The following is a 51,594-nucleotide window of genomic DNA, read 5'->3' as shown; positions in this document are numbered from 1 at the left end:
TGAAAATGAAAAGGCAGAGTACTGTACCATTCAAACAAAGCGCAGGGCATGAAAACACCATCATAAATAACAACTTAACCCACTTAATTTAAAAAAAAAAGTCAGTTAAAAAAAGAACAGCATAAAGCCCCAAGTTGTTAACGCGTGAAAATGGCACAATCACATCTCGACACACCTCTGAGGTGCATTTCCACAAAGGATTCTAAACGTAGCTGCTGTGCTGTCGAGGTGCACAACGCCCTAAAGAGCCCCTCCAACCCTCAACCCCAAGACCGACTGTGACACCAAATGCAAATCATTCCCACAATGTTTGACTATATTGTTTATGGGCTAAAAGACCCAATTGTGGGTCCAAAGAGGCCAGCTGCTGCCACAGTAAAGAATGTAGGAGGTTGTTTAGAACAGAAGCTCTTCCCCAACATGACATGAGAGAGCAGAGCACCACAGAAAATGTATTTCTGCCGACCCATTGAAATCTTTCTGGTCATTAATTAAAACACCATGACCAGCATCAGCACATAAAACTGCTTTTTGTGATAACTTGGAAATAAACAGCCAACAAACGCAAGAGACTTTCCGCATCCTTCCCTAAATAGAGCACACAAGCAATCCTTCATTTTCAGCACAGCTCTTCATGACCCTGTACAACACCTGGATCTTAGCAATGAGACCAGCACTGAACCCAAAGATAAGAGGAAGAAGAGAGAGAAGCGATAATGAGGGGGAAACTGAACTGCAACAGGAGGTGATAAGATAGCTGAGATGAAGATGGAGATTTTTTAATATTTTTTTTGTTGCCTCGCACTATTTTTGTATCTTCTACTCTGTATATTCATCTTTTCGCCTGACTAAGATAAGTTCTAAGTGATTCCTTTATAGTTCATCCACAAGTGTAAAAAAAAGAATGGTATGTTCAATTTGACTGATCTTCAGCTCAAAAAATCCCCCCGTTTTTATATGGGTTAAAAGTGCAGCCTGCGAACAACATATCATAACAATAAATTGTCACAAGTTTCCAACTCGCGTCATTGTTCAGTCGCCTCCATCAGTCACAGTGCAGCCCTGAGGGTAGGCAACCCATTTCAGGAATGATGGTTGACCTCCCATTGTGTTCTGAGGCAGATTTGCATGGTGGATTGCTCAAACTACTTTTTGAAACAGCTTAAGACTGTGACAACAAGTGCTTGTCGCTTGTGTGTAGTGTGGCAGAGAAAAGGCCAGAGTGTTATCAAATAAAACAACAGATCCACTTGATAGTTAGGGGGCCTTTTGCCCAAATTCAGCCCCCCGTGACCCCAACCAGGATAAGCGGTGTTGACAATGGATGGATGGATGGATGGAAATTTGTTTTGTTTCCACTAAGCTGCCCCTGAGGAAAATCTTCACCAGCAACAGAATAAGACAATGGCAGCAGGAGAAGAAGAAATAAAAGTAGCTACACTGTTAATTTATTGGGTGGCTGCAAACTCTTCGCCATGTCATATTTATTGCAGTGAATGACTGGACAGTAAATGACTTGGTTATATGCTTGTAAACTTCCTAATGGGGTAGTGTTCCTTTTACATAACATAGATGAAGTCCTTGGCTTTGACCGAACATTGTCTTGACAACACAGCAAAGCACACGTGCAGAAATAATCCTTGGATTCTAGTCAATATGAGGTTTCTTTTTTTGCCCCCTTGTCATTTTCATTGAAGGTGTAGCAAGCACCAACTCACAACAGAAGAACACAGAAAAGGCCACCTGAAATGTACTGACGGTTCATGTAATATGCTAATGTCATTAGTCATTAGTGATGACTTGGCGGATTTGAAAAGAACTTGAATTTGAGCCCATAAAAAAATTGGTAGGCAGAATTGCACAATTTGGGGACGTCATATATTGAGTTTCATTAAAGAGTCCACAGTTGTAAATGTGAATTTTAATGGTTGCGTGTCTCGATGTATCAACCAAGTAAGGATCGTGATCTATGCAGGGCTACTCTGCTATTCACCCGAAATCAACTGCGATAGACGCCAGCCCAAAGATGATGACCAATAAAATACAATTAAAATAAGAAGGATAGATGAGTTTTTTTTTCCTTTCTGAGGGGATTTTATCTCAATATTTTGAAGAAAAATGAGAGATGTGAGCGGTCTCATCGTATCAGCTTTGGAGTCTTGTCAAGAGTACCCAAGGAAATGGACTAAGATCTCTCCAGCAATTGGTTTTGTCAAGCAAGTTACAATCATTTTCCATCTGTAATGGCATTGAATTTGCTTTCACAAAATGACTTTTACAGTTCAAGAGAGGAATGTTGAATTCATGACTTCAGTGATTCTTGAGTGTTGACTGACCTTTGGAGCCCTAGCTGGAAGCTTTCGCTATCCTCTTTTTCAAATTCTCCTCCTCACATTGAAGATCTGTATGCCAATGCCAAGTCCAAACTTAATAAAGTACTCACTGCCTCAGTCTGCAGCATTCTCTGCAAATTGCAGTATAATTTAGTTCCTCATACATGTTTTTTTTTTTTTTTCATTAATTTTGGCTTAGGATCCTACAGAGCTCTGCTGCTGACTATTGCTTTGCCCCATTTGTATTTTAGCTGACACAGCCTCCACTGCCCTCAGGTGCCATGTTTACAATCAAGCAAAGCAAGGAAGGTGATATTCTAAAAGAAAACAGCTCGCTCAGGTAAAGTTTCCTTCCCTCCAAACATGATATCTCCACATTATGCAAGTAAAGAAGATTAGGAATTGCGTGTTACTCCTGATATATAACAGCATTATGGGGTGGGACTGTGGGGGGAATTTAAGCCATGCTCTCTAAGTGGAACCACAACTTCATTAGTATAACTTCCACCTTATTTGTGGTGATTTGTCATATATTAGCATAAAGAGTAGCATCTGATGGGTGCCACACAAGTTCAGCATTATCAGATGAGATAAGCAAAAGACTGTAGTAAGAATGAAAAAGTGCCAGAGGCCATCTGCACGGCCATTGCTTTGCACTAAATCCCAGCGGTGGAACGAGTCCAGCAATCAAAGCACATATGGCTGGCGACTGGTGACGGAATTATCCTTCAAATGTAGGTTAATGAATTCAGGAGCAGGGCATGCTGGTGAGCATCGCATCTTTTACTACCTGACGGATGCACCTGCCAGTGGGGGAAAGCGAGGAGAAGGGGAGTGCTCGAGGCGGGCTAACTATCGTGGACGGGATCCATTAGGCAAGCGTGTCAGGGGCTGGGACACCCGGGGCAAGGCCATTCATTGGAGGCTATCAGGAGCTAATGAAACTCGGGGAAAGAATGATTAAGACACAGACGCCTACAGTGTCAGGGACCTGCGCCTCATACATTCATCACCATCACTGTCTACAAGTCTTCAAACACACACTCTACGTACACACATGCTGCTGTGGTTGAGGCACAAAGCGACCTGTGCTTGATTATGTGAGTTAGCATGCATTTGATAGGGAAATGCATAGGTAAAGTTCCATTGTCGTCTTTGTTTTTGGCCCCGGTAAATGGTCCAGCACCTCTGTGACCATGCTAGTAAATGACGATGAACTTGAGCGTGGCAGGAAGGCAAAGATGCTGCTCTCATACTGACTATTAAATTCCCCAAATAATAGTAGACAGGACCCACAGAATTTAAATTGTTCTGCGGTGGAACAATTGACCTAAACATTCAAATGTGTGTGTACATGTTTATTTCGCATCGGTGTCAGTGATGATGAGCCAAAGGAAAAAAAAAAGGGACAAAACAATATGGCATAAAGCAGGGAATCTCACCCAAGGTGTGTGTGAATGCCGTTCCACGTTAAAAAGTGTTATTGTGCTCTAAAATAATTTGACAATAATTTTTGTTCCAAATTTAAGTTTCAACACGTGCATTTTCATGATCACAGCATTTGAGCGGTGACCAGTTCAGGGTGTACTGCGCCTCTTGCCCACAGTCGGCTGGGGTAGGCTCTAGCACGCCCGGGAACCTTGTGAGGATAAGCAGTACGGAAAATGGATTTCCCTTATCTTCGGTCACACTAAAACCATGTGGTTGCACACAGAATTGTCAAGTCGGCGTTGTTCAATGTATGCGACAGCTGTGCCGACTGATTCAAACACCATCTGTGGGTTGACTTCATATTGGTTATAACACAACCAAGATGAAATTTTAATACCCAGTTTTATTGCTTAACAAGCAAAGATGGACTGAACGTGTTTATTTATTTCTGTTAATTAAGTTAATGAAAAAAGGACGATTTGCTTTCCTCGCCCCAGATATTAATTAAATCTGTCTTCGGCACAGGGTCGCTGCTGTAAATCCAAATGTCATATCTCACCAGACAAACACATTTTCAGAACATTGGCATTATATGGACATTACGAACAGATTTTAATATCTGTCACCAGTGTCAGCAGGCATGCTGTGAGTTAGTCACTACTTTTTTTTCTTTTCAGAGCTGAGACGGACAACTGTGAAGTGCAAATGAAATATGAATAATCCCTAGAATGATTTATGGTCTCTTATTATGTCCTGTGTGTTCTCAACCACACCAGCCGGTATAATGACCTGCAGAGTGAGCAAAATTGCGCTCCCCCAACTTGTGTCCCTTCATCAGACTCACTTGTGTTGCTGCAAATGGGACAGCGACCAAGGGGTCTGCACTACAAGCAGCAGATTAGAGGATTACCATTAATTAGATGTCAGGGACAGAGAGGGGCTTTGCCTGTCTTGGCCATGATACAATATCTGTTAATCTGCTATGCTCCTGGATAAAAAGGAATCAGACCATTGACAGGAAAATTGGAAAAGAGCGACAGGGCCACGGAAGAATGAAAAATAAGAACAAAGAGGTAAAGGAGAACGCTGGCTATACGGATATGAGGAAGGCTGAAAGAAGTGGAGTGCAATTTTAATGGGGTCCACTTGAAGGTACACTCGGCATTTTATTGTGGATAGAAATTCAGCAACAGATAATAGGAGACCTAAGGATTTTAAGATGACCAACTCAAGAAATCATACATTTTAAAAAAAAATAGCTGTTCTAAAGGGAGCTAGCTATTCAAGAAACATTTTCGTACTTAATGCATGTGTTCTCATAACGGTTGGTGGTAAACTGGAGCCCATCCCTGCTGTTTTTGGGCAAGGGGTGGCGTTTGGTATCTTAACATTTCTGTCATAAAAGCATGAACAAGAAGTTAATTGTCAATTCAAACCAAAACTGAAGGGTATTTTCAGCAGAGTAAAAATGGGCAAGCACTAACCGTAATCCTGCTAAATATTAGCAGTTATGGCTTTTGCTACATGTCAGCGTTGTTTTGGTAACAGCTGAAGAAGTAACGATATCTCAGTTCAGTCTCATCATGGTATTAATCTCAGAGTACGATAATGACGCGAAATCGTGGGAAAGCTTACATTAGTATAGAAGATTTAAAAGGTCTGAAAAAGGATACCGCATACTCACAGTGTTTCTTTGCTTGAGTCCAAAAATTCAAGTGAAGTCATAAAGGTAGGAGCACTCTTAAAGGTGTCAAGATTGTTATTATCTCTCCATGTGGTGTTTGTTTACTCACAACTTTCAACTTGAAGTTAACAGTAGTACACCACTGAAGACTGATACTATTATAATACGTATGAATAATTCAGCAGTCGGGCGGGTTTATACTCTTAAAAGAGGAAGCGGAGCGCTGTCGTGTGACTCAAGCACCCCGGCTATGCGGAGTGGCTGCGTATTGCTGGCCCAAAACAAAATTCCAAATGTAGCGGCTCGTCATTTTGTACCAAAACAACACCACAGCTAAATGGAGACACTTTAAATTTCACGATGTCACCATGTTGTGAATACTGTTACGTCCCTAGTAATGATCCATTTGTGTAAAGTAATTAAGATTCAGTTACATTGGTCGACTTCTCAGGGAGCAGCTGTGCATTTTCCTAGATCAGAATATATTCCAGTTCCTGTTCTGTGGTTATTGTTACACTTTTCCGCAAGGATATCATTCCTCTGCGATGTAATCATTAAAAAAAAAAAGAGAACACGCAAACTTGTGTATTACCGTGTTGTAGATGCTTAGTGAGTTGAAATCTCGTGAGAAATCAAACAAATTATTTTCTTGGCAGATCACCCCCTCCAGAAAAAATGGTTCCGCTTCAATTGATGCAATGTTTTTTTAACATTTGACTTTGGAGGTTCCGCCATATTCTGACAGGGGGGAAATGACCATCTGCTTCTTACTGATATGGCGCTACTTTGAACAAGGGTGTCATTTTTTAATTGAAGCCTCCTCAGAAGGATAGCAGGTAAGTGAGGTGATTGACAGATGAGTGCTTCTAGTTAGATAAGGCACTGGTCCATAATGAAAGGTCTGACCCTTATTTTTAGTGCTATTAACCCAGGTCAGAATTCCAGTGTTTATTTCGTCTTATTTGACAAGGAGTTTGATGCTGTGCCTGAGGCCAACTAAAGAGCCTGTTAGACATCGCCTAGCTACGAGCAGCGAGATAACAAGCACCCAGCAGCCACTGTGGCTATGGCTAATGTCCTCCCGGTCTGGACACATCAGCCACTGTATGAGGCCCAAGTTGGTTCAGCGCTGCAGGGTGTGTGTGAGATTGCACTTTTTTTTTCTTGGGGGGGTCTGCACCTCATTTGAATTGTAAGGAAGTAATTGATGGAGAGGGTGGGCAACAAAACCCTACATAGGGCATTCCCTCTATTTGAATAAAGTGACTGTGGACGCCCCTATGAGCCCCTCTCGCCTGAGACTCTAATTACGTTGGGGACCTGGAGAATTCTCAAGATTTAGATACGGGGGGGAAAGAATTTCCAATTTACTGCACCACTTGATGTTTGCCCCCATTTGCGCTGTAACTTGTGCTTCAGGAAATACGTCCAAAAGCGCAACATTTGTACATCCTGATAAAAGCAGAACATTATTAGAATACTGTCACGCCGGTGTTAATCTCTAGGGAGCGTGTGGATTATAATCTCCCGAACAAACACACTGAAATCGCTTCTGAGAATTTTCAGATCACTAAACTAATATTCATTTGTGTCTCTGGCCATTCGAATAGGGAAAAATAACTGATGGGTGTCCACTCATGTTCGATGACAACAATGGAACATTACATTTTGTGCACATTATAGTTTATAGAGTTGAATTGACACAGTGGCCAAAACGTTTCTTGGAAAATAGGCATTACATGAAAGGAAAACACAAAATCCACTCTCTTGGATTTTTCCAACACCTCTCACTGTAGATGGTATTAAAGAGGTAGTCACTAGAATGTGAGATAAGGTGAAAAATATACATCTGACATTTCTGTAATATAACAGGATTCATGAATAGAAAGAGTTCCAGCCACAGCCAAGTACTTTGGGTCAGCGTTAGACGATGCTTAGTTAGTCACTTGACAGATTGCGTTAAGCGATGTTTGGGCCTGATTTTAGTTTGATAGGCTTCAACTTTTTGCAGCATTACAACAGCTTTTTGTTCCCATTAAAATTACTGAGCAAGTTTTCCTGAACAAAGGACCACACATAGAGTATGCGTCAAACCTGAGGTGGTGCGAATAAGTCACATACAGTATGTGTACAGTAGACCTGCACAAGCAAATCTCAAGTCAAACTTTCAACTTTCTCACAAGTCCCAAGTCACTGCAGGGGAAAAAAAAAAAATTCTACCAAGTCAAGTCGAGTCACTGAGATGGTTAAAGATAGTCACATCCCATATTTTGCAGTGGTCATAAAACATTTTGTCACAAATTTTTCCCCCGGATACATCATGAGAGCGGAAAATTTATTCACGTCTTATACGAGCTAAAAGAACAACAACCAATGATAATGAATTGCTTTAAAGTTGTATTTCAAGCTCACTATTTCTAAATACCGCAGCAAGCTGACCAACTGGTAAGTAAATCCGGCTCACGGTTCTGAGGTCCCAGGTTCAAATCCGGCCCCTGGTTTCCTCCCACATCCCAAAAACCTGCATGGTAAGTTAAAAGAAGACCTTAAATTGTCCCGGCGTATGAACGTGAGTGCAAATGGTCGTCTACTTATTTGTGCATTTATTGTACGCCACCTCCTGCCTGGAGTTCACTGTGATGGGAGCTAGTTTACTAGCGACCCAAGTGAGGATAAGCAGTGTTGAAAATGGTTGGATATTTCTGAACAAAATATACGGTGTACTTTTTGGTGACAGTCTTGTAACTCTTACAGATCTTAATAGAGGACATCTAAGCAAAATTCAACACTGTTTGAATTGGTCAAATATTATTAGATGTGCACCTAATGTGCTAAAGGACAATAAAAGACATTCACAATTAAGGGTATTTCCATAATTATTTTTTTCTGTTTGCTCGTAGGTCCTTTCATTCTACATCACATAAAAATCTCGCTATCCCTCAAACAGAAAAAAGTAATGTAATCAAAATCTGCATTCCTCTCGTGTCCTCTATTTTAATTAAATTTCAATCACTCAGTCGGGTTAGTACATTAATTTTAAAAGCACTGACTCTGGACAACTGACAATCATCATTAGACCAAAGGTCATGTTTCAAATGCTGTGGTCTCAATTTTAAAAACATAATGCAGACAGCTTCGTCACAGAGCCGACACAACAGATAACATCTTGACGGCGACACTTCAATAAACAGATTAAGTCTTATGAAAATTACATTCACATGTACTGTGGCTACTCAGAATGTGCACTGTACTTATTAATAGTGAAGCGTACTTTTGTCACCGTGATCAGAATGCAAAGTGACGAGAGGGAGAAAAAAATTAAATTTAAAAAAAAATACTTTTGCGTGCCTACATAAACTAAAACATCAGATTCCGACAATTATCATAAAACATTCCATCCCTAGTTTTATGGCTTAGCTGTAGTAAAATGTTTAGAATCACATAATTTTTATTTTTAAGCGCCCCAAACCAGTTTAATGCTAATGCTAGCTAAAGTTTGAAATGACTTTATTCCTCTATGTGTGAGTCAGAGGCCCCGTAGCTCAGTGGTTAGAGCACTGGTTTGGAAAACCAGGGGTTGTGGGTTCATATCCCACTGGGGCCTCCACTCCCTGAGAAGGGTTGCGTCAGGAAGGGCATCCGGCGTAAAAATTGTGCCAAACATATGTGCGTTCATCTGAGATGACACCTGTGGCGACCCTGAAAGGGACAAGCCGAAAGAAACACACACACCTCTATGTGTGAGTCCAGATCATATTAGCTTTGGCACTTCTTCCATCATCATTCATATAAATGGCAATGTCGCGCTGGCAAGTGCAAAATAACCCATGACAACGTTGCTAGGAATAACCTCCCCAAAACTTTCTTAGTTTAAAAAATAAGGCAAATGCCCTCAATTAAAATGTAAATTTCCAACTCCAAATTATTTTACTTGTTGGGTCATGCAGTTCAACTCAAAGTCAAGTGTCTTGCCTACCAAGTCAAAGTCCAGTCTTTCTGAAGTATTTGGCAATGAAATCGCAAGTCCTAAAACTGGCAGTTGAAGTTGCCTCAGGTCACGACGTTTGACTCACCCCCGGAGTATACCAATCATCGGCTTCAGCTAAGCATTTTTCTGTATGTGATGACAGCGAACTGCATCCTTCCACTCGCTCCGCTCACGTTGCACCCCTCAAACGGCAGCTGAACCAACATGGTGTGGCCTTTAATTTTATGGAGTCTTGTGCACTTGTGGTCTGAAAATGCATTTGTCAAATTACATAAGAATGAATTCTCGTATAGGCTATCGCTGTGGAGGTGCCAAATGCTAGGCTGAGTTCAAAAGCAGACAGGTCATTAATGATCTGACGGCACTTTGACAGAAAGTGATGTGACAAGATGCAATGGATCAGCACCATTTTTCTGACTTTGTTTTCATAATCTTATCTCACCATTATTGGTTGTATTAAATCAATTTAGAATTTTATGAAATTATAAAGAATGGCACGAGGCTACACTGCAGGGACCTGCGTCAGGGCACATAATGTCATTTAGTGGGGCGTGGTACACCCATGCCCCCCCATGACACCGACACTGGTTTGTCCTAAGGGGTTCGACTGTACATTAATGTTAGTAGCAATTTTTTTGATGGTGTTTATTTTGTCACACAGATACGTCAATTTGAAAATGTAAACTGTCAGTGTTAGAAGAGGATGTTACCTTTGAATTCTAGTGAGATCTGTGGTCTGCTAGGCATCCATTTAGTTTAATTGGAAATCATCTTTTCATTTAATGAGTTCATGTAATTACAATTTGGTAATGAAATTGACTTTTTCCAAAATTATTATGCATAACTGAGGTTCTGCTCCCCCTCGATTGGTTTCTATCTTAGATTACATTTTTGCCTGACTGAGAACAGTCCCCTGTGGACTCTGGAAGGTGCTGTCCAAACAGTTTAAAACATGGCTTCCTTGACAACAGACGCTCTGAAGCATGATAATCAGAAACACATTTTGGTTATGAGGTCAACCGACAATAATTGCCTGGCAGGTTGGTCAATTAACACGTTTCCCTGCACACGTGTCCCGATCTGCATGTGCACGTTAATATTGCACCTTTATTTAGTGAGCTACGATATGCGTTAATTTTGTCCCTTTACAAGAACAGTCAACACATTAAGGAAATGCTAATTACACAAGAGGATGTCAATATCAGCAAGCATGCATGACTTTTATGCGCACTTTGAAATTACTAGGCCATAAAAGCAGAAAGGGGCTTCATTTAAAAGGGTTACATTGTTGACTAATATAACCAATGAAAAACATTTTGAGTGAAATGAAAATTCTTTGTGGGGGGCGGGGCAGACAAAAGTTCTCAGCAAATTAATTGCACTCATTTCAGATCAACAAACACAAAGCAGACAGCGTGACTGCTGCCGTGAATGCACAAGAAATCATCTCCATTCTTTCCACTTTAATGGGGAGAATTTTCAGTCTGAATGGTGGAGACTGGATTTTTTTCAAAACCTTTTTGTTTAATGTTGACATAGATTAGGCACCACAGGCAAACTAGAAAGTGTCAAAGTCACACAAGAGGTTCAGTAAAGTAATCTTTCACAGTCAAAATCTACTACTTAAAGTTTAAACCGCACACATTTACTGCTTAATTGAACATAAATGTCAAATAGCCGAGCTATCCTGGGTGGCTTATGTGCAGACTTTCTTTTTTGTATGCTTTTGTTTTTATGTGTGTGTGTGTTAGTATCAACTGTGTGAAAGACAGAATGAGACCTCACATCAATGGTGGACAGTCAATACGTTGGAGGCTATTTTTCTTTTATGGAAAGCAGCAGCAAAGTCCGGCTGAGGATGAGCCCGTGGAGCATGGGATCACGATGGCAGCCTTTGCTGTATTTTTATGATATATGACAAGATAATGAGTCTGTAGCACCCCTAAAAACGTCCCCCAAAGGTGTACTGTTGCAGTGCGGTGGAGTACTGCTGTGCTTCTGCCATCATTCACGGAGACTCCTTTATTGTAAGAGTGTTGACGCCTTTGCAAACACAAAAACTATACATGGAGATGTTAACGCTGGTGGTGGGGTTGTGGATGGAATATATACAACCTGAAAAATATTTAAAAAACAAAACAAAACTCTGCAAACAGTGGGCCTCATGATCTAAAAATTCCAAATCTGGTGTTGGCATAATTATAACTGGGGTATAAAATGGGTACAAGGCTATGAGGCAATTTTGTGGAATTTCAATTTTCAATTTTTTTTTAAAGGAATACTCCGGTGAATAACAAAAAGCCTTAATCCAATAGGTCATGTCATATGTACTGTACCTTGAAAATTTGAGTTTAATCTGATATCATTTAATGGTGTTTTGAAAGATTTTTATCGGCAATTACAAATTTTCATGGGCACCGTCGTTTTGCGGAGTCACATGACTTGAAAAAAACATGAAGCGATGTCTCCTGTGTGCAAACAAAGGAATACACAATCACGGACATCGCTGATTTCTTGGATTTATCCTCATGTGATGAAGAAATAGCAGTATCGGTTGATCGGGAAGACAGAGGAATACGTTCATACAGATTTGAACGTGTGGCTGTAAATAATGGTGAATATTTGGATGGATTTTCGGATGGGAATGATACGGAGTCTGACTGGCAAACTAATTGTAGGTGCAGAACGGTCGAACACCAATTGTGTGGAACAATAATTATGGAAACTTTTGACAAAGGTCAAAAGAACAAAGAAATAAATATGAGTACCACCGAAGTTTCCTACAAAAATTAACAGCTTTTGAGGAGAGGGAGAGTTCTGCTGTGTGTTTAAAGTCACAGATGGAGAGTATGCCAAAGCACTCGCACTTGACGTTGCCAATCAACATCTTACCAACTTTGCATAAAGACAAAATAATCAATCAGGTGCGTTGTTGTGCAGGCGTTCATGTAGAGACAGAAGAGCAGCGGAGAGAGGACACAACATTGGGGCGCCCCGGTGCTGGTGATGTGGGTAAATGATGTGGTCTCCCCCAGCCTCACCTGCTGTGTCCTGCCCATCAGGAAGCTATCAATCGACTGGTAGATGACAGACGAGATACTGAGCAGGAGAAGGTTGGAGGAGAGGATTTCAAGGATGATTGTGTTGTACGCAGATCTGAAGGTCTCTGTGCCACTGAGGTGTTCGAAGATGAAGCGCAGTCCCATGTTGACTGTTATCCACAGACCTGTTCACTCGGTAGGTAAACTTTGGGAGATCCACCAGGGAACCTGCAATGCTCTTGAGGTGGTCGAGGATGAAGTGTTCAAAGGAGTTCATGGGCACAAATTTCAGGGCGGCAGGCCTTTTCGTCATTCAGAGCCGAGATTGCAGGTTTCTTGGTGAGTGGGATGATGATGGTGGAGCCTTTGAGACAGCATGGTACTTCACACAATTCCAGAGACCTATTGAAGAAATGTATGAAATCTGGAGCAGGATGGTCTGCACAGAGTTTGAGGCAAGATGAAGACACGAGGTCTGGGCTTGTTGATCTTTGGTTGTTTAAAGATGCACCTCACCATGTGTTCGTGGATTGTCAACACAGGATGGGCAGTCCTTGGGGTGATGGTCGTCGGTGGTGCGGGTGTGTGGGTGTGGCATGCGAAAGTGTCATTTTCAAATCTGCAATATAGAAAGTGTTCAAGTCATGGGCTAGTCCTTTATTATTCTTATTTTGGGAGGATGGTTGATTGTCATTTCTTAGAGATTGTAATGTATGCCAAACTGATTTAGTCGTTCGGGGTAAACTGTTTTTCTAACTTTTGTTCAGAATTTCTCTTTGTGATGTTAATATCTTTAATCAGCTGCGGTCTATGGCCACTTCGAAATGCTTCCTCTTTAGCCTGGCTTGAATTTGGCAGTGAACCACGGCTTGTTGTTATTGAACCTGTGAAATGTTGTGGTTGGTATACACACCTCTTCACAGAAACTGATAGAGGATGTAGCAGTGTCTGTACCAAGGCTGCAAGTTGAATTTTTAATGACACTCCAGCCTATCCGGTCCAAACAGCATCTAATTATGTTGCAACTTAGTTTGGAATTAGCATCGACAAGTTGTTTGATTGACATGTTATTCTTTGATATATAGTGTCACGACACATCGATACGGAGGTAGGACTCAAATGCAGGAGTCGGGAGACGCAGAGGTAATTCGGGAAAAAGGTTGATTGTTCCACGGTCGGGGATCAGGCAGGCAGTCAGGTGCAGCAGTGGTAGTCAGGACGTCGGGCGTAGAGAGTAGGTCCGCGGGCAGGCAGGAGTCGGCACACGGAGATCAATCAGGGAAGGCAGGAGTGTCAAGGGAGTCAGGCTCATGGGGTCGGTCGGAGAACAGGCGGAGTTCGGTACACACGGGTTGTTGATCAGAGATATGGGAGTGCAGGAACGGGGCATGAGTTGCAACGATCTGGCGCCGGACCAGTCGTCCCCATGGTCCTATATACATCAGGGCCAATCAGCCAGCATGAGGTGGAGGTGTGCGCCTCCCAATCAGCGCGGCCCCATGGGAACACACACAACCAGGGCTGGACCGGCAGGACCATGAGATATAGTAGTTTTGATCAGATGTAAATGCAGCATGTTGTCAGTTTTGTAAAATGAAAAGTTTGTTCTTCTTGACCTCTGTAAAAATGTACACAAAACATGCAGATTTTTTTGTAATGAATTAGGAAACACGGCAACTATTCAAACATAACACCTTAATGATCTTTTTCACAGAGCTCCAGGAGCAAAATATTTTCCAGCCCTTAAGGCAGTTCTTTTGGCTGCTAGGTACCAGCCAAGCTGAAATGTGGTGGTCACAAAGGTCACTGTCACAATCTCTTATTCCCCAAAGCCATTTTTTTTTAATCATCATCTCTGGCAAATCCACATTTCTGGTGCAGCTCATTTTCTCCTATTTTCGCCTCACCTGACTAAATATGACAGGTTGACTCTCTCAGGTAGACGTGAGTACAATGTGGATTCAAAGTCCAGCCTATAGTTGAAAGCCTTCTCCCCTCCTTTTTTTCTGAAGAAGCTATGGGGCACTGCAGGTGTGTTGAAGGCCGTTCACTACTAGAGAGCGCGCAAGGATTAAAGCTATGGTAGATTAACCCACCAACGCTGCCTTCTGGGAATTCAAACAATGATTAGCCTTGTGCTCCTGGGATGTGTGAGTGATGGGGGACAGTGGGGTCCTGAGGCGAAGCAGGAGGAAGCGCCACAGTGGTTGTTAAGCGCCTAATGTCTTCATCTTGAACACCGGTCTGACACATTAAGATAAACATTGCCTGCAGGGCAAATGTATTACAGATTACAAAGATTACTCATAATTGGCAGTTCAGAATAACAGTTTGAAAAGATGGCCTGCACCATGCTGAGACATGTTGCCGTCTTAAGAAACCATGTGGGTCCTGTCCTTTTGTTTCAAGCAGTATCCTTGCATATACAACACTGGTCACCTCGTTGCTGCTGCTGGTGCTGCTGCTGATGAAAATGTGTAAGGTAAGTGCTCCCTTCGGCCGCCCACTCCAAAGCAGGAGTCATTTTGGAGCCTGTTGTAAACTGATGGGCCTGCGTGATGGCATGTAGGGGAGAAAGAAGGGCCCGAAGTGATAGCAATAAAACAACATATGCTCCTCGCCTGCATAGCTGCACTTACAACTCTTGTTCCTCTCTCTTCTCACCACCGTACTCATTGATCCCCCTGTTGAATTCCCGATTGCCTACTTTTGAAAAGTCATTGAGTGTCTTTGACAAAGACTGGTGGCGTGAAAATTGCCCCTGGCCTTGTTGCCTTTGTGGAACAGGCCAGCTGACGACCAGCAGCAGTTTGGGCCAACCCGGGCCATTAGACCAAATCTGAGAGATCTGAGCACCCACTCATGCCAAGATGCTCCAGACCCGCTCACTGCATGTGCCAACTCCTGCTCAGCCAGTTCCCACTGGAAAACTATGAGGAAATCTAATGTGCTTGTGTGTGTCCTGTGCTGAAAAGGGCCACAGATATGAAAGACCACCAATGGCAAAATTGGATTCGTAAGTGGATGTGTCAAAGGAGGTTCAGTTCCAGGTGGGCTAATTTTATTTGGTTGGCCAGGTGAACTTGAGCTTGGCTGCTATGGAAACATTTCTCCTGTGACTCTATGAGGTTTCTTGCTGGCGTGGCGTTTGTTTTGTGACACAGCCCTCTCACCTCACAACAGAGAGAAAGTGCCAGAGGCAAAAGCCTTTAAATTTGAAGCGAGCACCTTGAGTACACAGAAGACAAGATGTGTTGGCGGGAAATCTTTTGTTGTTCATGTGCTTACTCCTTTCCAAGACAGAAAGCTCCACTGATGGCCTGGTTCACACAGTGGAACAACAGAGCACATAATGGGATGTATTGTATTTGACAATAATTATTAACTGTGTTTTTGTTGAATGTTTTATGGAAGGAAAAAAATGAAATGTTCTACCACCATAAAACTGTTTTATTCCCCTATGTATTTGGTAAAGGTCCAGTTTGCAATGACAGAAATGATCAGCTCTTCCATGGTTTCGTTTCTGGCAAGCAGAGAATTGTAATATTTGCAATCAAGTTCATCTGAACACCATTCATAAATATCCTCTCTTTTTCATTAGAAACGACAAAATAATGTGAATTAACATGTTCTGAATTCCGGATTAATTGAATTTGCGGTTACTCGCTCAAGCTTTTCTTCCTCTATTCCGTTATGTCTCAGAGTCATGAACTGTGGTCAGCGCCCTGTAGGAGGAAGAAGAGGAAACGCAAGCATCTTTCCTTGTGTCGTATCCTGCCCACAGCTGTCGGTTTAGTCCATCTACTACCTCAACATACACACATAGCAGGAAACGCTTACCCTTGTTTGAAGGTTGACAAATGTGTGTTTTTTTTTTTTTTTTTTTTCAAACATTGTCTGATGAATCCTTTTCCCTCTGGAAGCAAGTTGGAATTAGTTGATAACAATGTAGCACAAATCAATTCTAGCAAACACTGCTCTAAATAGGGACTAAAGCGCTTTTGAACGGTGGTTTAGTATTTACACTGCACAAGCATCTCAAGCACGTGAGGTGCTATCTCTGCTCTTGCAAAGTGCCCTTGGAACCATGTCTTTTATATCTCAATTAAAGTGCTTTCCCTGTGCTCCTTTGCTCTGGAGCACGGCCATTATCACCATGGCTCACAATAGCATAATTATGCCCCCACCCTACACTCCATCACTTCACTGCACCCACACATTCTGCATCTTGAACGTTGGCAAGCTCACCTCACCTCAGTCTTTTGGAGCAATCACAGCAGAACGGGTCGCCGTTACAATTTGGATCCGCAGAATTGGTGACACAACACAAAAGAGCAACTGGGCAGAAGAACTGCACTCCTGCAGAGCTTTTTAGCTAAGAAACCCTTGGACATCAATTGTGCTCATGTGTTGACTGAGCAGTAATTTGATAACGACTATGATTGGTAGAGATCTGAAATGAAATAAGGATTTGACCACAATTTTTGGTCATTCATCCCTTGAAAACAAGTTTATTGCTAGGATATACATATACATATATATACATATACATACATATAATAATGGGACTAGCTTTTAGTATTCTTTTCTTTCTTGTAACAGAATAATGTAGTTCAGACTTTATTTTGCTTTTTTTTCTCAAATTTTGAAATGAAAAATGCAGTCCAGATAATGTGTAATTTCCCAAGCAGTAATGTGGTTAAAGAAGTGTTGAAAGTTGGACCGTAATATGAATGTCATTATGTTGCCTGTGTGTCATGGTCCTGCCAGTCCCAGCCCTGGCTGGGCAGGTCCCCTACACACCTGCGTTGATTAGGAGGCGCACTCCTGCGCCTCATCGCTGATAATTAACCCCAGTATATATAGGACCCAGCTGACGGTCTGGCTTCGCCAGATCGTTGCTATCCATGCCTCGTTCCTCCACTTTCTCGTTTCTGATCCTGATCCCTTGTGTACCGACCTCCGCCTGTCCTCCAACCAACCCCGTAAGCTTAACGCCCTTGACACTCCTGCTCTCTCTGACTGATCTCCTGTGTACCGATCCCTGCTTGCCTGCTGACGTGCCTTCTACGCCTGACGTCCGGGTTACCGCTGCTCCAGGTGACTGTCGGCCTGATCCCCGACCTTGGAACGAATAAACGCTTTTCCCAAACTGCCTCTGCATCTCTGGAGTCCTGCATTTGGGTCTTCTCCTGCATCGATGGGTCGTGACACTGTGTACTCGTTTTGCAACAGACCAGCAAACTACGGTAGTCATGTATGTGCTACAAAACCAATATTGTTTGGACATTAATTGCATGTATGTAAAACTTGGTTCATCCTAAATAAACTTCAGTCACGAGTGTATGAGTGTACAAACAGATATAACAGGGTAATAGTCTTTATGTTACTCTAATACATTATCAATATATGGCTTTGTCATATCCTTAGTATATAGCATCTTCTTCAGGTAACCTTTTTTGAATGAATCATAAGCACCAAACGTCATTAGCTTTAGCTTCTTTGCCGTTAGCTGAAATGTTTTGAGCTTTAGCTTCTTAGCTATTAGCTCTTGCATCTTGATAGTTCGTCTTTGTTCGTATTTCCTCCTAGTCCGTCTTTTCCCCTCGTTTCACTTTTCTTTTGACACCGCCCACGACTCAGTTTACTCCTCGTCTCCAATGTAATGTTCGTGTTCTAAGGAATTCAAACTGTTTAGGACGTTAGCTGCTGCTCCAGGACCACACACTCCCGAATGCTCCTTATACGCATCAGACACATCGAAACATCATACAAATCAAACGCCATGTCATGCTCGATACAATACGTAAATTGTCTTTCGAAACGAGCCTTTCTGGAAAATCTGCACGATCCAAATATTGAGAGTGTTGTTATTGTTCGTCGTCAGCACCACGCCCCCTCTCCAACGTGTCAAGTTCCGCTTGTGTGTATTCCGGCTCAAATGCATAGGTTAGAACATTGTACATTGTGTTGTTTTTGTTTTGTTTGTTTGTAATTATTTTTCCCAAAAATCGGCCACGAAATGCCAGATAGTGGACATTCTCTGTTCGGTGAAACATATCCACGAGAAGTGGCGGGGTCAGGACAGGAAGCATTGCAGATGTGGGAAACGCTAATTGGCTGACAGTTTTCCAGCCGGGGTCATTGGAATGTTGAGAGAGGAATTTTGAGAAAACTTTTCCAATTTAGAGATGTTTCTAGGTGAAATCTGTGGATGATTTTGACATTAAAAGAAACATTGAACCCTCACCTACTAACTTCTAATTTAACTCCCATTCCTAATATTTTCAACAAAGTCCTCCTTTAAACTACATTATAACCTTTTAGAGATGAACTTTGAACTTATATTTATGTTTGAATTGAAATATCCAACTGTTCACCCTTTCAGTACTTGTACAACTTTTGTAGTTCTCTTATAATGATCTGAAAGGCAAAATTCACAACAGCTGTTTAATGAATGAGTCAACCAAAACATTTCTTGGTTCTGTAATTGGTATTTAAAGGTCAACTGTCATGAAATGCATGATTTTTAGTATATTATTAATGAAAAATGGCAGCTGGTATGGACTGATCTGTTTTTTCACCACAAAACATTATTTTGATGTATATGGCTTTTTGTCACTCCCACCATGAAAATCGTCTCGAGGAATTTGTTTTCGAGAAGAAGCAGGAAGTGATGTACAGGGCAGTAGCACACTCAGGCGGGCTCGTCTGCTTCTATTAGTTTGACTTGCGGGAAGGTAGCGCTTTGTTCCTTCGTGTTAGCCAAAATGCCGGCTCGTTATGTTGCTGGAGATTGCTCAAACAACTCGGTGGGATGGATTCGGTCTTCATACTTTTCCAAAAGACCCGGTTCCTCGTGAAAAATGGATTGCACAGGTGCAAACGACAAGTTTCATGGGTTCCAAATGACAGGTAGGTGTGTATACAGCTACTAAAAAAAAAATAATAGTTGGGGGGGGTGACGTAATCCATAAATCAGGGGTGCTAAATGTGTCGATGTACCACCCCGGCTGAAGTCGTGATCGACGAACGCAGCCCCACCGGGGTGGCTCATCCCGGCGCTGAGCCACAGTGGCTTATGTCCACTGCAGAGGTGGATCAGACAGGGAGGCGGTTTGGCCACCGCATCATCATTGCTCGCGAGCGAAATTGTTTATTACCGCCTCGGAGGTGGATCGGACGGGGAGGCGGTTTGGCCGCGGCCTCATCGTCGCTCGCGGGCGGCGTTGTTTATCAATGCCGCGGAGGTGGATCGGGCGGGGAGGTGGTTTGGCCGCATGCAGTTTGTGTGACGTCGTGGACAGAAGATGCAACCAATATGGCTACCACTTGAATGTCGAATGAGACTTCTGAAACTTTGCCCATGGTTGACGCGCTCTCCGCTCATATTTATTTTTTCGTATAAACATTCAAGTGAATAATGTTATATGTATTTTTCATTACAATATCTATTTTAGAATGTTTACAGGCATGACACTTGACCTTTAAGCAGAACTCTTCATGATGCTGTTTATAAGATGATATTGTTCATATGACACTTTACAATTGAGCAACAGCAGCTTGAACTGAAAGTGTCATCAAATGTCATCAGCGGGCTGCAACAAGGATGCAGAGACTGGAAGAGCCACAGAAAGACAAAGAAGTCAACATCCTCAGGGGAAAAAAAGAGGGAATATTTCCTTTCACCTCCTTTTTAAAAACCCCAGTTGTTAAAGTTAGTGCCTTTTACATTCGTCCTAAAAAAAAAAAAATCACTCAAAAGCTGAATGTACCTAAAATTTTGGGAGTAGTGTATGTTGGAATAATAACTAAATATTTATGAAGATAAGTTAAAGATCAAGATAATTCTGCCTGTCTGAGCATTTCAAAGGAAAAACTGATCTGATTTAATCTGAATTTAGCTACCTTGTAAACGTCAGAGAGCTACGAATAATTTCCAGTATTAAACTTTAAAGTAACAAGTTCAGGTCATTCTAATGCTAACATTCTGCAAATAGAGGACATTCAGAAACTTTCTTACAAATTACCCATCAGAAAAAGACAGGTACCTATTCATGCTGGGTGAAATGCAAACTGCCATTGCCTAATAATTGACTAAGTTATAACAAGCCCCTGACACACAGACAAAAGATGTACCTTATGGAAGAATATGAAGTACACCAGTTGAATACAGTAATGGGACAATTTCAGCTTCTTTATAACACTGTTAATAACTTAAACCTGCATGCATGGGTGTGGAGCCTATATTAAATGTTGGACTTGAGTACAATCTCCACTCAGCTGTATTTACAGATCAGATTAAAAACACCCTCAGATGCACACAAAGTGCTGCAAAATATATAAAAGTCAATCCGATAAAAACAGTCAAACATAGTTAGTGAACTCCTGTGAGCATGACGAAGAGATGACGTGATATCCAAAGACGAAAAACATGTCAGCACCCTTTGCGTAGATTTGGAAAAGCTGCTATTACGAGACAAATTTTTTTCATAAGTCTTTTTCCTTTTTCAAATGAGAGAGCCCCTTGAGATTCGCTCAACTACGTCAACGCAGTCTCGTCTTTTATGGAGGAGTGCAGACCCCCGCGTTCAGCTGCTGCTGCTGAAGAGATAAAAGGTGGATTCTTCCACTTCGACTGAGGATTTACTTGATTCGACAGATGCAGACTAGTGTCCTCCTCTCAATCCACAAGAAATGGTTAATTACACTTGACTTGCTTCGCCAAGAGATCACTAAACTCGGAAACAGTTTGGAGTTCACGCAGCAACAGGTCAAGGAACTAAGATAATACTGCACGCCAATCAAACTTAATGTCAACCTCAGCGGAGTTACAAACTCCTAGACTGGAATATAAAATCATGAAAGAAACTAAGCTAGACAGTCAATCACGAAGCATATGTGACAATCTAATTTTCTCAAGCATTTCAGAAAAAAAAAGACTGGAAGACACCGAGTTGCACACTGCACAAGAGTTCACGATGTCCACTCTCAAGATATAGTCAACAAGATTACCTTTTACAGTGTTCATAGATTGGCAAACCCTTGTCCAGGAAACTGACCATGTCCCATTGTTCCAAAGTTTAAACACTTTCAGGAAAAAAGTGTTTGTGAAATTAAAAGATTGTAAGATCAAAGGACTTCATTTGGAATGAGTGACTAAAATCAACGAGATGCGTAAAGTACCCGATGATGAAGAACCACCGTGAGAAAGGCAAACGACCGTGGCTAGTTGTCGACAAGCTATACGTTGACGGTTAACTGTTTCGTGATACCAATGTCACACCCTGGCTCTTGTAGATAAATACTTCTTCTGATCTGTTATTAATTGTCACAAGCACATTGTATTGTGTTTCATGCTTTCCACTTTTGTTTGGACAAAGCAAAAATAAAAATTGAATCACGTATGCCTCCAGCGTGCCTCCGTACACCTTGAACACCCCAAATTTTGACGACGGTCTATGTTTTGAAAAAGACTTGCATATCATGCTAGCATCTTAGAATTAAATCAGTGTATGATTTCTTGCTGGTGTTCCTGGAATTACTTTGTAAATCATATAACAGTTTGCAGCATAGCATCATAATTTCGCTGCATGCTAGTCCCGCATGGGAAGTGCGTCTGCACTACAGGGTGCCCTTGGTTCTGTAAAGCAGCGCCACATTCGGTGGCTGTTATGCAATCTCGTAGCATAATCAGCAAACCTAATGATCCCCGGTAGATGTCGGCTTCTTCTATTACATTTCCGTTGCCATGTTTAGCAGTCGGCATCAGACATTGAGGGCTGAAAGAATCTTTTAGCTCTCCTCAGAATCTGAAGAGGATGAAAAATGACTCAGAAGATTATATTGGTTCATAGCACTGCTTTGAGTCTTGATCAGGAAATGCTTCTCCATTCTCTCTCTTTGGATACGCTTTGATGCTCAACTTTTTATTTTCCAAGTACAAAGAGAAGATTTTTGCATCTCAAGAAATAAAGTTAACTTAAAAATTTACAATTTACTTTGAAAAATTGTTTCAATTCATGTGTTCTGCCAGCGCTCCCTAATTCTCAATTCTTTAAACTTGGTTATATCCAAGCATGATGCATATTGACTATGAACGTTCAACATAATGACCAACTTTCAGCAATAATAACCCTACTTTGAAGCAAAACCCTTCTGACTTTGTAGCGTATCAAAAAAGGATCTTACTCTCTCGTAGCTGCGGAACATGTTCATTTAGAGGTAAGTACATTTTCCTTGTTAACATTGTTAAAGGTGAAATCCAGTGCTTTGCATGAACAGTGTATCCAATAGGTCATGTAATATGTACCCTATTTTGACAATGTGATGTTAAATCCTCTCTCATTTAATAGTGTTTTGAGAAGATTTTTATTGACAATTGTGAATTTTCAGGGGCGCTGCCATTTTCGCTAGTCACATGACCTACGTGCCCGGATGTGACGTGGACCGTGCCGCAACAAAGGCTCGATAACATGGGACACCATTTATGCCCAGCGCCAATTTTTCGGATTTATCCTCATCTGATGAAGAAATAGCAGTATCGGTTGATCGGGAAGACGGAGGAATACTTCCATACAGATTTGAACCTGTGGCTGTAATTAATGTTGAATATTTGGATGGTTCTTCGGGCGAAATGACGCGGAGTCTGACTACTCAGAGGCCTACGCGCGACATAAGTGTGTAAACAAAAGCCCCCAGGCCGGCAGCCGCGGATGGTTCGTGGGACAGGAATGATATGGAGTCTGACGGGCAAGCTCCGGTGGCGGGCCGCGAGCCAAGTTTCCAGGCGGCAGAGGCCATTAGCCCTGGACGCCAAAGCTCAGCTAAAGGCTTCTGCTGCCGCCGGAGCTCAGCTAAAGGCCTCCGCCACCGCCAAAGGCCGGCCGCAAGCTCCAGCGGGCCGCGAGCCGACCTTCGACGTCCGGGGAGGCATTTAGCTAAGCTTCGGTGGCGGCGGAGGCCTTTAGCCTAGCTTCGGCATCTGGAGCTAACCGCCTCGGCCACCTGGAAGCTCGACTCTCGGCCCGCCACCAGAGCTCGCCCGTCAGACATTTATATAAATGGTGAGGAGAGGAACTGTCTCGTACAATTCACCACTGCACTCTCTGATTATCCTCTCCTCAGCACTTCTATTTATTTAGTTTTAAGACGCCCCTTATTTATATGGATGTTACAATAAGGAGACGACAAGCAAAACAAGGTGTACATGTTTGTTCATGTGCATGTGTGGAAGATTGCTGAATACATGTGTGGTCATCATTTCTTTACCAGGCAGCAGTTCAAACAGTTCTGATGATTAGATGTTTTTGTTCTTGCTATCTCCTTCTAGGAGGCTGCCACGTTATCTAGGGCAGAGCAAAGCCTTTCTTTATTGGAAGCAAATGTATGATAATTATGATCACAATTATTCCTACACCCTCAAACCAGATACGCATCCTGGGAGGAGCAACCCTGATGTGGGTGTTCCTTGTCAAATGTGGGCCTGGGCGCAGACTAAGCAAATTCTCCCATGGATCGCAGCACTTTTCCTCCTCTGCACTCCAGAGGCTTGTAGTAATTCCAGCGCCCCGTGAAAGTGAAACATCACATTGGATGTTTTGATTCAGTGGCAATGGCGTGGCGACATATACCTTTGAAGTGCATTTTATAATGACGGCAGCCGACATATATCAAATTAATTTGTTAAAAATAGCCATCTTGAATTATTTTCACCCCATTGACAAAGAGTTTCTGTTTCAAACATGCTGCTGGCACCTCGGGTTTCTGGGGAATCTGTAGGCCTCACATTAACTACAACTGCAGTCATTGTAATGGCGAATTGATAAGGTTGATATTGAATTATTATTATTATTATTTTTTTTTTTGCTTTCATGTTAATCATCAATGTTCTCCTTCAAGGTGTTACGTGTTATACGGAATGGCTCACATGCAGCACTGTTGATGAGACATCTGCTACTGAAGGTATTTTCACACATGTATTTTCCAAATTAATTTCTATTACATTCACAAATCTCAAGAAAACTCTATGCGCTGGGTGGTACATGAGACAAAACATGTACATATGAAACCCCTTTCAAGTGAAAACTGAAACAGAAGTATATTTTTACTGAAATGAAATTTGCTCAAAATTGTACATTCATATTGAACGCTGGATGCTGTAGATTTCCGTAGAAATTCAATGCTAACTCAACTTCTGCTGTAAGGTTGCTTGTCTCTGTCATGATCCTGGATTCCAGCCAGGGCTGGGCGTGGCCGTCTAATCGGAAGGGTCACACCTGCGCCTCATGACCTCCGATTAGACCCAGTACATATAGGACCCGGGGGACGACAGAGACTCTGCTAGATCGGTGTCTCTCCCAGAGCCTCCTTCACCCGCGGATTGTCCGTCGGGCCGCCTGTTCGTCATCCCATCTCTGCGGGGAGACGTCATCAACTGGGCCCATACCAACAGGACGGTCTGCCACCCGGGTATGGCGAAGACACGTTCAGTGGTCGAACAAAGGTTCTGGTGGCCTAACCTCAGCAAGGACGTAAGGGAGTTCGTCAACGCCTGCCCGGTGTGTGCTGCCAATAAGACTTCCCGCCTACGGCCTGTTGGTGAGTTGCAACCCCTGTCCATCCCCTTTCGTCCGTGGTCACACATCGCGCTGGACTTCGTCACCGGCCTGCCGCCTTCTCAAGGGAACACAGTGGTGCTGTCCATAGTGGACCGTTTTTCCAAGATGGTCCACTTCGTGCCGCTTCCGAAGATCCCGTCGGCCAAGCAGACAGCCCAGTTGGTATTAGACGAGGTCGTCCGTTACCACGGCCTACCCCAGGACATCGTTTCGGACAGGGGTCCGCAATTCAGCGCCCGTTTCTGGAAGGAGTTCTGCAACCTCATCGGCGCTTCAGCAAGTCGGACATCGGGTCATCACCCAGAGTCTAACGGCCAGACTGAGAGGATTAACCAGGAATTAGAGACCGGTCTTCGATGTCTGGCATCCAGGGACCAGAGCACGTGGAGCCAGCACATCAAGTGGGTGGAGTATGCCCACAATTCTCTACCCTCCGCTTCAACAGGTATGGCTCCACTCCATGTTGTGCATGGGTATCCTCCGTCCCTGTTTCCTCCACTGGTCACAGAATCCACAGTTCCGTCGGCCCTGGCCGTGGTGCGACGCTGCAAACGGACCTGGGAAGCAGCTCGGAGGACACTGCTGCGCATGAGCAGCGCCTACAAGGCCGCAGCAGACCGCAAGAGGAGGGCCGCACCAGAGCTCAGAGTGGGACAGCGAGTGTGGCTCTCCACCAAAGATCTCCCGCTGCGGACGGAATCCCGCAAACTTGCTCCCAGGTTCGTTGGCCCGTTCCCTGTTTCCAAGGTTATTAACCCGGTCGCCGTCTCGTTGAAACTGCCCAGGTCGATGAGGGTGCACCCTACGTTCCACGTCAGCAGACTTCGCCCGAATCGCACGTCGTCGCAGGCTCCTCCGCTCAAGTCCCCCCCGCCCCCCTGCATGGTCGACGGTGGGTTGGTGTACACCGTGCGCCGGTTGCTGTCTTCCCGCCGCAGAGGGAGGGGGGTCCAGTACCTGGTGGACTGGGAGGGATATGGCCCGGAGGAGCGCTCTTGGATCCCCTCCCGCTTCGTCGTGGACCGCTCCCTCATCAGGGACTTCCACGCGGCTCACCCTGATGCGCCTGGGCCGTCCAGAGCCGGCCGTTTAGGGGGGGGGACTGTCATGATCCTGGATTCCAGCCAGGGCTGGGCGTGGCCGTCTAATCGGAAGGGTCACACCTGCGCCTCATGACCTCCGATTAGACCCAGTACATATAGGTCCCGGGGGACGACAGAGACTCTGCTAGATCGTTGCCTCTCATGCCTCGTTCCCGCACTACCGTACTCCTGACGTCTACCTCCCGTGTACCGACCAACGCCTGTCTCCCGACCTACCCCGTAAGCCTGCCGTTACTGATCTTGCTGCTTGTTTGGACTGACTCCCTGGTAACCGACATTGGAACGAATAAAGGCTTATTCCGCACTGCTTACCTCTCACCTGAGTCGTGCATTTGGGTCCACCCCCGAGTCTCGTCCGTGACAGTCTCTGGCAACCAGTTCGGCATAATCTGCCTGTCGCCTGAAGTCACAAAGGTTAAAGAGCTTGTGCACCTACATCACCAAATCCGTCATTCGCCGGAAGTGTCAGTCAAACAAACCATTCTTGAAAGTCGGTTGAAGACGACGTGAAAATATGTCTTATTGCACAACGCCCAGTGTTTTGTCCAACACCGTTAAACATTTAGAAGGTGAACACAAACGACGGTACATGAAAAAATTAGATAAACTCGGCATAGAGGACCCGTATTTAATGCGAAAATCAATGTTTTCTCCGATAAGAAATTGGACTGTTAATTCGCTTCCACTTGTCTTGGACAACTGGATCTACACATGTATCTAGTGAGTAAATCGTCAAGATTTACACGGAAGAGTTTGAAAGCATAGAAAAGTCTGGACGCATACAAATACTTCATTACTGAATCTGTTCTCAATCAAGAATAAATCCCACAAAGTTTTTCAATAGAAATACCAATATTTAAATAAATGACCCCTGGTTTTACTCAAACACACATTCATTAACTATGATTGGGAAAAAAAAGCGTGATGGATGGTGCCCAACCAAATACACACGACTGTGTAGCTATCACTTCACTTCACATAGGAATTATTCTTCTCAATCTCAAATTCCCAAGAAGTATTTATAATGCCAAATTGGCTCATTTGAGAAAAATGTGTTTAAAAAGAAAAAACGACAGGGAGTCAGCTCCTCGTACACGAAGCGTGTTGCGGCCACACATTAAACTTGGGTAAACTTCTCCGTGACAGATGTTTTTTTGTAACATGCATTGTTCTCTAATGAGTCCAATGCGTATTTAAAGGTCAAGTGTCGTCAAACGGATGATTTTTGGTATATTATTAATGAAAAACCCACAGCCAATATGGTCCCATGTGTTTTTTCACCACAAAACATGAATTTGACATATACAGCTTTTTGTAACTCCCGCCATGAAAATCCTCTCGAGGGATTTGTTTTCGAGAAGAAGCAGGAAGTGACGTACAGGACAGAGGCGCCCCCTAGTGGACTCGTTTGTTTCCATTAGTTTTACCTCCGGGAAGGTAGCTCGTTGTTCCTTCCTGTTAGCCAAAATGCCGGCTCATTGCATTGCTGGACATTGCTTGAACACTCGGGAGAATGGAATTACCCTTCATAAGTTTGAAAGCGACCCTGTTCGTTGTTAAAAATGGATTGCACGGGTGGAGAGGACGAGAGCTTGGTGGGTTTAAATAACGAGTAGGTGTGTATACAGTTTGGGGCGGACCACGTAATCGGTCTCTCTCATAACTTAACAAAAGATCCGCGTATGAAATGTGTCGATATGTGCATCGCCCAGCCAACAATGTCTCGATAGTGTTCGAGTACTGCGGCGACTTTGAACATACACCTAAAAGCAACATAGCTAGGGTCCACCTCCTCATATTCCACCACGGGCAAAGAAACTCACCCACACCGGCTGAGGCACTGCATTCGGCGGTCATTGCTCCTGCGAAGGCTGCGCGTCGGGCTTTGCGACGGGGCCGGCTCTGAAGAACCCAGCCGAGAATGCATTACTCAGTCGCCTGCGCGCATAAAGCGCCCCGGCTCAACTGTGACTAAAGCAGCACCGCTCGGCTCTGTCATAAGCCACACCGGCCGGCTGCGATGAGCCGCAATGGCTCATCTCCGCCGCGGGAGTGGATCGGACAGGATGATCGGATATCAACTGAATATGGCTCGAAACAATAGTGTAATATTGTCCTGAGGGCTCGAAACAATAGTGTAATATTTTCCCGGCAACTTCAATCGGTTGTGTGCTATTGTCCTTTTCGAAAAGAGCTTCGGTGTCAGAAAGGGCGTCGGAAAAATGCGAATATCTCTGTTGTTCGGCTTCCATAGTAGCAGGCACTTGTGCGTTTTCAACAGCGGAAGGGACGATGACGTCAAGGACAGAGGACGCCACGAATACGGCGACCACTCGGATGTCGAGGGACACTCAATTGCGCAACTTTGTGCATGTTTTTTTTTTTTTTACGTATAGACATCAAAGTGAATACTGTTGTATGTATTTTTCATTAGAATATCTATTTTAGAATGTTTATAGGGATGACACCCGGGCTTTAAAAAAAGAAAACAAACCGCTGGGATAGACTCAAGCCCCCGTACATGGAAGCGTGTTGTGGCCACACGAACTTCGGTAAATCTCTGTGTGATCGACGGTTTATTTTCTTTTTTTAAATACGCATTGGACTCATTTGAGAACAATGCATATTCGAAGGGTAAAAAAAAGTCTGTCGGGGAGAGGTTTACCGAAGATTAACGTGTGGCTGCAACACGCTTCGTGTACGTTGGAGACAACTCCCTGTCGTTTTTTTTTTTTCCAACGCATTGTTCTCAAATTAGCCAACTTGGCATTATAAATACTTCTTGGGTATTTGAGATTGAGAAGAATAATTACTACCTGAAGTAAAGTGATCGCTACACAGTCGTGTGTATTTGGTTGGGGACCATCAATCACGTTTAATTGCCAAAATCCATCGATCTTTTCTCGTCTTTTCAGCAGGTATTCCATAGAATGAGCTCTTTGAATATCTGTCTCGTCTGTAGTAACAACCAACAGCACAACAATTCTCCAGCATTGTGAATATTCTGCTCCGGTTCAATGTCCCCCACATTGTCGAGCAGCTCTTTTTGACTGGCAATATGGCGCCGTGAAAATGGTGACGTCACATGCACAAGCTCTATAGGCTCCAGTTGTCTGTGCCTCTGAATGGAATAAAGTGTGACAGAAAATGCAATGATGGACCTCTGCTATTCATTTTTACAAGAGACAAAACATAAATAGAGGACTTACTGCTGTTTGTGTGAGTTCTGAAGCATCCGCTGAAGCACACATTAATAAATGATCACGTCTGAGGACATACAACGAAGACACTGAAAATAGAGATTTATATTATTGTTAATAGTGTACTTTTTGTTTTGGTATTCTGAAAGACGTACTCCTGGAAAAACTAATTGGACATACAGTTGTAGTGTTTATGTCATGGTGCATGTTTTAGTTTAGCTTATGTTTTTGTTTATGTCTTGTTTTTCTGTGTACCATCTTGGTTTCTTTCATGGTATTTGCATTCTGTCTGGGGTTTCAAGGTTTTGAAGACAAAAAGGTGGAGGACTCAAATGCAGTAGTGCAGAACTCAATAAAATATAATTTCAAATTGCAAAACATAAAAGCCAAACAAGAAGATCATAGTGGCAAATGGAAAGAAAAAAAAGTCCAAAAATCTAAACGCAAAGTAAGACTAAAGAACTCACAAAGATGGCGGGATCGGGAAACAACGACATGAGAATCAACAATTATCAACAATGAAACGACAAAGACTGAAAGAAACATAATACAGTACAAGGAAAGTGACGAGGAAGACCTGGACAAGACACGAGTGGCTGGAGGGAGCTGATTGGTTGACACAAGCGAGGTGGTTGAGGAGGACAGGTGGACAAAATAACTCAAAGAGCACACAGGCCATGAAAAACATGGAACAAAACTATATATAATCTAAACCACAACATGACATTTTTTTCTTTCATTTTTTTTAATTAGAGAAAAAAAACATTTCAAAGAAATGTAATATGTGTTCGAAACAATTATACTGTTCAAGGCAATTAAAAATATAGGCAGACAACAACGTAAGTAGCATTCATTTGAAACTGCTATTCCTGCATTAGGGGCTTCAGGTATTGTCACCCCGTGAGCCTCGCTCAGTTTGTCAGTCTGCACATCTCATCATCGCTCGCACTGCACACAACATCATTAAAAGTCCAGCCAGTATCTGTACACACTGTCTGTGTCGCTTCCCCCTCGGGTCATCGTGAATCATACGGAAAGGAGGTGGGGGGGGGGGGGTTGTAAAAATATTATGTACTTTTGTATAACTGGCTATGATGGACCCATCTTTTTTGCAAGTGCTAAAGTCAGTTCGGCTCCCGTCATCTCCGTCTCATCACGTAGCCAATCCACACACAAATTATTTCCTCTCTTTATACATGAGGCTAGCACGGCTGTTAATGAAACATTGTGTGAATTTCTACATATGAGATTCAATTTAATTCAGCCACTGTTTTATTCACTCGCACTCAGAAGTCAATTAAGCAGTCCCCGCATAAGGTGGGTGTATGAATAAACATTGTGAACTAATGATACTTTGCCTCGCTGAACATTTTGTATTGTCACAACAAAATAAAGAATAAAGACTAGAGTAGGGAGAGAGAAGAAGTGGGCTCAAACAACTAATTATGAAGACAGTCAATTAAGCAATGGCTGCTGTTTTTGTTGGGGACTAATAATGATTAGGAATGGCACATAATAATTACAAATTCATAGACATGGAAACAGACAAACAGCACTACGCATCTTTTTATCAACAATTACAAGCACAGCCAACTAACGTTGCCTTATCGCATAATTCACATTGCAAGCCGGTCCACCGGCAACAAACTACGCCTGCTGATGAAGAGAACGTGCTTAAAAAACATTTGTGCCATCAAATTATGAAATAGTGTAAATATTTCCAGTGGGATTAATTATTAGAGTTTTTTTAAACTAAATCTATTCTGCTTTAGGAAACCTTAAAAAACAGTGGAAAAAGATCATCATATATTTTAAAGTCATCAAGTCATATCTATTTGATCGTTTGGCCCAACCAATTTTTCTACATAAGAAGGGAAAATATTGAAAACACCTCGAATATACAACAAACCTTCATATTTTTTTGAGCTCTAACTTGGATGTGTTAAAGAAGATTTTCCAGTCTAGCACCTATTAGAAGCCTCACATATTTGACAGATAACAGCATGGAGGCAGACAGCAAGTAGGACATATGATCAATAAATCTATGATACCTCATGATCCTCACTCACTTCAAAAATGAGGATGTGAACTCCAGACTAAATTGGCTGTCAGAATGAGAGACTCCACATTTGGATATGGGAGGCGTGGGATGGGCGAGCATTATTAACATCAGACTTGGAAAGTGGAAAGAAACCAAAAAAAAAACCTCCAAGTGAAACTTGGTGCGAGCTCTCCAATGGCCAAAGCTGCACTCGTGTACGTTTGTATTCAGTTGCAGAAGAGTAACAAAATGTCACACTTGGTGCCATGTTTACCGTCGTTCATTGGAATATTTTACTAACTGTACATACTGTACTATGACCTAGAAGTGTTTTTCATACAAATATTTGTAGACTCGGGCCCATTTTGACTTGCATACAGATTCAAGATACATTGCCACCGTGGATGTAGTAAAATAGTTAATATGTATCCCAAGTTGGACTTGGTTTTTATTTGGAAGTAATTTGATGATTTTGACAGACGTGTCAGAAATATTACTTGGGTTGTAAACAAAACTTCTGGCAACATTTAAACTGCCTCTAATTTTAAATGCCATTGGCGGTTTTATAGCAAAACAATTCAGACTGTCAAACTGTTACGGCTGGTTTGGTCTGTGTCTCGCATCTGGTCTGTTTTACTTTTCTAAAAAGAAGTGATCAATACCAAACAATTCATTTTTGTAAATAAAGTTGCCATTTTATCCTCAGCTTTTTAATAAGTTGATCTGGTTGGCAGTTTTAACATTAAAGCATGTGATGTTATGTTTCAAAATATTAGACGTTTTAAAGGCTATATGGTCGTTATTTTTCTTGACTTTTGTAAAAGTGGGTTGCGATTTAGCAACAACAGGATAACACAAGCCCCGGGGTGACAACAATTGAGAAGCGCTGCAATATATGATGAATGATAATGATATTTGGGAAGCACAGTGGTGTGGTTATCATATCTACCTCACAGTCCAGCGGTTTTGAATTTTCTCCGGTACTGTGGCTTCCTCTCACATAACAAAAGTGTGCATCTTCAGTTCATTGCAGACACTAAATTTTACATAGGTATAAATATAAACTGAATTATTGTGCACTGCGACAGATTGGTGACCAATACCATTTGCACTTCAGTGCCTCTCCTCCAAAGTCAGGTGGATAATCTTCAGTTAACGTTCAGGTGCCCAAAAAAAAAAGTTTTGTTTTTTTTTTTTAGGGTGGGGGGGGTTTCACAATTCGCTGTTACAGTATTGCATGTATCAGAACCCTGTGCCTCCCCTGTTCCTCTCGCTGCCTCCCTCCCCAACACTGATCACGTCCTTGCCTGCGCACTGGCCTTCAATCAGTACTAATCTCAGCCTGCACTCAAACCCGGTAGTCCCAGTGTTCCAGCGCCAATGTATTCCTGCATCTGTGTGGTACACTGGCCAATCGGTCATCATTTGAAGAAAGTTGCTTGATTACCTGTGCTTCTGTTGAACCTCCTGCGTTCTCCTTTTCCTCCAATGCGTTTCTGTGTCTCCTGTGCACACTGCCAAGCTCACTCACTTTCTCACCCTTCAGCCTCCCGCTCACTCCTGTCCTCACGGACCACCGCCACAACTCTGGATTCAGGATCTAGCATCATTCACAATAAATCCCCCGCTCTAACCACTTCTGTTTCTGTCTGCTTTTGAGTCCAGTTTAAAACATCCAGTTTCTGACAGTTGTAGTAAATGAGGTACCAAAACGGCAGTTTAATTGGTTTTTATTGTAAATGTTTAAAAAAAATTGAATTCTCTAAATCAATAAGACTGAACCAGTTGTGTTGTAAAGGAAAGGGTCAGGGTAGCTCCCAGGCCTATCCTGACTGCCTTGACATGTCTCTCCTCTCTTCGACTGATTGGTCAATGGAAGATCGCCCCTGACGAAAGACGGGAAAAGGAATAGGAAAAGAAAAGAGGATGTGAAGAAAGGAAAAGAAAGAGACGACTATCATCGAAAGTGTCAGTCACGTGTCAGTCATCACATCCTCTCCAATCAGCACCTTGCAAAAATGCCAAGAAAGAAAAGCGAGTAAGTGTCAGGTTCAAACAATGCATGATGAGGGTTGTGAAATTACTCTTGTGATGTTTGGACAAAAAAAATGTTTTTGTAGGAGTCTCGAGATCACACCTCACGTTCACAAGCCTTTCTTATTCGTTCTCCACGCTCACGTCTTCATTTACTGTCTGACGCACTTACCTTGTATAAGTTTTTGTTCAGGTACACAACGTGTCTTTCACCGCGTTTGTGCTGAATCCTATCACAGTATATAAAAGAGGATTTAACCACAATTATATCTCAAAGGATGCGGTCTATATACACCCATCACAAAAAAAAAACAATCAAAAAGATAATTCTGATACTGCAAATGTAATGATTCTATCTCAATGTATGCATTTTTGTCAGATTGATGAATGACTTAAATATTCATTTAGAGTTAAGCTTCTGGAATTTATGATTCTTTTTTAACATAATTACATTCTCTGTGTTCTCATGCATGTACGGGTGAATGTCAGCAACCAAACAAACTACTGGATGAAAACAAATGGATATTTTAAATAGCACACTAAAATTGGATGCTGATAGTTACAGAATTATTGTTTCAACTTGAAAGGCGATTAAAATTCAGCGTCACTGTGGTGTAGTGGTTAGCAGCTCTCGTTCACACTTCTAAGGTTGGGGATTCGAATCCCGTCTCCCTCTGTGTGGAGTCTACACGTATGAGTTTGGGGTTTTTTTTTTTGTTTTTTTAGCTGGCTTCCTCCCACTTTCAAAAACATCCATTTTATGTCAATTGCAAACTATATTGTATAGTGGTGTGAAAGTGAGTGTCAAAAAAGTTGTTTACCCTCATGTGCTTTGTAATTGGCTAGTGACCAGAACAGGGTGAACCCCACCGCTTACCTCAAGTCAGCTTGGAACACGGCTGAACAGTTCCAGTGGTGTCAGGCTCCTTCTGTTCCGGCAGCGGCTGTCGGTTCCCGTGGGACCAACATGGGAATAATCAGTCATTAACTGGTGCAGGCCCAGCCTCAGCTCCGGAGTGCTGTGTCCCATGGAGGATCAATAGTCCAGGGTAATTAAAGAGCCGACGAGAGGGGGTGGGGGTCATGTTGCCAGTAAATCCACCACAGCGACAGGATGCCTGCAGCCAAAATGACTACAGCGCTGACACTGAGAATGCCACTCAGGAAGCGTGACTGACCACACGCTAAAGAAAAACGACATACGAACTGAAACATCGCACACATGAGACCTGAGTATATTTCATTAACTATTTGATATTTTTCAGTGTCTGTTATCACATAGAAGGAGACAAGTGAGTTAGCAAAAGAAGATGCTGTAAAACTTGACATAGATATTTATAATGACGCTTATCAAAACTGTTCTGGCTGCCATTTTGGTTGTGTTGGGTTACCTTCCTTCCATGTGTTGACAAATCAGCTCCCTCCATCCACTCATGTCTTGTCCAGGTGTTCCACGTTGTCTCGTCAATCTTTGTGTATTTAACTCTCCGTTTTTTTTTGTTCAGTTCTTGTCAGTCTGTTGCATTGTTGACATCATGTCTGTACTGCCCATGCCACTATGTCTCTGTGCCACACCTTGTCTAGTTTAGGTTTATTTAAAGGACCACTGTCATGAAATGCATGATTTTTACCATGTTATTAATGAAAAAGCGGCAGCCGACGTGGACCCATGCGTTTTTTTCACCACAAAACATGATTTAGACGTATACACCTTTTTGTAACTCCCGCCATGAAAATCCTCTCGAGGGATTTGTTTTCGAGAAGAAGCAGGAAGTGACGTACATGACAGGACCGCCTTCAAGTGGACTCATTTGTTTCTATTTGTTTTACCTCTGGGAAGGTAGCTCGTTGTTCCTTCGTGTTAGCTAAAATGCCGGCTCGTTGCATTGCTGGACATTGCTTGAACACTCGGGAGAATGGAATTACCCTTCATAAGTTTGAAAGAGACCCGGTTTGTCGTGAAAAATGGGTTGCACGGGTGCAAAGAACGAGAGCTTTGTGAGTTCCTAATGACAGTAAGGTGTGTATACAGGTACGAAAAAAAATAATAGTTTGGGGTGGACCACGTAATCGGTCTCTCATAACTTAACAAAAGATACGCGTATGTATGACAGACGTGCTAAATGTGGCTATGTGCATGTCGGACGGCATTGGGCTCACTGGCGAGGCGACGCAGCAGCCTTCGCCGGCTCGGTTGTGTGATGTTCTCTTCTTCGAAAAGACCTTCCGTGTCACAAGGGGCATGTTTGTCTCCCATAGCAGGGTCCACCGCGTGTTTTCAATGGCAAATGTCCGGGTTGACGTCACGGACAGGGGATGCAGACAATATGGCGACCACATGGATGTTGTTGAATGACTTTGCGCATGGATGACGCGCTCTCTGCACATATTTATTTTTTTGGGATAGACATTGAAGTGAATTTTTCATTCCAATATCTATTTTTGAATGTTTATAGGGATGACACTTGACCTTTAAGGTCTAATTTCTTACGTTGATTATTTGGTTGTTGGACTGTTTAATTTGTTGTTTTATCAAGTTAAGTATTTTTTGGGATTCTTGGATTCCTGGCTGGCATCCCTGCGTTCCTGCACTTGGGCCCTCCACACCTTCGCTAACCCCGACCGTGACACAAAGATTTATTCAATAAATAAATAAAAATAAAAAGACAATAAATTTAATTGTGTATCCAAGCAGAGTCAGATCTGTTAAGATGTCGGGACACATGGTGATTTAATATGGTGATTTAATCCTTTAAGCTCTTTTAGCATGAGTGATGTTTTGTTTGAAAAAGGTAGCAGCAATGGATGATGCGTGAACATTGGTTATGCTGCTGTTCATATCTAAAACATCGACAGAGAATTTTTCTTGAAAATCACTGACACTGATATTTAATAAACCCGGAGACATCCTTAATTACATCATAGAAGAGAGAATGAAATGTGGTTACTACATCTATGTGAAGAGGCCTGTCAATTGAGGCCTAATCTTCTACTTGCAAGGTAGTTCCACTGCTTTTGGAGATGTGAATGAATAAATGGTGTAAATGTTCTGATCCAATTAGAATGAAAGCACTCAACACACAAATGAAATTGTGCCACGCCAATCCCAATGAAATATACTGGATATCTCCATTTTGTCCTGAACCATTTGAAACAAAGACATAGCTTGACCTTTTCATTAGGAAGACTATAAACATTATGAAGTGTGGAAGGAGAATAATCTTTCTCAATGGCCTCTTTGTATGATGTCAAGACTTACTGAGCCTAATGCAGTTAATATGAACTGAAGTGTCTCAGCAAAATTAATACAAAATACACTTAAAGCATTGCACAACTGCCCTCAGAAGACTAACAATAACTTCAACACGCCAAAATAAAGACTATTGAAATATTGCACACGGTACGTTTTCTTGGTGTAAACTTCTCATTTGTCCACTGAGATGTCAATCACAGGAGCAATAATGGTTGCACCACAAATAAATATGTGGTTGTACTGATGTTGTCTTGTCATGCCTAAGAGGTGAGCCTCTTCACATGCAGACAAAACTTTTCTTTTTGTAATTAAGATGACACATTACATTTAGATACGGCGGACAGGAATGGGACTACTATCTGGTGGCATTTCCTGCTCTATCCTCGTCTTTGCTCTATCCACACTTTCTATGGTTAATTGGTCCAAATATTATTCATATACTGTACTACAAATAATGTAACTTTGACCATCTATTTTTGGCAGCATATCGTGGCCAATGCAGAACAATTACAAAGTCCAATTCCAATGAAGTTGGTAAATTGTGCAAAATATAAATAGAAACACAATGCAATGTTTTGCAAATCTTTTTCAACCTGTATTCAATTTAATAGACTGCAAAGACTATACAGTATATTTAATTTTCAATTTTTCAAACAAACCAGCTTCATTGTTTTTGTTTTTTTGTGTGTGTCCGTGTAAACATTCACTCATTTATGTTTTGCCTGCAACACAGAGGCATTTTCAGGCACAGAAGACAACATATTACTTCCTGGGTTGATCCTTCCAGGGACTTTATTCTGCCTGCTTGCCAGAGCTCATTGAATATGTGAACTATTGATCGGGTTGATGTTCTTTCCATTAGGATGTATAGGAAAACTTTGTCCACCATTGAAGGCGGCGGCAGTGAACAAGTAAAACAGGGGCTGCAGGAGTTTATTGATTTTGCGGGACAGTGACTCTGATGGCTTTGAACAGCCTCGGATCGACAAGGCTTCTCGAGGCGAAGGATGGTTTTGATCTGGCTGTGAAAAAAAAAAAACGGCCATAGGGTGTGTCGGCCAGCAGCAAACATTCCAGAGCTCGAGAAAAACAAGTGGGTATTAACTATGATACCCATTGATCTGTCAGAACCTTTCAGTCTGAGAGCCATGCAGACTGATTCGATTTATCTGGAGACCGACGAGTCGTAATCATACAAGAATAAGACCAGCATAGTTCAGCAGGCTTCTGAAACTCTCTGTGTTGTTGTCTATACACATGCTCAAACTGTTTTTTTCCACGGGGCCCAAACTTCCAACAGCGTCCTGCCTCATTGCATTACAGCCACATTCGGCCATTTTAGCACTGACACGCCACTCCATTACACAAGTGGAAAGTTTAGTGCTCTGCTCTGGAGTATCAGAAATTATTCACCATATGTGTTATGTTTGTCACAAAGAGGTAATCATTTATCTGAATTTGATAAAGGTGAAACCATTGCAGTCTCCTTGCTATCCAATTTCCTTTCACTTTATTGATGTACAGCATACAGATTGGTGCCATATGTGGGGGGGACGGGACGTTTGATATAAGAATATATGCGTATTTGAGTTATTTTAATATTTATTAAGCATGATTATTTTTATTTTGTGTAAGTTACAGGAGAAATCTATGCATATTTTCCATTTGACATTTGTTAATCTCTCACTCTCTGTTTTCCTGTTTCCTCTGAATGGTTCAAGTGATGTGATTTGGTGGTGACTGGAAGTGTGTACAAATGGATTTCCACATATTGGATTGACATGTTGAAATGAGTCAATAACCTCGTCCTGTTTGGTGAATGACAATCAATTGTGCCTGTTATTAATAATTTAAAAAAAAGATATGCCAGAACCTTTAATATTCAATTAAACTAAAATTAAAATTGAATTTGTCAATTTAATAGACTGTCCTTTGGTATATTGCATGGTCCTGAGGGTGAACACAAAATGCATTAAAATGTGAGTAGAGAGAATTATTTACATCTTCTGCATGCAGTATGCATGTTCAAAAAAACAAAACAAAATAACATTCAAAATGACACTTGATTAATTTACGATATTACCATTGATATTAAGCTTCGCTACAAAGTACAAACAGGTTTACAAGTCACATGTATTCTAGTTGCCCAATTACAAACCCTAATAATTAAGCCACAAGTTATGTTAAAGCAGAATTGATGAATAGATATCAATAAATTACCGGTCGTAAATGCTGCTGTTCTAGAAGGGCTGCACAGTGTAAGAAGGGTTAGCATGCGTGGCTCAGAGTTTTCAGGATCCAGGTTCAACTCCAGGCTCGCCTGTGTTGTATTTGCATGTACTCCCCATGCTTTTGTGGGTTTTCTTCAGGTACTCTGGTTTTCACTTGCATTCCAAAAACATCCACGGTAGGTTGTTTGAAGACTTTAAATTGCCCATAGGTATAAATATGATTGCAAAAGATTGTCGATATGTGCTCTGTGATTGACAGGCGACCAGTTTACGTTGTACCCTGCTTCTCTCACCCAAAGGAAGTGAGGACATACTCCAGTGCATCAGCGACCCTTGTGAGGATAAGCGGCATGGAACATGGATGGATGGATGGATGGATGCTAAACATTTGAAAATTTGGTGAGTACATTGTCCAAAAACGTTTTAACTGAATATTTAAGATAATCTTGTAAATTAATGCATCCATCCATCCATTCTCTGAGCCACTTATCCTCATGAGAGTCACGGGAGTGCTGGAGCCAATCTCAGCTGTCATCGGGCAGATGGCGGAGTTGACAACCAGTCACAGGGCATATGGAGACAGACAACAGCTGCACTCACAATCACACCTTGGGGCAATTTCAAAGGCTTCAAATAACCAACCATTCATGTTTTTGGGCTGTGGGAGGAAACCGGAGTGCCAGGAGAAAACCCACACAGCCATGGGGAGAACATGCAAACGCCACACAGTTCGGGATTCGAACGCCAGTCCTCAGAACTGTGAGACCATTACTCTAACCACTTGTACCACCGTAAATTAATGCATATTTATTTATTTTATTTATCATCTGAGACACTTATCAAGTGCATCGTACACTAGTACACGCACCACTGTCTCTTCCGTGCACACAGAATATTTTCACCATTGTCGATAATCTCGGTCCACCTCTGTGCTATTTCACCCTGTATTATATGAGTGATTAATCAAGTCCACATGAATGAAGTCACCGCCCGAATCTTATGAAATGCTGGCTTGAGTGAGCAAAATGACACTTTGATGAAGAACCAATCCGGCAGCACGACAAGAAAAGGTGACTGAAATTCATTGCGTTTGAATGGCTCTCATTTTAGTGCAGGTCAAAATTTGCCACGAGCGTGGAATACTGTACTTCCCAAAGCTGCAATTAAAAAGGAGCGCCTATGACCTGCTGTAGACACCAAAAGCATGCACCGACTCTCATCACAGGCACTCAGAATGGATTTGCATTCAAATGCAGAACAGCAAGTGGAAGAAGACCTTTAAAGTTTTATCACCCAAATTTTCATTTATATTATTTATTTTTAGACATATTTAAAATTCCAATATGGGGGGAACTGAGCAGTAGACAAAATGGTTTTATTTTTCTAATTTTGTACAAATCGTTAATACAACGAACCTCCATGTTTATCGTGGGGGATACATTCCAGACCCACACACGATACGTGAAAATCTGATAAATAGAGAGCAAGAAATATTTTAAATCTACTTTTACACCAATCGCATGCTTTAAACACATTCAAATGCATTAAAACACAGTTAAAGTGATTTAAAAACATTTTATTGAGTATACAGTCTATCTTAGCAGTTCTGCCAATAAGTCCATTTCCTCGAAGCACTTAATTTGTCACTTCCGGTTAAAGTTGTCTGTAAACCAGACATTAAACGAAACAAAATGAAATATTGTACTTTCAACACAAAAATGTTCAACCAAAGCATTACATTTCATTTCGTGAAAGTCTGCTGCCTTAACTTCATTCTGTGTATAAAAATGTTGCATTTAAATGAAAAGTATACTCTGTTGAAGAAATTTGTTTTTGAACAATATTTAATTAAAACAAAACATTTTCATCAAAACTGCAAGACGCAATTGTATGATCTTCAGTTATAAATATCAACGAGGACTCAAATCAAAGTACTTCTACTTGTACTCAGTGTGAAAAAAGTTGTATCATTTGTCTTCCTTGTTAAGTAACTGTAAACCAGACTCTACTCGTTGTTGTTCTCTTTCTGTAGAACATTTATTGAAAATGTGTCGAACAAACTAAAGCAATTGGCTGGTGACCAATTTGCCATCAGACCGCCAGTTGCCCAAATTCAGCCGGGACACACTCAAGTCCTGCTCACCCGATAAGAACAAGCGCCATCAATAATGATTCAGTATTTTTAGCAACCTGTATTTAAGGGCACACATATATGAGATCATCGCTACCTTTTACTCCTGATTAATGTTCATACATGTCTGAGATCAAACTGACATATACAAATTGGTAAGTAGCCCGGGTTACATCGGGTCCCTGAACAATTTAAAAGAACCCTTTACAACATAGGAACTGAGGCGGATGCTTAAGATTTTCCTATAATTGTAATCTACATTTGCCAGTGGGTCACTGGATGTGTATAGCAAAGATGGAAACGGCCTTGGAATAGATTAACAGAGCAAGCTTTTGTGTTTTATCACTGAAACACACACAGATGTGGTTCGCTTGCTTTGAAATGACTCAGTCAATTAGCTCGTCCATATGGTGCAACAGTGATTTAGGTATGAAAGAACAGCAGAGTTGGGTGTGAAGAGAATATCTCAAAGGCCCCTCGTGCCCCCACCCCCACCCAAACCAGAAAATGTCCCTAAAGGCAATCTTTATGAACACCTGACTCGTTGATTTGTGGCTGTGTGCTTCCTGTGATAGTTTTAGCAGAGTTCAAGGTTTCAAATGAGACGGAGACTGAGCACCTGGTCCAAGACTACTAAAGTGCTAATAAGGGGCTCAGAGTACTAAATTCACATCACCGCACCTTAAAATATGTTCTTTTCTGTCTGACAACCCTACGATACTTAAGACACTCTCGTGTGATATCGGTGACTATATTTTTGAAAAATGTGATGCAAATAAATACTGTTAAACCGATCCAGCTTTGAATGAAAAATTGATAGTAAATATCCAGCCAAATTCTAATATGAAACAGTTATATTACACACACAAAAAAGAGTTGGAAATGATATTTTGAAAAGTCAAAATACTGTGAAACAAATCATACACTACATAGTTCATATCACGAGAAACTGGATTTTGGCACACGTTGTAATGATTTATTGTAAATATTGCAAGCATATTACATAGTCTTTGTATTCTGGGTTTTGGTGATGGTGTTTGATTTTGTTATTAGGAATCTACTGATGGTTAATATATTAAATCACCAGAAGACAACGATCTTCAAAGATCGACCATGGACTATAAAAAAAGGTTGTGTAAACCTCAGTCTACTGTATGCTATTCTACGAGTGGTCACATGATGTCACATGTTACATAAAGACTATTTATCTTTCAGTAGTGTTTATACACTACTCACTACACTACACTATCCATGCAGTTTGCTTTTAAGTGGCTAATTTTAAAAATCGTATGAAAAAAAGGGACAGAGTGGGTGAGTTATCCGTAGGTGGTTTACCAAGGCTATGAATAAGTGAAAAGCCTTGTCAGTATCCATGACATTAGCTGCACAATATACGCACATAGAGAATTCGATTTCATTGAATGTAAAAAGCAATTACTGGGACATAAAGACAACTAGTATTTATATTTTCTTTTCGAGAAAGAAAAATGCTATTTTCCAGCCTGCTAGGATGAGAAACTTGATTAGCAGGTTCAGCCATGTGAAAGCAACTGTGATCGTGTTTTGATCATAGTTCAAATGCTTTACTTTCTACTCTGATGAGAGGTTGGAAAAACGAAATTAAAAACCAAACATTCATTCACTTGTCCATCTATTATTATCGTTATTGTTTTTGTATTTTGAAAATGTTTCTTTTTTTAGGCAGACATCTTGCCATGTGATCCACTGGGCCTCCAGACAGCTGTGAATAATCCAAGTCATCAAGTGGTCTTAATGCAATATGAGGGCTTTGCAAAGGTCACCTGCAGCTCTGCCGTTTCTTATAAGTCCTTGTCCCCTCCTCAGGGCTGCCACTTGCTAAAGGTCACGGCAGACTACTCAATGTAGACAAAGACGACGACAAAGGGCTCTGCCAGGATATTTCCTCAAACAAAAACACTCACTCACGTTATATTACGAAGATATCATTTCCGCTTTACAGATATTTTATTTAACAGTTCACTCGTTTAGAAATGTTTTGATAATTGGTGTCTTTCGAAAATGTACCTTTTATTTAAGTTAGGTTATTGGTTAAAAAAAAAAAGGGAAGGGGGAGAAATACACTTTTAATAATACTTGGGAAGAAAATGATACCATGGTAATGTGAAAAAATGATGAAGCGTCCCATCGGATTGCTCTGATGTCCTCCCTAAACTCTTCATGATATTTTATGGAATTGATTGTTGATAAGTATTTCTACTTGAAGCACTAGTGCCAAATTGGAGTGCACCACTTGGCTCCAACCAACGTGGCAATTAATGGTTCAGCAAGGACAGCGTTTTTCTGCTCATTGAGACACTGACATTGAAATTGGATGTCAGAGTATTGTACTTTCCCAGTTTAAAAAAAAAAAAAAGTCCACCCATTCATTTTGTGCAGCACTTGTCCTCTTGCAGGGAGAGACACCTGATGGACTGGTCAACAGTCAAAATATATAAAATCTATCAAATATAGAGTATTATAGAAAAAAATAATATGCTTCATACACCTTATACACCTGTCAGTGGGGGGTGGGGGGGGCAGTGTTAGGCCGAGGGAACACTCTCAGCCAGGGCACTCCACTGCTCACTGGTCCACCATGCCTTTCTCCAATGTATTTTTAATGCACTTCATATATTCACACATCCTTGGCCTGGTTTTGGTTGACGGTTGTGGGTCATCATTGCCCCATGACCGTCTTGCCTCACTCTCACCAGTCTCCCCGATTTTAATGCACAACACCCCACCACACACAGCAGGGACAATATGTGCCAATTAGGGACTAGGTAATCATAGTATTAGGGTGGGTGGTGAGTATTCAGATTTGTCTTGGTTTGACTCCTGGGGACAGGCCACCCTTCTGGTTGTTGGGCTGTGGACAAATGGCAGTCATCTCACCCCGCCCATTGGTTTCTCCTCTTTTGGTGCCCTCACCCGTCATTGCTCGTGGCAGATGATTGACATGGGCTCAATTTTGGTGGGCTGTGTGTTTTTCGGGTGGCAGCTGCCTCTTACATTGGGCCCTGCTGGTTGTTGGGGCCCCCTTCCTCAATGGGCCGGCTCAACATCCCCGTACACCAGTTGACCAGCATGTATGTGATTTAGTGTTCATTCTCTAATGTACATGTGTCAAACTCAAGGGCTGGGAGCCAGATCCTGAGGCCCACGAAGGCAACTCTAGTGTGTCAATTTCTTTGATTCTTATGAAATTCTGTACCAAAGTTTGGATCAGAACAAGAATCATCTTTAATGGCCAAGTGGGTAAAAACACACGAGGAATTTTACCATGAATCGTGCTGAGAAGTTTATTTTCTGTAAAGACAAATAAACAGTGATCTTCAAAATATGTTTCTCCAAGGTCTTTTCAGTTTGCTAATGAACAAAACCTCAACAACCTGAGCAACAGTCCACATCCACTCACAACATCCATTTGTAATTGAGGTCTAGGGAGTCATTTTGCATTAAAATTGCATTTATAAGAAACACTATGAGTGAACGATGGCAAAACCAAGGTCTTTTTTTCCTGTCAAAAATTTTCAATAAAGACTCAAATGAAAGTTTTGTGCAATTTTAAAGTTTCTTTTATTAATAATACCCTACAATGTCTCACAAAAAGTTCACTTGCAATGGACAGGTCACATAATGAGTAAAGATTGAAAACTGACTCTGTAGAGATTAAGCAAAATGGAGTACAAACAGGAAGAAAGAACCAAACCGTGATGGATTGGAACCAAAAGCAGACTGAGACCGAGGAAGCAGCTGGAAGGGGTTGATTAGGGTGAAGGGTGAGGTCAAGAATTCCAAGGCTTGAGCTGGGTGGAGATGCGTGGGATGGATCTTGAGAGACTGGGGAAGCTTTGACTGTACTGATGTGAAGTTAATAATTTTGGTGACAGGAAAAGGCTCAATGAAGCGTGGTTTGAGTTTGCATGATTCAGGTTGGAGAGGGAGGTCACGGTAGAGGAGACCCACACTATCATGTCACCCTTACTCTGAAAAATGGGAACCAGCACCCTTTCCCTCCATTCCATAGGCATTTCACATCTTCTAAAATTCTGTTGAACAAGTTGCTAAAAAAAAAAAAAAAAAAAAAAAACACCTCCTCAGTCACCTTTCGTGAATGGTCCCATACCTCCACAGGTACAATATGTCATCAGGAGCGACTGCCTTTCCATTTTCCATCCTTTCTAGTGTCTTTCTAACTTCCCCCTGACTAATCATTACTACTCCCTGGTCCACCACACTTGCTTCTTCTCCTCTTCCTTGTCTCTCATTTTCTTCATTCATCAACTTCTCAAACTATTCTTTCCATCTATGTAGCACACTTCTGGCATCAGTCAACACATTTCCATCTCTATCCTTAATCACCCTAGCCTGCTGTACATCCTTTCCATTTCTGTCCCTCTGTCTGGCTAACCTGTATACAGGTTGATCCTTTTCACCTTCTTTCATGTCCAAACTGGATACATGTCATCATATGCCTCTTGTTTGCGCTTTTCCAACCTCTATATTTGGGATTTGCCTTCATATAATTTTTCACATATGATTTTCTATTTTTTTATGTTGTATGTTTTGTTATTTTTATTGTATTATATAATTTATTTTGAGACGGCACGGTGCAGTAACTGTAGTGTGTTGGGCTCGCATTTCTGAGAACCGGGATTCAATTCCCAGCCCTCCATGTGTGCAGTTTGCATGTTCTCCGCATGTCTGCGTGGGTTTTCTTCAGGCGCTCCAGTTTCCTCCCACATCCCAAAAACAAGCATTCATTGGAGACCCTAAATTGCCCGTAGGTGGGAATGTGAGTGCGACTGGTGTCTGTCTCCATATGGCCTGCGATTGGCTGGCAACCAGTTCAGGGTGGACCTAACTATCTGCCCGATGACAGGTGGGATTTGCTTCAGCACTACCAAAACCCTCGTGAGGATAAGCGGCTAAGAAACTGGATGGATTTCTTTTGACTATATTTCTGCAGTGACGAGTGGTTTGAAAGGCACCAATATTCATCCATCCATTTTCTTTACCGCTTATCCTCACTCGGGTCACGGACGTGCTGGAGCCATTCATCCATTTTCTGAGCCACTTATCCTCATAAGGCTTGTGAGTGTGCTGAAGCGATTGTTTGTTTGTTTTTTGTTTTTGTAGACATGAAGGTGAAATATTTTTTCCAAGATCACTAACTTGTACAAACAAGTGTCCTGTCAAAAAACAAAACTCAAAAATAGGCAAAGATATTCAAAGAATATTATTATTATTAGAGTTAATATTTTGTTAATATATTCTCACATTCTGACAGGGCAAAGATTAAACTGAATCCCTCAAAAAGACTCAAATGTAATTCATGTCAATGATTGGTACTGTGACATGTTGGTTTTCCTCTTCTGTCTGCTCAATGATGACCTTTAAATTCACTGATGAAAATGATAATGACACTTGCCCCTTAAATATGCACTCCACGTGGTTTTGAATGTATTGTTTTCTTGGTCAAGTAGAATACATGCTTGCCGCAACACATTTTTCCTGGAAAAATGGGTCTGTCTTACTGTCATCGTCATCAGCACATCTTCAGATTTCTAACTGAAATCCAATGTGGCATCTTCAGTTTCCAGAGTCTTACTTTTTTTGTTGGTGTGTGCATGCATGGGATTGTGTGTGTGTGTGTGTGTGTGTGTGTGTGTGTGTGTGTGTGTGTGTGTGTGTGTGATACTAAACAATTCAGTAGCGCTATTTGACAAGCTGCAGCAAAGGATGATCTCAAGGAAAGTGACACAGATACTGTACATAAAAGCTTTCCGGGAAATGATTTCTAGGAAATGAATATATGTCCAATGCTCGTGCTTAGAACTCTCAGATACGTACCAATCGTGTCTCCCCTGAGTGCGGAGCCATTTATTATTAATAGAGGGAATCACAGAGAGCTTTTAATTGGAGATGCTCTAGTGGGTGTCTCAGAGGTAAGCGGGGTACTGTCACTGGCAATCTAAAAAAACCAGCCCAGCTCCGAGGAAAACAATGGGATGTCAAACTTTCATCTGCACCTCCTGTTGACTCAAAAGGATGCAATTTGAAGACATCCTTCTCCTCTCACCCCAGATTCTCATTAGTAATCCTGAGTCCCAGTGTGGACAATAATTTAGGAATGGTAGTTTGGGAATCACCACGAGAAGATATAGCGTAAACGGCATGATATGTAAATGAAAGGATAGAATCAACATCTCTGTCGATCATGGAAAGAATTATGGCGGGGGGGCGAAATCAATGACCACCATAATGTGACGCCTGACCAGATGAGAGAAATCTATTGAAGGATATATAATATAAAAGTAGCATCGAATCAAAGCCAAGTGGTCTCCACAGAATGTGATGACTGTGATTACACAGGCACACCAGTTAGGGAAAATCAGACATAGTTATTTTCATCCCCATTCTTTCATCCTGACATTCTAATATGCACATAATGATGTCTTGTAAACGCCAGCATTAATATAAAAGCCAGCATTCTGAATTCTGTACATACTGTAGCTAATGACAGGGATGACTTTTGGATGCATTTTGTAACTGTCTCCGTCAGATTTGTTTGTTCCATCACACAACTGCCTGTCCATTAGCCAGTGTTGGCCAAGCTTCTTGCAGAATGTTGGAGCTAAGCTGTAAGCTGTAATTGTAGGTACTTAAGATACTATAAAATAATAAAATCATCTAAACTAAAACAAAACTACTTTATTTAGATTGTTTTTTATTATTGTGCTATGAATAAACAATTTTAAAATCTATGTCAAAAGAAGCTGACGCACAGATGTGTCAACTAGGTTTATGACTCCAGATTCGGTGAAGGGTATTTTGTGTTTTACAAAGCCTTGGGCTGTTTCTTGTACAAGACGTACACTTTGATGACATGCCCACGGCTTTCAAATGGCAGGGAGGGGGGTAGAACAACTGTCCAAGGCCCCTGAGCTTTTCGGTTAACTGTAGAAAATTGACAGATGGGTCTCTCCTCATATGTCTGCATGTGTGTGATATAGTTTTCTGAGTGGTGTGCAGCATAAATATACCACAGACCTGAATGAGTATAACAACTAAAATTATCTAAAAAAAAAAAAAAAAAGAAGAAATAAAAACAATTAAGGTCAATAATGGTATTGCTGTTGGTGCAGGCAGCGTGCGTTCAGTTGCCCCTTCAGTGATGGTGTGAATGAAAGTGCAAAAGGGTGTCCGTGTGTATATGTGCCCTGCGACTGACTGGCGACCCATTCTGGGTGTAGTCCGTCTTTTGTCCAAAGTCAGGTGGGATAGGCTCCAGCGTCCCACTGTGATATGCAGCGTTGAAAATGAATGGATGGATGGATAAAAACAGGTAAATGGAGCCAAGGAATCAATCGCGCACTTGACAAGCAGCAAGCACAACAAAGGCAACACAATTTGAAGTTAATGTCACAAGTGCCAAAAATGCAACAGAAAGTTTGTAAATGTAATCATTAGTAAGTAGCTCAGTCCCACTGATGCTTTGGTCACTGGTCTGGCTAGCATTACGATCTGAAAGTCCTTCACTTTTGTCTATCACATACTGACCCACTTTGCCTGACAGCTCACACATAGAGGCAATCAAGCAATGTGTGCGCCTATGTGTGTTTTCACGCCCTTTTGTGCCACCTCTTATTTGGTATGGCCCCCGAGAGCCTTCGAGGGCCTTGCCTCATTTGCCCTGATCATGGCGACTTAGGTCTGGACTGACAGGCTCATTTTCCCCACTCTACATGGAGCAGCTCAGTAGCAATGGCTCCAAACAAGAAGGCAGCCGGAGTGGTTTTATAATTAGCCACTTGCTCACTCCCTTCAACGTGCCAGGAGTCTCTCTCTCTCTCTTTATCTGGATTTATATTACTTGGCAGATATGTGGCATATGCAAGCAAGCCACCACTGATGATAATAGTGTGGTGTGATGTGTTGACTTGATTTCACACTTCTAAGCTGGAGTGAGGTGACAGAAGAAGGGGAAGGCGGTCTCGCCATCATGTGTTGATAGCGCTCACTGTCTCGCAGCTCGGTGGGTGAGAATTGGGCCTGGGGCTGTTGCCTGATTGCTTTGATGCGAAATGATTGTGTTTTAAGTGGCTTTGAGGCAAGCAAACCACTGGCTTGGCGTGGTTAGCCCTGTCTTAGGTCACCCATCTGGCCAGGAGGCACATATAGCTGTTGGTACCTACATTTGTTATGGGAAAGTGCGAATGTTGGTTGCAGCTGCAAGAAATCCGTTGACAGAAGCACCTTTCTCGGGCAAAAAGGTGAAAATGAAATAGGCAAGTCTTTTTTAACCAGAGTTTTAGCAAGTTCTTGTTTGCCACTTTTGGACAGGTAGGTACTGTAGAAAGGCAGATACTGTGGGGGGATGGATGGAGGTATATCAGAATCAACAAACTGACCGAACCCCACAGAAAATGTCAACCACAACAGTAATAGAGCAACACATTTTTCACATAAAGTGAGCATTCTGTCTTTCTTGAAGAAAGCTATCACTTGCCGTTAAAGTCTAAGTGCAGTTTTTGGATATATTTCTTTAATAATGGTAACCTTTACTTTTGTGTAATTTAACCACATTACACGTTTTAGCAAATCAAAGTTTCAGGATGAACTCCAAGCATGTTTTCATGATTATTTGGAATAATTTTCTTTTCCTGATGCAACTGTAGAAGGTTACTGGTCATGGCAAAAAGGAAAACCGTGACGATGACCACAATTTATTGTAAAACATGAAAGTGGTACCCATGTCTTTTTCCTGGCTGCTCAGTAAAAAAAAAAAAAAAAAAATCAGCAACAATATGAAAATAAGGGTAACACATCCCTCACCAAAAAGTCCATTGTGTTTAGTCTTAACGTGAGGAAACGCATCAATGTTTCCAAAAAAAAGCAGGTCAACCAGTTCAACGTTACAGGTTACGCTGTACTGTATATAATGGTCTTGTGAATAAAAATTGTACAGCAAAGATAAAACCACACTCTGCATAATAAAAAGTGTCACAAAACAGCCTTTGTTAAGAAAGATTTTAAAATAAATGACTGTTCCAAGTCATATATGGTAAGCTGTTTTATAAACTACATTGTAAGCAAAGAAGTCACATTTCTTTGTTTATCCATCCATACATAAAGTAAATAGAATATCCACTGAATTTAGAGGTGGAAATGGAGCAATCAATTAGATTTAAAAAAAAATGACTATGTGCATTACCTAGCAGCAGTTAAATCGGTCAACCCGAGAAACAGCAGGGGCGCATGAGGGGGCTTGTCTGCACCGCCTGTTACATCCTGGAAAACTGAAAAGAAAGTCAGATGTGGCCCGAAGCTGCAGTTTGCTTTGTACAGTATTGCTGTGGACAGAGATGGAAGAACTGAAGATGGAGGTGGGTCAGCGGGACCCCAGGGCCCCCAGGAGGGATGGCGCAGGGACTTGGGTTCAAGAGATGGGCCCGAACAAATGGAGGTCCATGATTTCCTCAGGCAAAGGCCAACTAGGCCATTTGCTCACTTGTTCTGCTTATAAATCTATAAACTAGAAGTGCCAGTAATGAAAAGCCTGTCCTTCAGCAAGGCCAAACAATCCTGATTCGGGTCCATACCACACTCTACACCATTGGATGGAACCACCTCCTCCAACGCCAGATAATAACTTGGAACCTTTAAACTGTGACGCAGATATTTTAACCACATACAACGCCACCTGATCCAGCAACTGCGTAAATGTGGTTTTAATCAAACTACGACAATGTTGATCCACCAGTGTTGAGGAACAATACTTCTGTCCATTTTCTATACCGCTTACATCACCATATGGATTGCTCAACTAAAATTGTTTTTCCTTAATCCTGCAGACTAACAATTAAACGGTGATGAAACATAACCTACTTGGTGAAGGGCGTAACACTTGTTTCTGCATATTCAATATTTCAACCTCTTGAAAACCGCATTTTTTCAAGTGGTCAGCCCACTAAATAATAAAATTTGTTGTTAGAGTGCCGTCATTGCCTTTTTGAAGGGTTTTGAAAACTAGCTCACTAAACTAGTGAAGCAGTAGCGGGAACCAAACACAAGAACTGTGATGAGCGCACATCTGAGTGAGAAGAACAAAAGAGACACTGGTGGCGGGCACACAATGTGTGAGTTCATTTGCAAGCTTGATTTGAACATATCACTTGGTTGGGGTTGTCGGATCGAGGTGTATTCTACTAGGTGCCTTTTCCAGCTTCCAGACTGGTAATGGCTGACAACACATGGATGTGTCCCAATGTAAGGGGAAAAATTTTTCACCTTGGATGCATACACAGATTGAGAATAAAACCAATTTACTTGTACAAGATGCATCTCCTCACTTAGCAAGTCGCGGTATACACAAGCGTGAGAAGCTGCTTGCTCACTTGCCGTCCATTGAAACACGAGTAGAAAGGGACCACGATCCTGACTTTGTAATCACTGGCGACAATGGGGTAAAGTGCTT

General features: G+C 41.9%; 1 long non-coding RNA gene and 1 other non-coding gene across 3 annotated transcripts; one reads left to right on the top strand and one right to left on the bottom strand.

Moving 5' to 3' along the window:
• The first annotated feature begins 8,979 nt into the window (after window positions 1-8,979).
• trnas-gga (transfer RNA serine (anticodon GGA)) lies at window positions 8,980-9,052 on the top strand. Its single transcript has one exon. It is a non-coding gene; the product is annotated as a tRNA-Ser (tRNA).
• A 17,473-nt stretch (window positions 9,053-26,525) lies between these two features.
• Window positions 26,526-38,824, bottom strand: LOC133509750 (uncharacterized). Of its 2 annotated transcripts, none has more exons than XR_009797438.1 (3): window positions 34,353-38,824; window positions 29,410-29,489; window positions 26,526-26,600 (listed from the first exon to the last, which is right to left on the bottom strand). It is a non-coding gene; the product is annotated as an uncharacterized LOC133509750 (long non-coding RNA). The 2 variants fall into 2 exon arrangements; XR_009797439.1 differs by lacking the exon at window positions 26,526-26,600 and adding an exon at window positions 29,192-29,321.
• Between the last annotated feature and the right edge of the window lie 12,770 nt (window positions 38,825-51,594).

The sequence above is a fragment of the Syngnathoides biaculeatus genome, chromosome 12 (assembly GCF_019802595.1).
Source record: "Syngnathoides biaculeatus isolate LvHL_M chromosome 12, ASM1980259v1, whole genome shotgun sequence".
Lineage (NCBI taxonomy): Eukaryota > Metazoa > Chordata > Actinopteri > Syngnathiformes > Syngnathidae > Syngnathoides > Syngnathoides biaculeatus.
The sequence above is the reverse complement of the archived record's forward strand: the minus strand, read 5'-3'. Positions and strand labels throughout refer to the sequence as shown.